This window comes from Gossypium arboreum, chromosome 1 (assembly GCF_025698485.1).
Source record: "Gossypium arboreum isolate Shixiya-1 chromosome 1, ASM2569848v2, whole genome shotgun sequence".
In the NCBI taxonomy this organism is placed as follows: domain Eukaryota; kingdom Viridiplantae; phylum Streptophyta; class Magnoliopsida; order Malvales; family Malvaceae; genus Gossypium; species Gossypium arboreum.
The window spans coordinates 19,217,967-19,290,055 of NC_069070.1; the positions used below are offsets into that span (position 1 = coordinate 19,217,967).

At 34.7% G+C, this 72,089-nt stretch overlaps 4 protein-coding genes, 1 non-coding gene and 1 pseudogene across 14 annotated transcripts in view; 4 read left to right on the forward strand and 2 right to left on the reverse strand.

Annotated features, from left to right (window-relative positions):
- LOC108483501 (uncharacterized) overlaps positions 1-1,128 on the forward strand; it is a 6,587-nt gene extending 5,459 nt beyond the window's left edge. For all 4 annotated transcript variants that reach the window (XM_053027703.1, XM_053027707.1, XM_017786946.2 and 1 more), the window contains exon 4: positions 1-1,128. This exon is cut by the window's left edge and continues 1,146 nt beyond it. In XM_053027703.1, coding sequence (XP_052883663.1) covers positions 1-860 — 860 coding nt within the window. In that variant the 3' untranslated portion in view covers positions 861-1,128.
- A 7,265-nt stretch (positions 1,129-8,393) lies between these two features.
- Positions 8,394-9,273, forward strand: LOC128292779 (uncharacterized). Its single transcript, XM_053027710.1, has one exon. It carries the CDS (start codon positions 8,414-8,416, stop codon positions 9,041-9,043), a length of 630 nt encoding a protein of 209 aa, XP_052883670.1. The 5' UTR covers positions 8,394-8,413; the 3' UTR covers positions 9,044-9,273.
- A 5,083-nt stretch (positions 9,274-14,356) lies between these two features.
- Positions 14,357-18,865, forward strand: LOC108481209 (uncharacterized). Of its 7 annotated transcripts, XM_053027724.1 has the most exons (5): positions 14,357-14,683; positions 15,206-15,325; positions 15,423-15,539; positions 15,618-18,314; positions 18,592-18,865. In XM_053027724.1, the coding sequence occupies exons 3-4, from the start codon at positions 15,434-15,436 to the stop codon at positions 18,302-18,304; spliced, it is 2,793 nt and encodes a 930-aa protein (XP_052883684.1). In that variant the 5' UTR covers positions 14,357-14,683; positions 15,206-15,325; positions 15,423-15,433; the 3' UTR covers positions 18,305-18,314; positions 18,592-18,865. The 7 variants fall into 7 exon arrangements, with proteins under 7 accessions (XP_052883684.1, XP_052883682.1, XP_052883680.1 ...); XM_053027722.1 differs by having other exon boundaries at positions 14,357-14,740; positions 15,423-18,314; XM_053027720.1 differs by having other exon boundaries at positions 14,357-14,740; positions 15,206-15,272; positions 15,423-18,314.
- A 629-nt stretch (positions 18,866-19,494) lies between these two features.
- Positions 19,495-21,942, reverse strand: LOC108482590 (transcription factor PIF7-like). The gene is made up of 6 exons (XM_017785719.2): positions 21,693-21,942; positions 21,097-21,559; positions 20,846-20,944; positions 20,707-20,772; positions 20,237-20,614; positions 19,495-19,832 (listed from the first exon to the last, which is right to left on the reverse strand). The coding sequence occupies exons 1-6, from the start codon at positions 21,806-21,808 to the stop codon at positions 19,716-19,718; spliced, it is 1,239 nt and encodes a 412-aa protein (XP_017641208.2). The 5' UTR covers positions 21,809-21,942; the 3' UTR covers positions 19,495-19,715.
- Positions 21,943-23,448: 1,506 nt separating this feature from the next.
- LOC128279429 (cytochrome f-like) lies at positions 23,449-24,069 on the forward strand (annotated as a pseudogene).
- An 18,508-nt stretch (positions 24,070-42,577) lies between these two features.
- LOC128281714 (small nucleolar RNA R71) lies at positions 42,578-42,683 on the reverse strand. Its single transcript, XR_008271979.1, has one exon. It is a non-coding gene; the product is annotated as a small nucleolar RNA R71 (small nucleolar RNA).
- Positions 42,684-72,089: the final 29,406 nt, after the last annotated feature.

The following is a 72,089-nucleotide window of genomic DNA, read 5'->3' on the forward strand; positions in this document are numbered from 1 at the left end:
CTTCAAATTCAATAGAAATAGATTTGGAGCCACCTGCAAGTCCGGAAAACAAGGAGTGTTCACCACCTAGAGGGGAATCCAATGAAAACCAGCTCGAGACACCTGTGCCATCTTCTGGGCAAGATGATGGGGACCTGCAAGAGGCACTAGTTAGGAATGCACTGGAGGCTATAGTTTCCATTTCATCATCCAAGATCCAGACTTGTTTAGAAAGGACCAGTTTTGAACCTTTTAAAGTTTCTAATTCCCTCTATTGGTTTGCAAGGGTTGCTTCTTCTGTAGTGGATGATCCGGGAAGTGAATTTGGAATTAGCATAGGTGTCAAGGATAATGATGATAATGAGGATTATCTGTCTGATGGAATCGATTACTTCGAGGCCATGACACTGAACCTAGCAGAGATAAAGGTAGAAGAGTCTTGGTGTAAAAGCAATGGCGGAAAAGAGGAAGAACCAAGTGCAATGTTTTTGAAAAACCAACCAAAGAGGGGCCGGACAAGGAGGGGAAGGCAGAGGAAGGACTTTCAAAGTGAAATTCTTCCAAGCCTTGCTTCTCTTTCAAGGTACGAGGTCACTGAGGATCTTCAGACTATAGGAGGGCTAATGGAAGCCACAGGTACACACTGGGAAAACAGTTCTTCAAGAATTGCAGGTAGAAATGGATACACAAAAGGGAGGCGAAGGACTAATGCCCGTGCTGCCAGTGTTACGGAGAGCATGACAAACACAATGCTGCAGTCTGGTAACAGTGAAGTGGGAATCCAGCCAAGAAAACTAATTGACTGGGGGAAGATAACAAGACGACCGAGGGGGCCAAGATGTCCATCAAGTAATCCTCGGCTTATATTAGGCCAAGTATAGAAAGGTAAGTTTCATGGATTAGCCAACATTGAATCATATGATAATCATGTACATGCTCATCTAAAATATGGCATACCAATTACATTATATAGGAGAATAGATGTCCATTTTGAACTTTCAATGGCTTTTGGTACTGTCTGCTGAGTGATGGTTGTGAATATTATATATATATGTATGCTCTTTTTGAACCTAAGAGTTTGTTCTAAAACACCATCTGAAAATCAACAATATAGCAAATATATGTCTATTTAGGCTTCTAGATTTGAAATTTCCTCTTAATTGTGTACGGTCAGATTGAATTGAAACCATGGGGTCTGTTCGATCTGGTATTTAATTAAATAATTACTGTCTCGAAGCAGTCCACCAACAACTGCTATGTTCTTGCCTAAGAGGACCATTGAAGTAGGTTTGATTGGTCGAATATTACATTACTGCTTGTAATAGTACATTCTCAAATAGTTTCAAAAAATCGTAATATAGGGTCTAATCTTATTAGATTTTATTTTTATAAAATTACAAAATATCCAAACTATATGTATATTATTTAATGGACTTGCCAGTTTATTCATTAGGGAATTCATTTTCCACTATTTTTATTGTTGGCCATGGAGGCTTCTAAATCCTCAAATGATAAGGTTATGTTGAAAGGTTATTCAATTGTCTTAGTTTTTCGGTTTGGGCAATGAGTGGACCATCAATCCGAGAAGGTTTTTATTGACATTTTCGATGAAAAGTTTAAAGATTGCAACATAATTTTCTTTTCCTTGTGAAACACGAAATATTGTTGAAGGAACATGAAAATTACTAACAACATCCTTGGCAGCGTGAAGGCTTAAAATAATTGTATAAATAAATATTCATCGAAAAGACATGACATCTACCGACAACATTTTTAAATATATAAACTTCCAAATAATACTATCTTTTTGGGCAATGTAGATATAAGTTTCTTCATATATTTTATGAATTGGATCCATTTAAGTAAATTAAATGAGTTTTATTTTATTAATTGACCTCCATGAGTTATTATTTGTATATTCGTCACGAGTTTTGATCCGTGACTCATGATATCAATATCAAAATAAAAATCGATACTTCACGATACTATACTAATTATCTTGATAATAACATAAAATACATAATGATATATAATAAAAAGAGTAAGGGTTCAATAAAATGTATTTATTTTATTATTGTAGGAAATATAATTTTTTTCTTGCATTATCCTTTACCTTTTTAAATTAGAATTAAATTAAATTGTTTTAGTTCGTTACTCAAACACAAGGTATTTTAATTATCTATACTACCATACATAAAAGGAAGGTCGGCTAAGGACATTTGTCCTTTTTTTCTGTCATAATTAAATTTCAATTTTGATCTCAATGCTTTACTTCAATTTAAGATTTAATCTCTATACTTCAATTTTGAAATAATTTGGTATCTTAACTCTTATAATATCATTAGTTAGTCTCAATATTTTATTCCTATTAAAATGTTGATGTGAATTTTAAAATTGTTAACACTATTAAAATTTTTATTAAACTTGGATTTATTATAATGCCATTTTCTTACATAGATACCAAGTGAGTTTTTTTTTTAAATTTTAAAATGTTAAACCAATAAATTTAATAAAGGATTTTAAATAATGTTAACAAATAAACTTACATTTTTAAACGAAAAGTACATAGATTAAAATCCTAAAACATCTAACACATAATTTATTTTCTTTTTATTGTTTATTAAAACAAAGACAAATTGAATAGAATATATATTTGAAAAAAAGAAGCATTTATATGCTGTTTTATTCTTAATTTTTTTATTTTTGTTCAAATAATTAATTTTTCTTTTAAATTTTTGTACTAAATTTCAAGATTTGTCATCGATTGATTGGATCGAAAATTGATTAATCTGAAGTATGAAGAAAAAGGTTGAGTTGAATTTTTTTATTTTAATACATATTTTTTATTTTTAAATAATTTATTAAATTAAACCAAAACAACTGATTAGATAAAAATCAATAATCTAACCAATTTGATACAAAACTTTAGTGTGTTTTTATTTATTTATTTTAAAAAATTTAATTTTGAAGGATAATAGTAGGTTTCATTTTATCCAACTTGATTTTAAATGAAAAAATCAAGAAGGTTACTAGAAATTATAATTCAGCAATTTCTTTTATATTCTTATTTAAACAATATAAAGAAAAAGAAAAAATTGAAAGTTAGGCTTTTTATTTTAATGAGATAGGATAAGTGATAAAATTATGATTTAAAAATATTCATTTTGATTCAAAGGTTGATAATGTTTTGGTTCTCATTAGAAATGTTATCATAGGCATTTAATTATTATTATTATTTTTTATCTTAATGTTCAGTTTGGCCTCTTGTTATGCTTTTTTCCACTTTAATATCTAAGTTCTTTTTATCTCACATTAGTACTTAAACTATCATTTAATTATCTGTTTCATCCTTTTTTTTGTAATGGTGTTACAAAAAAAACTCAATTACCATGTGGCATCAATTAAAATGTGTCACGTGACATTTAGATTTATTTAAAATAAAAACATTGACCCATCATTGATTGTATGTTGATTAGCATTGACTATCCACATGGCAGCTATCAGAATGTGCCATGTTACCATTCCTTTTTTGTTTGTTATTTTTTTAATAATATATATACTATATTATTTAAAAATGTAAAAGAATAATATATAATATACAATAAAATAGACTTGGAATAGGTCAAGAGTGCTCTCTCTAAATTTCCCAAAAAAATAAGGGCGGCTGTGGTTGGGGAAGAGTGGAGCAGTGACCTTCTGGCCTTTATGGCAGGGGAAGAGGTATCTCTTCTAGCAGAAGAGTTAATTCAATTGAAGGTTAAGAGCTCTCTTGTTACACCTAAGAGTAGGTTTTCCTTACTATGTTCGGTATGGACAAACAAGACGTATAATCCAGATGGTTTTTGTGCGCAAATCAGAAGTATTTGGAAAACTAAAAGGAAATTTGACATTCATAAGGCTAGGCAGAATCTGTTTCAAATTTCTTTTGAGGATGAGGGTGATATGGAGGCAATCATGAATGACAGACCTTGGAGATTCAGAAAACAACTAATTATTTTTGAAAGATTGACAGAAGCGATAGAACGAAATAAGGTTAAACTGATCTATTCTCTATTTTGGTTAAAAATTAACGGGTGTCCTCCAGAATGTGATAAAAAAGATTTGATGCACGCCATAGGTTCCTCGTTTGGAGGAATTTTGAGATCAGATATTAAAGAAGAATCCTATAGAATACAAATTCTATTGGATGTTAGGAAACCTCTACGAAGGGGTATTTTCATTGTTGTCGGGGTCACCAGGAAAGTTTGGCTACCGTTCAAGTATGAATCGCTGCCGAATTTCTGTTTTGGCGATGGAATAATGGGTCATATAACAAAGGACTGTGATGCGGTAATTAGACAAGGTACAGTAATAGGGGACAGTGAACTACCCTATTCGGTAGCATTAAAGGCTGAATCTAAGTTCGTGGGTAGAGAGAGTCTATTACTAGGAATGGCAGATAAGAAATTTATGGAACAATGTTTATATACGGGGGAAGATGATGAACTGATTCCCTCTCCAGTTTCATTAATGACAGATAATAGCAAAAAAGCGAAGGAGGAGCTAGGGAATATGATACAGGCAGAGTTGCCGAAGGTAAAGCCCTCGGATGAGGTAAAGACGACAAAGATCTGGCATGGTGTAGCTAACCGAGAGGCTGATATGGGCTCTTGCTTTGCAAAAAGGGATGATAGGGAAAAAATTGAGGTTGTGAGGACAATTTTTAATACATCTGGGATGGGCAATCAGGGGAATTGCAAACAATCACGATGGATGCGCAAAGGTAGAACATGTCCAGTTGATGATGTTCAAATGGTGAATATTCCATGTAAAAGAAAACTTTTTTCCTCTGAGGAGGAATTGCGAGGAAATTTAAACATTGATATCACTGCCCACAAGAAAGGTAGAATAGAGTTTAATGAGGCTAAATCTTTTTCTTTGGAGGAAGTAGGAGATTGTCTGATGGTACCTCATTATCTTGGATCGGCGGCTGCCAAAAGGCATGTCAACCGGAGCCAATGAAAACACTAAGTTGGAATGTTTGAGGATTGGGGAATCCTCGAGCAATTAGACGGCTTCGATTTTTACTGAAGCAGAATAATCCCCAACTTGTCTTCATTATGGAGACAAAGGTGAATGTTTTACGAATGGAGAGAATTCGAAGAGCTTGTGGGTATGCGAATAGTTTTGATGTGCAAGTTGATGGCACGAGAGGTGGATTGTCGTTAGCATGGAAACAGGATGTTCAGGTCAGAATTCTCAGTAGCTCGAGAAATCATATTAATGGTATAATAAAAGAAAAATAGGATTGTAAAAAATGGCGTTTTACAGGTTTCTATGGTAACCCCGTCCCAAGTGAGCGGTGTCATACTTGGACCTTATTGAGACAGCTGGGCCGGATTAAATCTCACACTTGGTTAGTTTGTGGAGACTTTAATGAAATTCTTTATTCTTTTGAAAAGAAATGAGGGGTCCCGCTAGAAGAAAGAAGAATGAAGGCTTTTCATGATGCTCTTGACGAGTTCTATTTAATGGATGTAGGGTTTACAGGTTCATGGTTCACATGGGAAAGGTGAAATTTAGCTGCAACAAATATACGGGAAAGGCTAGATTGAGGGGTGGCAAATGAAGCATGGTTTTCGACTTTTCCACAAGCCCAGATTAAACATCTTTCTTATTCACACTTGAATCATTGTCCACTTCTTTTGACTACCGATAGGGAGGAAAATAATTACAGAAAGGCTCAACTCAGATTTGAAGCATGGTGGCTACTTGAGAGTTTATTTGAAAAGATGGTTAAGGACGCCTGGTATACCACGCAAGGGCTATTACCAACTAAGCTGAAGAGCTCAAGCAGAAAATTAATCGATGGGCACAACATGTAAAATAAAGGAGATAGGGGGTCAAACAGCAACTACACATGCAATTGGACAAATTATTAGGTGAGGATAGGACTGATGATAATCTAGTCGAGATCATTAATACAAAAATACATCTGAACCAAGAAATTGACAAAGATGAAGTCTATTGGGAACAAAGAGCTCGTGCAAACTGGTTAAAAGCAAGAGATAGAAATACAACCTTCTTTCACAAGTGGGCTACTCAGCGGCATAAAGCGAATGTTATTAACAGCTTGCAGAATAATCTCGGGGAACACGTGTATGAAGAAGAATGGATGGCTACGATTGCAAAGAATTATTTTCAAGATTTGTTTCAATCAAGAGGAGTTCGCAACCCAAAACTAATTCTAGAGGGAGTAGCACGTTGTATCAATAATGAAACTAATGAAAAGCTTACGGTAGAATATTCCGCAGATGAAGTAAAGGCAGCCTTGAAACCAATAGGTCCCACAAAGGCTCCTAGAGATGATGGATTCCCAGCAATATTCTTTCAAAAATGCTGGCACATAGTAGGAACGGAGGTAACGTCCTATTGCTTAGAAATCTTAAATCAGAGGAAGGAAATTGATAGTGTTAATGTTATAAATATTGTCTTAATACCAAAAAATACACAACCCACAAATATGAAAAATTTTCGACCTATTAGTCTATGCAATGTCATTTATAAAATAATAGCTAAGGTAGTAGCAAACAGATTTCAAAAAACTCTAGAAGTATGTATTGATAAAGCGCAAAATGGCTTTGTCCCAGGACGTTATATTACGGATAATGTGGAAGAAGCAAACAGGTAGAAGAAGACATATGACTCTCAAATTGGACATGAGCAAAGCCTATGATAAAGTCAAATAGGGCTTTCTAAAGGCTATGATGGAGCAAATGGGTTTTGCACCTTCTTGGGTATCTTTCATTTTGAAATGTGTTTTTACGGTTTCCTATTCCATTTTATTAAATAGAACAAAAGGTGAATATTTTAGACCAACGAAAGGGCTACAGCAGTGAGACCCTCTTATTCCGTACCTTTTTCTAATATGTAGTGAAGGTCTATCATCACTTATGCGGATGGCTATCACGAGAGGGGATATTAAAGGTTTGAAGGTATGTCGGCATGGACCACAGATTTCACACATTTTTTTTGCTGATGATTGCATTATCTTTGTAGAGGCAATGAATGTAGGAGTTGGTAAAATTAAAGAAGTATTGGTAAAATTAAAGAAGTATTGAAAGAGTACGAAGATTATTCTGGACAGTGCATGAATTTCGAAAATCTATGGTATTTTTTAGTACAAACACTTCAGAAGATGATCATTTTTTGGTTTCCAGTTCGCTAGGTGTGCCCAGATCAAATGACATTGAGAAGTATCTGGGTCTTCCTAACTTGATGGGTAAGAAGAAAAGATCTTTCTTTCAGAGTTTAAAGGATCAAATAAAAAAACGAGTTGATAGTTAAAGCTTTAGAACATTGTCCTAGGGAGGGAAAGAAGTTTTTATTAAGTCTGTGTTATAGGCAATTCTGACTTATTCTATGATGTATTTTTTGTTACCAAGGTCTTTGTGTGATGAAATGGAATCGATTATAGCAAGATATTGGTGGCAAAAAGGTCACGATCGGAAAGGAATACATTGGTGTAGTTGGAAAAAAGTCTGTGAACTAAAAAATATTGGTGGGCTAGGTTTTTGAAACACGACAAAGTTCAATGTGGCTCTCCTTGCTAAACAGGGCTGGTGATTAATGAAGCAACCAGATTCACTACTAGCATAAGTATTAAAAGTGAGATACTATCCTACTACTAATTTTTACAATCAGAACTAGGAAGTCAGCCATCTTATACGTGGAAAAGTATCTGGGCAGCGAAGGGTCTGTTGAAGGAGGGACTGGGATGGAAAATGGGCACAGGTGACAACATAAGCATTAACGATACAGCGTTGTTACCCAAGGCAGATAATTTTAGAGTTTGACATCACATATCTAATGTTAACATTAGTATGGTTGCAACATTAATTGATGGAAATACAAGGATGTGGAGGGAAGATTTAATACGAACTACCTTCGAACCTGATGATGCTGATAGAATCCTGCGTATCCCACTGGCAAACAAAGCACATCCGAATATGATCTTCTGGCGTGGGAGCACTCGGAAGAGTTCACAGTGCGTAGTGCGTACAAAATGTTACAGAACCAAATTCCTACTACTTATCCTATTGATCTACATACTACGACCCAACCATTTTATAAACAACTGTGGGAATTACAACTTCCTAATAAAATAAAGATACTGGCATGGAAGGTATCATGGAATTTCATTCCCACGATGGTCAATCTACACCAGCGAAGAGTGGTCCCAACTGCCATATGTCCAAGGTGTAGAACTGGAACTGAAACCCTTCGGCATGTCTTTGTGGAGTGTTCTGAGTCAGAAGAATTATGGAGGGAACTAAATCTCAGTTGGATTAGGCAAAGTGAATTAAATGAATGTATCAAATGGCTTACCTAGATTTTCAATAATTGTACTGTAGCACAACACCGATTAGTGATCTGTGGTATCTGGGTACTCTGGATGGACAGGAACAAAAACTTGCATAAAGGAATGGCTCATTCAGGAAAAGAGAATGCTAGGTATATGAGGCATTACCTGGGCGAAATTGATGGCATAAATGAGAGACAGATTAGTGACGCCCAGCAAACTGACAAATGGAAGGCCCCTGCACAACCCACTATCAACATCAATTTTGATGCTTCTTTTGAAGATCATAACCACCAATCGGTATCTGCAGTAGTAATAAGAAATCATAAAGGGGAAATCAAAGCCACCAAATCATACCTCCACTCCATGGTGGCTACGGCTTTTGAAGCAGAAGCTATAGCATGTTATGAAGCGGTTCTCATGGGGAAAGATATGGGTTTCTCAGATATCCTCGTTGAAGGAGATTCCAAAACAATTATAAACAAATGCATGACAAAATCCAGAGACAAATCGCATGTTAGTACTTATATCAGTAACATTCATAGTGAAAAAAGCAGTTTCCAGAATATCTCGTTTCTCTTTATTCCGAGATCGGCTAACCAGTTAGCCCATGCCATTGCCACAATAAGTCTAAGGAAGAAGGAAGAGATTTACCTGTTTGATACGGCTCCTGGGTATGCCACACACCAATCAGAACTGGAACGACCAAGAGAGCCCAACTGAAATGAAGAGTCAGATTGCAGAGATGGAGGATGTAGAGAGACCCTTCATCAGAATAGTTCTTCTTTTTACCATTCATCAGAATAATTCTTCTTTTCTCTCAGGCCTTACCCCTATTGAAACTGAATCAACATTTAGGATAGAGGAAAGTGGGGGACAAGTCATTTACAACGGACGGGGATATCAAAGTCTTTAGGTGTTTTTTGTTAGTTCTAGAGAATTCTATTGTTTTAGTTTCTTTGTTTTTGTCTTATTTATTTGTCAGACGTTTATTATTACAGTGAATAAATATCCATGCTTGCATTAAAAAAATATATAATATATAATATATTAATAATTCAAGAATTTTTAAAAATTTAAAAATAAAAAGATTTTAAAATATATAGTCTAGGTATATTGTTTTTGAATTTTGAGAATTTAGAAGTTTTGAAAAAATAAAATTTATGACAAATTTTTAGATTATATATTTTTAAAAATTAAGCTTTTTGTAATTTTTAAAAGTTAAATATTTTTTATTTTATATAATATTTTATTTTTAAAATTTTTATTTATATATTTTAGAATATTTTATTTTTAAAATTTTTAATTTTTTGAATTATTTATATATTATATATGATTTTTACATTTTAAGCAATATATTACATATAATATTAAAAATAAAAAAGAAGGGTAACGTTATGTGTACTAATAGTGCCATGGGAATGATTAATGACAGTCAATGTTGGTCAACACCGATCAATGCCTGACCAATGTAGGTCAGTGTTTTATTTTAAATAAACTTAAGTGCCACATGACAAATTCTAATTGTTTGAAAGGTGTCATGTGGCATATTCTTATTGAGTGCTATGTAATAATCAATTTTTAGAATTATTACAAAAAGGACTAAACAAGGTAACAAAATGATAATTTAAGTGCAATTTGAAACAAAAGGAAAATTAGATACCAAAATTAAAAAAGAAAAGTATAATTTAGCATTAAGCATAAATTTTACATAAATCTTTAGAGTAAATAATTAAATAAAATGTGTAGATCAACAATTCTTAAAATATAAGTTATATTAGTTATGTACCATTCTTAGTTCTGTTTATTTGAAATTTCAGTCTCTTTCTTTTATGAAAAATCTCATTCTAGCTATCTTTATAAGTACCCATTCTAATTTTTTCTCTCCTTTTTTTAATTTTAAATTACAATAATATATATTAGAAATTTAATCACACGTCCATATTTAGAATATTAAATGAATACAATATTATCATAGAGGTAATAAAATGTACATATTAAAATGTCAATATATAAAAAGTTATAATAGAACTTTGTTTGAGTGGTGAATTTAAGATTTTACCTTCAAATAATATAAAATTATTTTAACTATGAAAGATATTTTCGTACTTTCTTTAACCGAGTTGGTACTTGGTTGATTCATAACACAAAATCAATCAGGGCTTAAAATAATAGTGTATATATATAATTGATGGAGATATTAATGTATGTATAATAAAATTAAAATGTATAATTTTTTTAAAAAATACTAAAATACCCTCAAATAATATAAATATTTTAAGTATGAAATAATATTTTCCTAACCGAGTTGGTGCTCGATCGACTCAGGGCACCAAGTTAATCAAGAACTTAAATAATATATATAATAGCTAATTGAATTGATGTCACGAGTCAACTCAACACCGATTTAGTTGTGAAATTATTAAAATATCCTTAGCTCCTTACTTTAAAGAGTAATTAATATTATATTTTTTTTGTCTTTCTATATTTTATATAATCTAAATAAAACTATTTGAAAACATCATTTGAGAATTGAACACAAAACTAACAAAATTATATAGAAATCTTTTACCACTCCTCTACTAATTATTTTTTGAAATAATTTGACACAATGATAAATTTAGCCCTTAACATTTGCATTTTTTTATTGATTTGACTCTTTTTTTTAAGCAAAATTTGATCTTAAACCTTTTAAAAAGAATTAAATTGGACCATCAACTTTTTAAAAAGAGTCTATTAGCTAAAATAATCAAACCAAACTTGCCAAGAGAATGGCTAAAATGACTTTTAAAAATTTTGTGGATGTTAGAGAGAAGTGATAGAAAAATGAACACAAGAATTTGGTGGTTCTACCCCAATTGCCTACTTCACTACCTTAGCTTTCCACTATTAAGAATTTTTCCAAATTCACTAATTTAATAACCTTTGAGGACAAAGTTTAACCATACAAACTCCTTACTGACGGACGTCGAAACTACCAAATATAAATTTCTATGACAAAATAACACTGAATAGCGGTATAGAGCAGTGGGGTCGAATCCTCAAGGACTAATTATCCAATTTTGCCTTTTTCTCATGACTAGAATTATTGTTGCGGTACAGTCGTGCCCACAACCTGTGCGTTGCAAGTTGAAAAATAAAAAGGGGTTTAAGTTGATAGAGAAAATAAAATAAATATGTACTATAATAAAATGAAAACAAATTCGAAATTGTAAAAATAAATTTTAAGCAAATAAAATAAATGGGTAAATAAAATATTTTAAAGCTTAGCCTTAGCCTTGATACACCCCAAACTTGAACTGCTCCTTGAAAGAAGATTTTTCCTTCCAACCGATAAGTTGGTTATAGCGATCGGGGACGCCTCAAATCACTAACTTTTCTTCTTGTAGTTGGTCCCAGTATGACCTGCTAATCGACCCTTGTCGAATTTCTAACCACGTGGCACGTGCCTGTAATTTAAGGCTTCAATAGCCTTGCAATCTAAAGAGCCCAACTCTAATCAACGACCTCAACCATGTGGGTCGTTTAAATTCGATCACTATCGCCCTTGACAGAATCTAACTAACTTTTCCCACTTGAACATGCCAATTTGTTCTCGAGATTTTGAACACAGTATGACTGACTCAACTTCTCGACTGTATGCCAAAAGATTCCAACCCAACGCGCATTTTTTGAATTGAAATCAAATCAACTTTAAGGTACGAATTTGTACTATCTCATATACTGGAGATGTAACAAATATCGAATTGCAAAGTATTTAGTGTGGGTTCATATCTCATAATTACTTTGTCAGAGCAATAATCGACTAAGGCTGAAAGGAACTTAGTTAATCATGAAATAAATCACGCTAGATGGAGTATGAAAGTGACTTTTAATGAAAATTGTGAAAAGTGGAAAGGGAAAAGGACTTGGAAGAAAAATTAACCAAATTATTGAAATTGAGAGAAAAAAAATTGGCAGAATGCCAATTGCTACTGACCTAGAAATTGAAAAGAAAGAAAGGAAATTTTTATTTTTTATTTTTAACGCCCAGTGGTTATATCCATGTATTTATACATATTTCTAATGCTAAAACTTAACTAAATTACTTCTAAATATTATTACTAGATAAATTAAAATTAAAAATCAAATTTAAACTAAAAATTAAATTTAAACTAATTACATAATTTTAATAATATCAAAAATAATTTAATTTTTATTCAGTCACTTTTTTTAATTTTCAACTCTTCGATCTTTATCCAACTAACTTTAAATCTTCAATCTTTCAATCTAACTCTCTTCTTTACTTTTTGTTCCAACTTAACCCCTTTTTTGTATGAGTTTTAATTTCAGCACACCAACTTCATTCCTGATAAGAAAAACCCAAGTTTAGTAGCATCTTATTTGATAATTAGCTAAAAATAAATACATTGAAAACACAAATTTATCTTGCTATCACTTACGGCTTCTACCCCAAGCCTTATGATACAAATTCTCTCAAAGAAAATAACAAAGAAGCAAACAAAGAAATAATTCTCACAAGATTACGATGTTTACCAATTAATTATAAATACAAGGAAAACAATTGAACTGATAGAAAATACAATGAATGCTCACAAGCGTTTACAAGAATAAGATAAAGAATTTAAGCACAAAGTGATTGGTAATAGATTTCTGATATATCTTGAAGCACTTAATCAATTGTAATCTCACTTATTGTTCTAGGACCTTTAGAAGCTGCAGTGGCGAAGCCAAAATTTTTTTTTTGAAGGGCCGAAATTAAATTATATATTTTTATAATAGTAACAATGTAATTTCATCATTTTAATACTCTATATCTTTATAATATTTAAAAAATTAAATCAAATTTTTATTATTTCTGGAGGCCAAAGTATAATTTTATCATTAATAATTTAAATTTTATAACTTATAAAGGCCTAAATAAATTTTTTTTTGGTGGGGGCCAGGCCCCTGCCTGCCCTTCTTGGCTCCACCATCGAAGCTAGTATTTATATCATTTAATTGATTTCTAACCATTGTGGTTGTTGATGAATTGAATAGAGCTGTTGAAATGAAAATTCCAAATCATTAAATTCACTTGCAACAAAAATGTATCAAAACTTTTTCTACGAATATCGATACTATTAGCATTTAATGTCTGATTTAGTGACTGTTAAAGTTAGTTTACAACGATACCAAAGATGATTTATCAATACCTGGTAAAATGTATCGATACTTTTTGTAATTGTTTGAAAAATCATCAAGTCAGAACGCAAAAAAAGATATCGTTACTTTTTGTAGGGAGTAGTTTTTCAATCGATTTAAAAATGTTTCAATTGAATTAAAAGAGTTTAAACCATTTTTGAACTTTGTCAAATTTTTTTCTTTCAAAACATTTTCTAAGATGTTTATAAGACTTGAAATGATTTTTATACTTTGAATTTTATAATTTCTTTGTCTAAAAATAAATTTTATTCAAAAACATTTTTATTTGTTATATCAAAACAATTCATCAAATAAAAACTAGTTTAGCAAAGTCAAATTGTTTTTCTCAACGAAAATATTGAATGAAGCATTAAAATTTTAAACAAAGTAGCCTGTATGACAACTCACATGTACTTTATGCTAATTTCTTTTTGAATTTTATGAGTTTATTTTATAATTTTTGAATTATTTTTTTTTAATATTTTTATTTTAAAATTTTAAATTATTTATTGATGCGACATATAAGACAAATAATATCATATTAGTATAAAATACACGTGACTTACCATACCAGTATTATTGAAAAACATTAATATTTTAATCATCATTTCTGTTAAAAATTAATTTAACTCTTTTCGAAAAATTAAAGTATAAATTTAACTTAATAAAGAATAGATGTCAAATTAACAAAATATATAAATATATAAGGTTAAATTTATCTGCAAATAAATTTATTGATATATATTTTAATATAAAATATTTTCGTTATATGTGTATATATATATATACCTAAATTAATCCAAAATTTTCTTGATAATAATCAAAATTTCGAAAAAAGAAAGAACTAATATTGAATGGCCAAAAAAAAAACAAAATTACTAAGAACCTATCATTTTTCATGGTATTGGATATTGGTGGGATCCCCTGTTTTTTCTCCCTGGAAAATTTATTTCTTGCAAAAGCAAAAAGAAATCCATTATTAAAAGACAAACTAAATGTTAGATTTTAGTTAAGATTAAGGTTTCAATTTTCAGCATAGACGTTTGTATTTGTCAAAAATAGAATATCAACAGAAATGGTCCGTAGATCTTTCCCTTTTTTTTCCTTGGCCTTTGGGAAGTTTACGTTTGCATTGCCAAACCCCATTTCCATCCTTGTAAACTTGCAAATAACACCAAGGTTTGATCTTTCTTTCCTCTAGTTGTCATTTTCTTTTTCTCTTAATCTGAGCTCTGGGTATGTTAGGATTTGCAATTGCCAATGGGCTGTATCTGTTCTGATTAGGAAATTTGATCTTTTAATATGCCAATTACAAATGGGGTTCTTCTTTGTTTCCTTCATAAATGCTTTGTTTGGTTGCTGAGAAAATTTGTTTAAGTTTTGATCAATATGTTGGAAGGAATTGCCAGTAATATTTTCAATTCATTTGGATTCTTTGCAATGTGCAAGCTTTAATGTTTGCCAAAAATAAAATAACTTTTTGGTCTTTGAAATGATCTTTTTAACAATAATTTGGTTGACTAAGCTTAGCTTACCATGAATTGTTTTCTAGCAGTAGGGACAAAAGTTGGTGTAGTTATTGCTTAAATCTTTGTTGCTCGGATTTGAGTCTTAATGTCAAATTCAAGTACGTATCTGACATGAGTATGTTCAATTTTTTCTTGGATTGTATCCCCTAACTCATGTCTAAATGTGTGTTAGGTCACAAGCGTCGGACAAAGGGACTTCAAGCAAAATACATTCAACTTTTTTAAAAAGAATTGAATATGTTTGTATCAGATGCTTCTATCCAAGTCTGAGTAACATAGTTTCTTTCTCATTGTTAGTTGAAAACCTCTTGAATGAGACTATTGTTTCCGTGTCTTCATATGTGGCAATACAAGTGATTTTAACCTGAAAACTTTTTCATCTGCTGCAGATATTTAAGGCATGATAATTGCCGATGCATTAATCGACATCCCAGCTATCCGAATGATAGATAAGCTCAGAAATGTACCTCCAAGGAGGAAATCTACTGGGAAGGTGATCATGCCAGGTGGTGGATTAACGGTCCTTTCGCGGTATCTCCATGCTTCACAGGGTTCTTGTCATGATTTTTGTAAATATGGAACAGGTTTGTCTCCTGGACCTGAGTCAAAGATCCCTAGGAGTCCTCTGCGTAAAGTAATTGCGCAAGAACGAGCTGCAATCAGAAATCTGGAAAGGGTCTCCGAAAGCAATGCCGGGGAGAGGAGGAAGAAATCAGAAATTAGTGTTAAGGTTTCTCTGGATTCGAAAATCCAGGAAGCTGATGATCCTGTTGTTGTCAAGACTGCACATACACAAGGAGGACACGATTTGGAAAACAATGTAGAAGATTTAACTGATACAAAGAACTCCAAAGTTAGTGTCAAGTTTTCCTATGATGCCGAGCTTCACAAACCCAAGTATCCTTCTCATGAAGATCCGGTTAACATTGAAGCTGTGGCAGCAGAAGGTGAAGCAAAAGAGGAAGAAGAAAATGCTGAAACTAAATCACTGAGAGGAGAGAAGAATCGACAAGTTTGTGTGAAGCCTTCTACTGATTCTGAGAGCCAGAAACCCGATTGCATTGAAAGTGAAGTATCATCTTGGACCGATAAAGAATCCGTCTTACGGGAACAAGAGTTATTATCTCTCAATGAAACTGACTATGTAGTTGCACATGTAAAAGATTCAAAACTGAAGCCTCAATCAAAGCCATCCTCTCTTGTAAAGCAGGCATGTCTGAGTGGCAAACAGAATTCTGATGGCCTGAAAAGGAAGGAAGGGAACATTTTGTCGATGACTTCGTTAGGTGTTTCCAGTGGAAGAAATAAAGGTGACACGACAATAAGAAAAGGAATAAGGACCTCTGTTACTGGTAAGAAAAATGTAGTGCTACCATCTGTTTCTTTGTCTCCTAAAGAATCTGATCCCAGAAATTTGAGCATGAATGCCCAAAAAAAGTGGAGAGGTGTTTATCGTCCAAAGAAGCAGGAAAATGCAAAGCAAATTAAACCCGAGAAACTGCATGGTAAGAATGCCAAAGTGTCTCAGAACCTAAAGGGAGTTTCTCATTTGATGGATCAAGAAAATGTTAATAAACTTAATTCGGAGCAAGCTAATCCTCAGACAACTTTGTACCTGATCAAGTCAAATCCCAAGAACAAGCCTGCAGAATCTGATCAAAATAATGTTGTGTTGATAAGGCCACCTTCGTCGTCTAAGGACAAGAGTATGAAACACAATCAAAACAGAATTTCTATAGGCCGACCACCTCATGTGTATGAGAAGAAGAAGTTGATATACAAGCCGAAGGGAATCCATTCCAGTGGATTGCCTCTGTCTTTATCCTCATTCCCGGGTAAGAGAAGCTTGAGACCAATTCCAAATGCATTGACAATCACTCAACCAGCTTTAGCTTCCTTGTCAACATCAGTATCATCCAAGTCTTCCCATAATGATACCTTGACCGAACATGATAAAGCAGTTGCAGAAAATAAAAAAAGTAGCTCAAAAATGATATACGAGGCTAGACCTAAAAGGGCATTGATGATTACTTCAAATAATAAGAATTTGCCTGGCAAAAAGTTAAATTTCCAGAGAGGAAAGATGATCGAACTTCCGGTTGAGGATTGCACTCCAAGGAGACTTACATTCAAGAAAAGAGAGCTCGTTGACAACAGAAATGATGATAACTGGAAAGGCAAAGTTGAGGCCTGTACTCCAAGGAGACTCAAGTTCAAGCAAAGGGTATATGTTAATAGCATAAATGATGAAAACCAAAACAGTAGAGTCAAGGAGTTTACCCCGAAGAGACTCAAGTTCAGACGAAGAGAAATTGTTGACAACCAAAATGGTAATAACCAAAACGGTAAAGTCAAGGAGTGTACTCCAAGGAGACTGAAGTTTCGGCGAAGAGTAATTGTTGACAACCAAAATGGTGATAACAAAAACAGTAGAATCGAGGAACTTACTCCAAGGATACACGAGTTCAGGCGAAAATTAATTGTTGACAACATAGATGATCATAACCAAAATGCCAAAGTCGAGGAGTTTAGTCCAAGGAAACTTGAGTCCCGCCAAAGAAATCTTGACAACAGAAATTCTGATGTTCAAAATAGTAGAGGTGAGGACTCTGCTCCAGCGAAATTTGATTCCTGCCGAAGAACTCTTGACAACAGAAATTCTGATGATCAAAATAGTAGAGGTGAGGACTCTGCTCCAACGGCACTTGAGTCCTGCCAAAGAACTCTTGACAACAGAAATTCTGATGATCAAAATAGTAGAGGTGAGGACACTGCTCCAACAAAACTTGAGTCCTGCCAAAGAGCTCTTGACAACAGAAATTCTGATGATCAAAATAGTAGAGGTGAGGACTCTGCTCCAACAAAACTTAAGTCCTGCCAAAGAACTCTTGACAACAGAAATTCTGATGATCAAAATAGTAGAGTTGAGGACTCTGCTCCAAGGAAACTTATCTTCAGGCCAAAAGTGCCAGAGGAACAGAAAATCGATTACATCCAAACTTGTAAAGCTGGCACTAGCAAAAATGACTCTGGACGAAAAGAAGCCAATGGCCAGTATAATGGTACTAAAATCCAATCCAGAAAATTTTCTCTCATACAAAGAGATCTTAAAGAGAAGAAAGTTGCAGGAATTTTGTACAACAATATCATTGAAGAGACTGCAAGCAAGTTTGCAAGGACCAAGGCAAGTAAGGTGAAGGCTTTGGTCAGCGCTTTCGAAACCGTCATCTCTCTCGATACCGGCATCTCCGAATCTGAAGACGAAAACTGAGCTACGGAAGGTAATCTATCATGTAATGTACATATATACTGGTATGAATGTGCAAAGTAAAATATAAAGGTTGATATGGAAGAACAAACTTGTGAAGAATATGTTTTGCTTTCATTTTCGTCTTTGTTCCTTTACATCTAAGATCCAGTTTGATACCGTAGAAATGGCAAACTTGTCTTAGATGATATATTTAACTATATGATAGTGATCAAACTTTATCTTTTTTGCTTCCTCTTATCTTAAATTCTGAGTGAATGAAAATTTGCATCTATGTTATTTGTACTCAGGTTTGAGTTTCAGATATGATTAATTTGTCTGGCTTGGGGATGTTCAGTTTTTTCCAAGTATTTGGAGGGTATTTTGAGGTTCATATCTACATCCATGTGCATTGGACACTGATGTTGAATGTAGGTACTTCAAGCAAAACGAAAGTCGGAGAAACATAAGCTTGCATTCTGGATCTATGTGCTCAGATTGTATTGTTTTGATAAGAATTCTGGGAAATTTTATGTATCATACAATGATCAATTTGTTTGTAATTATAAAACAAGTATTTCACAATATTGCCAGGAAAACAAGTTCCAGCATTCATGCAATAGATGATCCCCAATTTATGGGTTTCATTATCCAGTAGCTTGTGTATTCCTATTTATATTCATATTATCTTGCATCTCGTAATCATGTTTAGTATTATATTTTTATAAGTTTTGATATTGACATGTTTACTTAATTGTGTCATAAATTTTCGCAGAATCTTATGTCACTGATTTCTAGGTAAAAGTATTATATGGGTTCTTATACTAGAAATCAAACTGCATTTTGACTCTTCTATTCAGAAAACGAGTAAACTAGTCTTTATATGTTAGATCAAAAAGCAAATTGGTCCTTTTATTAAAACTTTCATCTAGTTTTACGGTTAAAAGCTGGTCCCTGTGCCTCATACATGTGGCATGCCAAATGTCATTGCTTGGTTATTCTGTCAGTCGTGCTAGTTTTTTAATTTGTCCATTTTTTGAGTAAAAAGAGAAAAATACTATCTGACTCCTAGTACAAGGGCTGCTACAGTACTTTTATCTTGTTTTCTGTATCCTAATTTTTCCTAGTTTTTTATGTGTGTTATTAATGAATCATGTAATTGTTTCGTGTCGATGTATTATCTCCTAAAAAGGAAGGGTATGAGCACAGCATCCTTATGGTATCTATTAAATTATACTATAAAGATGTAAGATCGATCAATGGTGATACGGTCACCTCTTCCATTTCAACTATTGACATATCAGAAAACAGTGAGGCATGTATGAAAATACATACACGTATTGCACACATTGTTGTATTTTACACTCATACCTCAAGCTCGAGTAACATAAATACATATGCTTCTCACAAATTGGGTGGACCATTAGGCTTCATCTTAATCCTTTGCTACATTGTTTGACCTCGATGGGTTGCTTGATGTCTGTGTAGTTTGATTAATTTGTGGTCGATACAGTGCTGCCATCTTGTTATTGTAGAGTTCCATATTCATGGACTGCACCCAAAAAATCAGTTTCAAGAACACAAAAAAGAATATATATTATTTGGACTTCATTTTCCTCAATATTTATTGACATATCTTTGGAGATGAATATAATGTTATGATCTAAAAAAGACATAAAAAGTCTTTGGCAAATATTATATTTCATTTAATTTTTATAAATAAAATATTTATTTTAAATTAACAGAGAAACTTATAAATTGTATTATATACGAGAACAATTTTCGAAATTTTTACTTAATAGCATTCGATTGGAATCAGATAACTTACCTATTCCATTTAATTTTATTTCGATTTGGTTATTAATAAGGAAGAATACTGTACATTAGCTGTAGAAAAAAAAAAAAAACGAATCGAAACTTCGTCAAGTTAAGATCATGAATGTAAATTTGACGTACTTGCGCTAGAAAAGTGCAATACGGATCAGGCGAAGGAATAGAGCCATGTGAGCTAGCATCTGAATTCGCTTGAGCAGCCGCGGCGAAGCGCGTTGGAATCATAGGCGGCGGTGTCACGAAGGATGGAGGAGGAGGAGGAAGAAATGTGTGGGTGGGAGCAGTGACTGGTGAAGGATTGGGAGCCAAGGAGTTGTTATCGTCAAGCATTCCGATCCCCATTCCGACGCCCATCGGAGCTAAAGCCGACATTTGAAGCTGCCACCGCGTCTGCTGCATCATCATCTGGGCCGCCATGTTTCTCATACTCATCATTTCGACTTGTGTTTGGAGTTGTTTCAAGTATTCAATCACTTCATCAAGCATCGAAGCTTTATCTGTCTATATATAGAATGTAAAATTAAAATTTAAAACCTAGATCTTCAACTAAAATTGAACAGAAAAAAGAAAAAGAAAAAGCAAGATAATCTTACCTTACTTGCATTTGGCACTAGCTTCTGAAGAGTATTCATCTTTTGCTTAATTCTATGTCTTCGTCTCTGCTACAACTAACTAAATTGTTACATATCGTAAAATTTCATTTAAAAAAAGAAAGGAAAAAGAAATTCTTACCCTTTCAGAGAGATTATGAATTGCTGATGCTCGACTCCGTCTTGTGGCCTGGGAGCGATCTGTTTCACCTCTAGTCTCCTGTTCCTCATCTTGGTTTTCCTACATGTTATTTCAATTGAAATAAAATTATATTTTTTTTATTAACAAATAATAATTTGAACTAGATGAAATTGATTCGCCATGTTAACAATTGTGGCTAGTTTTAATGAGTAGCAGAAACAGAGTAATATTGCCAAATGAAGTAATTTTACCGATCCATCCTGATAAGCATAGTCCTCATCGATGGCTTTGGCCTTCATAGTTTGAGGCGACAGATGGGATGCCCAAGTCATCATCGTACTATCATCATTCTCCTTGCAAAATGCAGCATTAGCACTCGCGCATGCACTAGCATATTCTTCTCCAACACCACCTCTTGGAATTTCCCCGCATACATCGGAGCTCGACCGTGCCCGTTTCTTTACCACCGCTGAGCTCCCCGATGATGCAGCAATGGAGCTCACGACTGCCGGTGTCTGGTTCTGGTCATGTTGAAGTAAGTTGAAGTTATGGTTTTGGGTGTGAAGGCATGTGGCTTGATGGACTATGGACTCTAGTGTGTCACCAGAAATACCCCATGTCGGCTTTGATGAAGCAGTAGGAAGGTGCCTATTCAACCCATGGAAAGCTAGCTGACCATTTTGCCATGTTAGCTCTGCAACTTCATGGTTGGACCTTAATTTCAAGTTAAAAGAAAAAAAAAAAAAGGTTGAAAATCAAAGCAGTCCCAATGAGTAAAAGGAAACAAAAAACTATATCCAATAAATATAGAAAGAAACTAAAAAGAACATGCATTGATTGTTCATACATGGGGTTGCTTATGTGGGAAGATCGATTGGCTTCATTTTCTTCTTCTACGAAATGGACTTGTTCTTGAGATTGGTGCTTTAGATTCCAACAGTTTGGAACTACACAGTGGCTCATGGTGATGATGATGAATTGGATTCTTTACCAAGCTCTCTTTTTTGAGTCTCGCTTTATTTTATCTCCCAATGAAGACATATTATTATAGCAGTTTTTGAGGTTTGAGTTTTGAGTTAAGATTCTGTCTTTATTCTCTATCTTTTTTGGTCCCTTTTCTTGGATATGTCAAGTGATTTGACGCAGATTTGACATTTAACCAGAGCGAACAATGCACTATGCGAGCCAATCAGAGAAATAGATACGTTTTGGCATTTCTAATTTTTTTTTTCTTTGGATAATTATATTATATGAACAAGTTTTTATTATTTTTAAATTTTTTTCGCTTTAAGATTAACTTTTAAAATGTGCCTTTGTTTTTTTTTTCCCTTTTCTAAAATATTTGAATATTTAATTCTTAATCAAATTTGTGCTCTTTGAGGAAAGAAAAGGTGGATGTGGATGCTTAAATATGTCGAAATTTTGTTAAAATAAATCAGTTACTTTAATCATAATCTCATGACATTAATACAAACGCATTAGTTTGGAATTTATTGTGGAACCGGTTAAACTACCCTAAATTTAATTAACTATATATACCTTTCCACCTTCACACATGCCCCTAAATTCTACTACAAATTTAATTTCTAAATTGTAGAATGGTTTTATTGAGATTGCAAGACAACACAAAGTTTCTACTCCCAAAACTATGATAAAAAAAAAAGAAAAGAAAAGAAAAGAAAAGAAAACTCACTAAATTATATTTTAGATTGTATTACATAGGGTTAATCGAGTTTATGAGCACTATTTCATCATCCTAACTTGATTTGAATTTTTTAATTAAGTTGAGTGAAATAAAATTTAAATCTAGTCGAATCGGGTAAAATTATTCGAGTTAAATTAAAAAAAATTAAACATGTCAAATTAAAATATTGTTATAATATAACTAATTCCATGTTAGAATATATAAATTTAAAATTATATATATTTGAAAACTTTTTCAAAGCAAAATAAAAAAATACTTTAGTATCATAAATTTGAATAATTAATTAACTTATTTAAGTCCCAAAATTATTATTCTAGATATTTTTTTATTTTTAAATTTGTTTATATATTTTTAGGATTTTTTGAAATTTTTATAATTTTTTAAAAGACCAATTTGATCATTTTCAAACTTGACAGGGATCAAAATGGTATTTACACCAATCTGTTATTCGAATTATTCGAGTTATTCAAATTATAAAATTCAACTAGATTCGAACTCGAAACTTGAATAACTCATTTGAGTTGATTTGAATAATTCAAATAACTCGATTCTATAAACTCGAAATTTAAATTTTTTAAATCGAATCACGTTTTGCTTATCTATAGTAGTATACTAATGATTCATTTGGTTATTAGTATAATAACATGAGAAAATTTTTAATACTTATATATTATAATAGTTAGATATATAATAAAGAATAGTTAGCACAATTTTAATCTTGAATTAGAAGGATGAGTAAAAACTCTTGTAAAAAATAAGATCTATTCAAAATAAGCAAATAATTTTTCTTCTCTTTTCCAAAAACAAAGTTATGCAAGTGACTAAAAATTACTGATTGAAGTTAGTTTATTGCTAACCTAATTTTATTGTAGAAATTTTCAGGATCAATGATTGGACCATGCAAACTATAAATACTTTTTCTTGGATAAAGGAGGAGATTACTCGATCCATTTCCATATCGCTCATAATCTATAAAATAACTGGGGCTTCCATTTCAAATGCATATCCCATTTTTGCGCAGTAGGGGTATGAAAATCCAAGAGAACCAACCAATTGCCATTCAATGAATAAACATGTGGATATTGAGGTTCCACAAGCGATACTTCCTGATACAGTATTTGAAGCAATTGTTAGAATTCCTTATGACATGCAATTGAAACAAGTTCTTGCTAATGGTAAGAAAGGGGCTTTGAATGTGGGTGTTGTTCTTATTTTACCAAAGGGGTTTGAGTTAGCCCTGCTTGATCGTATTTCGCTTGAGATGAAAGAAAAGATAGGCAATATGTATTTTCAGAACTACCGTCCCACTAAGAAAAATATTCTTGTGATAGATCCTGTTCTTGGTAAAAAAATATAGTGAAATCACCTTTCTTATTCTTTCCCCAGACCTTGCTAGTAATAAGGATATTCATTTCTTAAAATATCCCATATACGTAAGCGGAAACAGGGAATGGGGCTCATATACTACAACATGATGAAAAATAATACTCCTACCAAGCATAGCATAAATATTAATTGATAGGAATGTCGAGGATAAATGAATCAAGTTGTTAAGAATCAAATTGAATTGAATTTAGAATTTAGGGAGAAGTCTAGTTTTGACTTGGAGAGGACATAATCTGAAACAATTAGATAGAATGGGTATTAAACTAAGACGAATGAAACTAGAAGAAAAAGAAACAAAAGAGAAAGAATTGGGACTAATTAGGGGACTCCTTGCTAATTCAAAATGGAGAAAAAATTGGAGAGAAACAAGGCTGCCCAAATTTAAAGATAAAGAATTAAGAACACCTAAATAGAATTCAGAATCAAAGAAAACTAGATTATGGAAAGAGTAAAATTCAAAATAAAGGTTATCCAATTGAATCTTATGAAAAGATCAAATGAATCCTCCAATATAGGTTCTTGAAGTTTGAATTAATGTGAGTTGGAAAAACTTGTAAAGAGAAAATAAATCTTGCAAAACAAAGAAACTCTAACATGTACTTTTGTTAAATAAGAATCAAAGATAAAGTACATACCATGGTTGTCTATGGACAAACTAACTGACTGAAAACCAAACTTTAAAGAGCCAGCTATTAAGAAACACTTTTTAACGAGCAAGAGACATAAAATACTTCTAAAGAATTAAAACAACTTTAAAATCTCCTAAAATTCAAAATAAATAAATACTAAAGTTGCAACAATGTGTTTGAGGACGTGCCTTATAATGATTCGATTTTTTTGGATATCGGTAAATTTGGTTTCAAGCTCGAATTTCTTGAATTGGAGTAGTTACAAGACGTATACATAATTAGGGAATTAAAATATTAAGTAATTAAATTAGATAAATTCTTAAGTATAATTCAGACACTAAATTGGAAGGTGCTTAACTAGAGAGATTAGATTAGAAATTTAGTGAGTCCTTAATGAGTTATTTAGTCAAGGCTTAAGAGTAATTGACCCATAATTAATTTGTCTTGGTGGAAATACATAATCTTGTCTATCAATTTCCACCAAGATTATTATGCTTGAACCATGACCATTGATTTAATATTAACTAAGTTTAATTAAAGCTTAGGTAAATAGAAAATAATGGAAAGATGCAAGAGATAGTGGCATTTCTTCTTCAATAATCGGCTAAGGAAAGAAATAGAGAGAAAAGCTTGCATGCGTTTTCACCATTGCTGTGAGCCAATACCAATGTTAGGAAACTTTCTCTTTAAAATTTTTGCTGATAATTACATACGAATGCTAGATATGTTAAACCCATTTATTAGAATTAGATATGGTAAAGTTTTGCTACGCATGAAAGTTAAAAGTTAGAGAGAGATGATAACTTTGGATGAAAATTATGTTTTTAATATAGTTTGAGTTGTATAATTTATAGTTATGAAGTTAGAATTAGATTTAATTAGGAGGATTGTGAGATATAAGAAAATTGGATATTAGGGTTCAAAGGGTTAAGTTAATGAATAGATTCATGTTTTTCTTTAATTATGTTTATGTTTGAGTATATAAAACTAACATTATTTTTGTAACCGAATTATCATATGTAGCCAAAGTCAATGTCTGGACTTCAAAAGCAAAAAGAAAGGAAAAAAAATGATAGACGAGTAGTAAATTCGATTTATGCTGAAATAATTTATTTTCATTACATAAATTATTAGGTATTTAATTTATATAAATTGAAAGTGATGGTCAAGGATATCAAATAATTGTTTAAGCTTTATGTTTTTGAAATGTTTAGTATGGTAATATAAATGTGTTGGGAGGCTTATGTTTGAGATAATGTAGCTATGATGATGACTATTTTGAAATGTGATTCTATGATAAATGGTAATGAAAAATGTATTATTAAATAATGTGAGATAGAGTTATAGGTATAGTTGACATATCATAGGATTTGTTAATCGGAGGAAGCTTTAGCACTGAGCGCATTCTATTAGATAGTTCTCCGATTCCAGAAAGATCAAGAACATATATCTAGCTTTAATTCCTCGAGGGTAATGAGCTTATACTGGTGTGGTTAGTGGCATTGGTGCATTTATGCCCAGCTAGCACTTATGTGCGTACTATGGTGTGTTGGTGGATTGATCCATGTATCTATCCTTGAGTCCGAAATTGTTTAATAGGGGCTAAAAATATGAAAATGTTGTGTGATTATAATATGAAAATGAAATAAATATGGATATAATGAGGATAATGAATTGTGGTTTATTTGATATATGAAAATGAGATACAAATACCATGAGGGTGTATCGTTACTTAATATATGGTTAGTGGAAAAAGAATTATGATATACTTGTAAGAGATTATAAATACATAAGTTAAAGTGCCTTAAGAGCAAGTTGATATAATGTTATGTGGTACATTATTATTGTTGAATGATGTGGAAATTTATAATGAAATGTTATGATGTTACTATGCTTACTGAATATTATTATGTATTAAAATCAAATTATATTAGCACCATTGAGCTTTGAATGCTCAACATGCAGATGTGTTTGTTTCAGTGTGTAGGTTTCAATTAGGTCCTTGATTTGTTTGTGAATCTCCAGTAGCATCCAAGACTCGCATCTAAGCTCAATCAAACATTTGTAATGCTCCTTTAAGTTTTAAGATGTAAATGACATGTACCTAAGTAAATAGGAAATATATTGAGTCTCAATGATGTTACGAGTTGTTGACATATTATGAGACATGTTTTGGTCATTTTGGGAACTTTAATGCTCAATTTATGCTTAAGTATATTTGATTTGGTATTTTTAATTTGTTAGTTGTGTGTGCTTTGGTAATTTGAGTTAGCTACCATGATTATAGGTGCTAAATACATCCCATTGAATGTTGAAATGATGTTTCTTTTTTTGTTGAATTTGGACTAAGTTAGGTACCATTTACATGTTTAAATATGTGTATTTTAGGCAATTATGCATGTAGGTCTCGAGACATCAAGAGCATGTTTCAAGACATCACGAACAAATTTAACCATTTGATACATTTTTGGGAAGTTGTATTGAGACATGGTGAGCATGTCTCGAGACAGACAATATCAGACCTAGCATCACTTAAAGATCTCAAGACACATTTTTCATGTCTTGAGACCACAAACATCAAAGCTAAGGGTCTGAAATAGAGGAGCTATGTCTCTAGACCTGTCTTGAGACATAAGGGTCATTGTTTTGAGACATGAACTCTATTGTCTCAAGAAAACATGCTTCGAAGCTAGAGGTTCAAAATAAGGGAGGCATGTCTTGAGACATGGCTTCACTGTCTTGAGACACAACCCTCCAATTTTATAATTTGAGTTAGGATTTGTATCCTAACTATGTGTTTAAACTCATATAACTTTAGGTCACTATAAGTGGGCCCATTTGATCTTGTGAATGTGTATTTCATTCGTATAATTTGAAATTTAAGATACATGCCACATTTATTGATTTAATTATCAAGAAATTGAACAAAGTTAGTCTGAGTTGCTCCAGAAACGGAATGTAACATTCTACTTCCCCAAACACTACGAAAAAAAATAGCTTGCCAAATTTAGAAGATTGATAATTTATTGAACCATATCTTTGGGTTAAGCTGATATTGTAGAATGAATCAAGCCTATTAATCACTGAGAAAAACTTATTTAGAAGATCAGATTGGATCAAATCAAATCATTTGTATCAAATCTCTTGGATTAAGAAAATTAAATAGGATTGAAACTTTAAAGACTTAGCCGCCAACAATCCATATTTAACTTGGTTGTTAATATTATATTGTATAAAACTATTTTAGATGTTTAATAGAGACTGTGATATATGTTCATTATGTTAGCAAGTCTCAAAAACTTTATATAATCAAGAGACTTGTACAGGTTGATATACTGATATTTGAGAGCACTTACGTCACACCTGGATTCGTTAAGTCTTGGTTTGATAGTGGGATTTGCAGATTTAATTGAGAAGTTTTCTAATCTGACGGGTTCTTTTTGTAATTAAGGTTGATTAGCAGACTAATTTTGGAAAAGGTTAGATTTCAAACATAGTTCTATTAGTTTGGAACTAAGTATATTAATGGGCGACATGATGATTAAAGTGTTTCTAGGTGGCTGTGAATTGATTTTTGTGATAAAGGTTGAAAGGACTATATATAGGTGAAGGCATTATCCTCCTAGGATAATTCTTTTATTTATATTTTTTTTCTTTATATTCTTTCCTCTGGTTTTCCATGGAAGAGAGAAAGATTAAGGAACGTTACTGCATGAAGGGGAGAGACTAAGGTTTAAGTCTTAAAATTTGGAAATCTTGATTACTGGTAAGTTTTCTATTAGAGGATTTAAGAAAAAGAAGGAAGTTAAGGATTTCAGTTGACTATTGATTCTATTTTGTTTTGGGTAAAGAAACGAATGATCATTTAAATAGTCTCTGCATGCAAAAGAATAAGATTTTTTATGCTAATGAATGGTGTTAGTTGGATTCTAAAACGAATTTTTGTGTTATAATGGCTAAGGGGACTTGTGTAGTAAGGGAAAAAGGTTTAGAAGATGGATTTAACAACAACTTCCAGGTGAGTTCTCGGACTCAGATCTTAAATGGATGTATTTTATATTGATCATCTCTTTACCAATGGTGAATCCAACTTGTTGTTGGTTATGAGTCTGGTAATTTTGAATAGAGGAAATGTTAGCATGGTATATATTGTGTAACAAGATGCAATTGTATGGCCATGAGTTATTTATGTTAAGTAAGTGAAAGGCTTGGCGTGATGTATTGTTACGTACTGAATTGATATGAATGATTGGAAGTAAATGTGTTTATATTGCAAAATGATATGAATGGCGTATTATATGTTGTGTGATAGACAATATTTGTTGGTGAAGTGATGTATTGTTATGCATTATATTTATGTGGCTTTGAAAAAGTTCGGATGGTCATATATGGGATTGTATATACATTATATTTATGTGGCTTTGAGAGATGTTTGATTGGACTGAGCCAAGAAAGGATATTTAATGATACGAAGACTCAGTGCGCACTTGTATATGAGAGTTCCTTGTGTGGGACGTATATGAGAGCCCTTTATGGGACGAATGAAAGTTCATGGCCATGGCATTACCGTACATATGGAAGTTTGCTGGGACGATCTTAAATGTGGAAGTCTGGTAGAATAATCTTAAACGTGGAAGTCCACCAGGACGATCTTAAACATGGAAGTTCGTCAGAATGATATTAAATGTGGAAGTTCGTCAGGACAATCTAATGTGGAAGCTCGGGAGGTCTATCTAATATGGGGTTAGTCTGCTAGGACTACTATTGTAAGGAAAGTTTGCCAGAACTATCTTGCAAATATGATTCTACAACTCACCCATTTGTAGGAGTTAGCAAAAAGGTGATCTATTATTATGGAAGGCCTTCGTGCCTATGCTTGAAGATAAAGTGAGGCGGATGCAATATATAATGGTCCATCGACTCTGTTTTTATAGTTTTATATCTATTGTAGTTATGAAATTCAATATGATTAAAGTAGAAACATTTAAGATACAATATAACCGAAAGAAATAAAGAAACTCATGATAACTTCCTAAAAAATCAAATGGGAATCTTTAATCTTGACGGAAATATGCTTCAAAGTCAGCTTCAAAGGTGTTTTTCAAGTTGTTTTCTTGAATATTCTATGACGACTCCTTCCTGTCTTCTTATTTTTTTCATATATACGTCTTAGAATGTCTGAAAAACCTAAAAATCTCAATTTTCCAAAGTTTGGTGCATAATTTTGTGAAATCAACACGGCCTACCACACGCAAGTGTGGGTCACACAACCATGTGGTCTGTTCATGTGGAATGATTTAGCACGCGTGGCTCCTGCAGCTTGCTCCGAGGCTTTGGTTTTCATTCTTTTTCACTCTTTTTGCTCCTAAATGCTCTATTAAGTATTAAAACATGAATTTAAAGGATTAATAACATAAAATTCACAATTAACATCGGATAATCACTCAAAAATACATTAAGAATAAAGTAAAACATGTTACTTTTAACACTTATCATAGTTAAATTAACTAAATTAATTTATCAATTAAATAATTTTCTCAACTCAATTTTAATACTTTTAAAGTCATAACAACTTTACCGTAAAAGAATCTATGAGGAAATATATTTAATTTCCTTATTCAATGAATTCATAATGACTAATTAATTTAATTTCATTTTCAAACTTCAATTATTTAATTATAATTGATTAAATAATAATTTGAAAACCTTAGATTAATTCTCAACCATTTCTACACTTAGTGAGAAAACACATTCATTTGTGAAAACGAACCATTTCTCTAACTTCATCTTTTTTATTCATTTTTGTTCATTTGGTTCTAGATGAAATTCATTTATGATTTCAACGAGCTAGCAAAAGGTCCTATTTGACATATATAATTAGGGCTCAAATAATTTATAATTAAGTTCTAGCTTTTCGTCTATTAATTATGAACTTATTTAGCCACAAAGTCATTCCACTATAGTATCATGATTGAGCTCCCCCTAATTATATACCATTACGAAAGCTACTTAATAAGTTTTTGTCCAATGACCTTGTCATAAATGTGTTACCCTCATAGGATATCATTAATCTCTTTGGGATAAATTTATTCACCCAACGTGATCCTATTTTATCTCATCGTAACCATTACATCTTCCTTTATAAAAGGTCAATTACTATTAAATAGTAATCAAGTCATTTATCACAAAGACAAAGGACCTGTGATCATGTTTACTTTTCATCTATCATGTAATACCAATGAGAGGATATCATTTATCCTTTAGTTGGGTTATGAGTTCCACTATTATGAAATATACTATATCCTTTAAAAGTCATATACTTAGTGCACCAACTTTCAGTTCCTTATCTATTTGAACTCAGACTTTTACTTACATATACGAGTCATGCATATATAACCCATCATCCACTCAGGATTAAGACATGTCATACTATGAACATCTCGAGTAAATAAATCCATAAACGGATTTTAGGATCTATTCTACTTGAGTCTCGTCCGATTTAATATTAGTCCAATTAGTTACATCTATGTCTTTATCTTTTGGGAGTCATCCGCTCTGATACTCAAGACAAAGCATCTACCAGTTTGACTTGATAGATGACATATTAGCCTTTCAATTATTGGTTGCTCATGTCCAGTTAGACTAATGACATGTTTATGTTTATCTGCTGATACAAGTTGTCTTTCTATATTACAATTCGACCTCATAATACCATTTACTATTACTTACCTTGGATAACCAGTGAGCCAATATTTGCTTCCATTTTACTTTGCGTGCAAAAACATTAAGGACAATATGCAAAAGGTATTAATGTAATTTATGGATATTTTATTAAACCAATTTTTTTTGAAAAATAAAAGTATATAAAACAAATATACTACACTTAGGGCATTGGATCCAACAGTCTCATTGTCATAGAGACACAAATTGTTGGCCATCTTAAGTTATTCAACAAGTAGTAGAGGAAATTGATGGCTTGTTGAATAATTTCTGATGCTCAAGCATACCATTATTTCAAAATAGAAGATTGAAGCTCTAATTGAAGTAATCACTAGCCGGAGTGGATTAGTATCGAATGTCGGTAGCACATTGGTGAATGGTGTTGCTATTGCTAAATTGTTCTCACCTTCAATCCTCATAGGTTTTGGAGCCTTTACCATAAAAATTGAAGAACCTGTGGTAGAGCAAGAGCAGATTGATGATGATGAGAAAGACCCAACTATATTTGGTGAGAAATAGGCCAAGTCTAAAGCCTCATATACATATGTTAAAATAAAAAAAGAAGTGCCCACTTCCTCTCCTTCAATGTAGACCACCAGAAGAGACACTTGCTTTGTTGTGGAAAAAGATTTTGCCGACATAGCAGTGATCAAGAATGTTGATAAAGGAAAAGCCCTAATCATAGCAAAGGCTAGTAATAAGAGAAAGATTCAAGAAAAAAGCTCACATCATTCTTCTGATGAATTTAGAACTATCACCAAATCCAACTCTAATAAGGACATTCCTTTGAAGAGTATGACAAAAGCTAGGAGAAAGCGTCCTAATATTCTTATATGGATGAGTGCGGAAGCAGATTGTAAAGTTTGTTCAAGTCGTGGATTTGCTTAGGGTTCTAGACGTTAGGAAAGAAACTTGGATTTTGAAACAACCTGAAACACAAATGAATCCAAGTCAGATAAAAAATTTGAAGAAAAATAATTGAAATAAATAAATTAAGATAAGTAAAATAGAATAATAGAATAATGAATAAGAAAATAAGGAAGATAGATAAAAAAAAAAGACAGAACATGGTATGCAGAAGTCTTAAGGAGCCTTGGAAACAAGAAGAAATGACCCCCTTAAGTGACTCTAATTTCCACAACCCCCTTAAACGACTCTAATTTCCCCTCTAAGAAATCAAACTTGGTAAGAAAAAGTTTAAAGATGATCTTCATAATCTGAAAAGATTGTTAAAACTCTTCTAAAAGAAACTCAAGAGAAATTCTTGAAAAGAAAACTCAAAGAGAATTTATTGACTCAAAAGAGAAGTTAAATAATAATGAGTTGATTGATTTGTGTACAATGCAAAGGCCTATATAGGCTAGCTAAATAAATCTAAATAAAACTCTTAATTATACTAGAACTCTAATTAATCTAAACAAGAAGTAGTTTTAAAACTAGACTTTGTTGTTGATATAAAACTCCTAAATAACTTAAAAGACTTAATAATTATTAAAAATTCGGAATAATAAAATGATAAATTAATAAGAGTTGATAAATACAATATTGGGCTCATATATAATAAAAATTAAACCCAAAATCTAAACCCAATATGATTTAAACTCGAATTAAAAGCTCGAAACTCATAATTCTAGTCATAATACCGTTCAGAAATTCTACTCGTGCAATCTTCACTAAAACAGTCATAATTTAGCTCTTAAACTCAAAATCGAGCAATTCAAAGTGCGTTTTGAAGCCTTGAAATAGATCTTGTAACGTCATGAAGACATCTCAACCTAGAAATGCCTAAATCCCATCCAAAAAGTCACCGCAAGTTTGCTAAATTCCCAAACTTGAAGATTGGTAGCTTCGGTGAATGAAATTTAATTAATTTTACCCTATCTATGCGTGTATCATTCCCCCTTTCCTTAAAAAGATTCTTCCTCGAATCTTGTCTTTGATCTAATCTTGGTTTGATTTGTTTGGCCTTTGACATTATTGTTGGGCCTTGAGGTAATATGAGTCCATCACATCCATGGGTATGAAATTTAACCTTAAGATTCGCATCATATTCCTACTACTGCAAGTTAAAGAAACAAGAAGTTGAAATAAGCAAAAGTTTCTAAACTTCTTGTTGAAGACTAAGGTTGCAGTAAGAATAGGGAAAGACTTATGGAGATGAAGAACAAGGTCTTCCTAGTTGCAGCCTATTCTAAAAGGTATGTTTCTATGCTCAAGAAGAGTTTTATAGAAGAAAAAAAACATAGAAGATAGTGATTTTGCTGACTTTGGCATAGACACTCTACTTGGAAATAGTAGTTTGATGGATACTGTTAAGTTTGTTAAACCATATATGTTTGAAATGTTGTGTTAGAGTTTTATGCTAATATTCTTAGAAGTGCTAGTGATGAGAACAAGTTATATCACAAAGTGTTTGTAAGGGGTAAATGGTATGAATTCAATCTTGTAGTAATTAGAAACGTCCTAAACTATTATTGCCAGAACATGGTTGAGTTGAATGAGACCATGGACCAAGCTACAGCTACTAACGTGCACTTGACATGACCTTTTCCAAAATTCACTCGGATTTAACTTGAAAACCATAAGAGTTCAGCATTAGAATCCCACAGTTAAAATCTTTCCTTTTATGATGGATTAATAAAATGTGATTTCTTGAATGTGTGAAGACGAATAGCATAGTTCAACATTAAAGATTGATAGTAAAGGTCCATACATAGGACTACTGGAATATGATTTAAGGGGCTAGCATTAAAATCCCTAATTCTTTTTTATTTGATAGTCATCCTATATTAAAAATCTCCCATTATTATCATTATCAACCTTATCATCATTCTCCTCAATAATAGGCATGAATCTTGATCCCTCCAATTCTTATTATCCTGATTACCGATTCCGTTTCCATATCCCTTATGATTGGCCCTACAATTTCTCCTCTCAACAAGCATCCTAGGTCCATACTTCTCAGACTTATCAGGAATTACCATAGTTGCATTATTCAATGGCTACTCTATCCCTATGTCTTCTTCTAAATTTGCTCTAGTTTTCGCTAGACATATCTTTTGTGAAGGGCCATATCTCCTACAATAGAAACAATCATCAGAAAAATAATCATATTGAATTATTTGAACCTTACTATCAATATTTACCTTTGAAATCAAGGGTTGGCTTAAGTTAACATTGAGAGTCATACGTGCAAATATTCATCTTAACACACTATCAGTGTTGTAATCAATTTTTATAACTAGACTAACTGCATTTTCAATAACCTTTAGGTTTTTTTTTTTTTTTTGCACATAGCTCCAGATAGGCTTAACAAATGAATCTAGGTGATCACATTTAGATTATATGACTGAGATCTAGTGAAAGACAACGTCCATGATTGCACTGTTAAGTATTGACCATGGGTTACCTATGGCCCTTATAGTAGTACCTTTGTAAAATCAACATTTGACCTGAAACTTCATAAAGTAATCATTCTTCAAATATATGATTTGGATAGGTTGTTTCAATTTCCGCAATGCATAGATTTTATTCAATAGAGTATTGAACCCAACTCTTCTTTCCAATAAATTAAGGATAATCGCCTTTGACATGCTTTTCTCCACCAAAGAGTGTACCCTTTCAGAGAAAGTAATAGTTGGTACACCATCAATGAACTTCGTAGTCACATCTCCATCCATCATATTAATATCTTCATCTTCAATCATTATTGACTAGTTCTAATCCCTAAAAGGTGAAGAGAGGAACTTGTCTTGAAAATACATATTATTACCTTCGGGTGAATCAAACCCTCCACCTTTTTCATAAAGGCTCATTTGGGTTTCTGATTTGCACTAAGGATCTTTCCAATTTGCTTATATCAATAATTCAACTTACAATTTTATATAATAAGCCACTATAAATTTTAAAATTGTTTAAAAATAAGTCTTTTTAAGTTTATCACTGTTGTAAAAAAATAATTACATTATTAATATTGAAATAAATACTTTTTTGATACAAAAATACTTAAAATTACCCATAACCCTCCCCAACTTTTTAATAGGAGGATAAACATGCTTCAGCATGCTTAAACCCATGTCCTCTAACATTAGTGATAATGTCAACACCAACCGAACTAGGACTCAATTATCAAATTGAAATAAATACTTAAAAATATAAATAATGTTACAATGAATTATTCAAGGATCACAATATTTAAATTTAATTAACAATCTACATTCAAGAATTAATAATTAAAATTAAGATAGAAACTATATATAAAAATAAAATTTCACACAATATACTATTATAATATTTATATTTATGAAAAAACTGAAATATTTTTTCAATTCAATTTAACACCAATTATCATGTTTTTAAAATTAAACTTATATATTATTTTTAATTTTCTAACCATATTATTATTGAAACGTTACAAAATTTATAATTTTTTAAGAAATAATTAAAAGTAATTTAATTAATATATAAAATCAACTTATGCATCGCAATAATAAAGAACACTAATTATAATAATTTTAAAAAAATTAACAATGTGGGTTGTTTTTTCCCAAGAATACTAAAGGATCGAGTTTCTAAAGTTTAAAGCTCTAATAGTCTTTCCTTTACAAAAATTATCGTTGTTGTATTTTTAATTATAAGTTAAATTATCTTAAATATTTTAGAGTTGGATTTAAATATTATGTATCTAAAAAATAATTTAATAAACTTTCACATTGTAATCAATAAAAATGGAAAGTAGAAAACTTTGATCATGATATATCAAAGAGTGACAATTATTTTGGGAAAAATACTAATTGAAAGGATTTTCTTTTTATAATTATAAAAAATAAAATAAAAATAAAAGCACTTTTAATTTGTAAACAAGAGGAAATTAGTCAGAATAGTAAATGATAAGATATTAAATCAGTCCTTCATTGCTTGTTATTTTCTTGGGACCATAGAAATATGTGTTTGGGTCCATTAATTTGTAAACCATTCATATTTTTGGCAAGTGGCTCAGTAGTGCCCTAATCTAAGTACTTGTGACTTAATTGTTAGGACCATGATTTTAGAAAAATTTCCAATGTCATAAATTCATTATATTAGTATTTAATAATGTTATATTTATATATGTCGAATATTTGATAAATTTAAAACTGTTCTTGAATGTAATATGATTAAGATATAACATGAATGGCCCATACTTTTATTCTAACATTAAAATAAGAAAAAAAAAATAATGATGTCAATTTGATCACATCCCTCTGACCTACCAGATTTTCTGGGTATATTTGTAGATATGAACACAATTATATACATATTAAAACAAAAATACCTCTGCACCATATGATTGGAATAAAGCTGCCACTGCCAATTATTTATATTTTTGACATCTCTCTAAAATTTATGGATTTTATTTTATTTAAAATAATAATTCACGTTTTGAATTATTTAAACAATTAGAATAAATTTTGTATTGAAAAGAGAATCCGCCAGGTCAGATACATGGATTAGTAGAAGATTGACACACATCAATTTATTGAAATTTCTAAAAAAGAAAAAAAATTTAATCCAACACTGTCAAATGACAGTATTAGAATGATTAAAGTTTTAAGAATAAAAAAAAAAAGGTGAGTACCTATAATTAGGTTTTCTTTAGTTTTTTTATCTGTCGATTTCGCAAGGTTGGGGTTTTTCCCAATAGTATCAAGTTATCAGGGTTTCAATTAAGGATTCTAATTTGTGAGAGTAGCGAGTTTTTCAAGGCATGGAGGCTGATCTAGCGAATCTGAATCTGGATGATCAAGAGGACAATCTTGTTCTTAGACAAGAGGAGGATGGAGATGGCGAAGAAGACTTCAAATTTTGCCTGGTGGGAAAGGTTTTTAACAGATAGTTCAGTCCATTTTCCCTTTTTAAGCAATGTGCTTGCAAAATTGTGGCATCCTATAGAAAGGGTAACCATCTTGGAGATGGAGGAAAAGTGAATCTTGTTCCAATTCTACAATGAGGTTGATCTAAAAAGGATGTTAGATGGCATTCATTGGTTTTTTTAATAAACATATGATCATATTCCATAAGTTAAGGAGAGGGCAGGACCCTTTACAAGTTCCCCTTTATTATACGAATTTTTGGGTACAAATTTATGACTTACCATTAAGATCAATGTCGGAAGGCATGGGACGATAGATAACTTTATAGGGGAGTTCTTGGATTATGATGCAAAAATTTTGACAAAGGGGGTTCGGAAGATTATGCGCATTAGAGTTCGTTTGGATGTTTGAAACCCTCTAAAGAGAAAGAAGAGAGTCACGTATGTCAAATATAAGTCAACTTACTCAAATTTTCAATATGAAAGATTATCCCTCTTTTGCTTCTTGTGTGGGAGATTAGGGCACGGTGAAAGTTTCTGCCACCTAAGATTATCGTTAGGTTTTTAGGAAGCTGAGTTTGGATGGGATATCTCTCTGAGAGCTCAACCAATGAGAGAGGTGGTATTTGTGAGTAGATGGCATCAGGAGGAACTAAAAGATTTGGTTAAAAGCGATATGGATATGGAGGAAGCTCGTGGAAGGTATCAGATGTGGGATCAAGGTGTGGAAGCTAATAATGGTGTGAAAGGGAAAGGTGTGGTGAGGGAGTTAAGTAGGAGATTCCATAGGGTCAACCAAATAAATGAGTTTGCTAGACAAATGCGAGAAGATGATGATGCACATAATATGATATCAAAGTCTCATGCGGAGCTTGAAGAAAGACCAATAGGGACCGTGGATGGAAAGAAAAGGCAACGTGTTAAGTAGCTAGAGGAAAATTACCCCAACCCTTATTCAATCTCAACATTGGACAATGATTTATCAGTGGCCGCTAGTAAGCGAGCCGGCTGGTTGCAATGAAAATCTTAAGTTGGAATGTTCTCGGTCTAGGGCAACTACGAATAGTTAGACGTCTCAAGAATAGCTTGAGACAGATGCAGCTTCAGCTTTTGTTTTTAATTGAGACAAATGTTTGTTTGAGAAAAGTGGACTCAATAAGAAGAATGTGCGGTTTTACAAATGGGATTGATGTTAGTGTTGATGGGTCAAAAGGTGGACTTTCACTTAGATGAAAAGAGGGAATAACAATTAGGTTGAGAAGATTTTCTAATTCCCATAAAAACGCTAAAGTCCAAAGGAATAGTGGGGGAGAGTACTGGCATTTCATGGCATTTTATGGTTCACCAATAGAACATGAAAGGAAGGAATCGTGGAACTTACTTAGCTTGTTATGTGGGATTTCAATGAGGTGTTACTTTCATTTGAAAAGACAGGGGGAAGATTAAGGGAGGAAAGACAAATGTTGGCATTTAGGGAGGCGAGTAGTGGGTACCTCGTAGGACCTCGACCCGCCTACTCGGGTCTTGTATGGATATGCAGGACTGTGATTTGAGCGACTTGGGTCTTACAGGTCATTGGTTTACTTGGGAGAGAGGTAGGCTTCCAAGCAATGATATTCGAGAAAGACTTGATAGAGGGGTGGCAAATTCACATGGTGGGATTGATTTCCAAACTATTCAGTTCATCACCAGAGTCATAGTATTTCTGATCATTGTCCAGTGGTAGTAAATATGATCATGCATGGTAAGGGAAGATTAGTGCATAAAGAAATCCTATGGCGATTTAACGCTGATTGGGCTTTGGAAAAAGATTTTGAGGAAAAAATAATTCAAGGGTGGGAATTAGGTGAGAAAGATCTTCTAAAAAATTTAGAAGAATTGAAATCAAAGTTGAAAGTTTGGGACAAAGCCAATAGGGGCTCTCATATGAAAGCTAGAGAAGAGTTAAAACTGCGACTTAATAAATTGAACGAAGAAAACCAGATTGTAACAGCCTGTTTCTAGTGAAATCGAAACAGTGATTTCGGGACCAGAAATCTGACATTGTAAAATTTATTTTATTATTATTTTAAGGTATAGAACATGATAGTAGCATCATCTAAAAATTTCGTGAAGAAATTTTATCATTTGTATGCTTAATTTGATAAAAAGGACTAAATCGTGTAAGATGCAAAACTTAGGTTCTATTAGAAAAAGGTGTCAATTTGTTATGAAATTAAAATATGAGTGGCATTTAATGGTAATTAGACCATAATTACTTTTAGTGGACAAAGATGGATATTAATTAAGCATTATAAAGGATTAAGGTTATTTTTGTAATTAGTGAAATAAACTAAAATTAAATTAAGAAAAAACAAAGACATCATCTTTCTCCTTCATTTTTTTCAACCAAAAATTAGCTTGGGAAGCCATTAAAGACCATCCAAGCATTCGGTCATCCTTAGTTCCCATGCATGTGAGTATTTTTCATCTCGTTTTTAATGATTTCTATGTTTTTGGAGTCGTTGTAGCTTAATCTAGCTAGTCCGTGGACTAATTTGCAAAACTGCTAAGAGTCTAGGGTTTTACCATGAACGTATGTTAGTTATTTTTTATGTTTGATGGATGAAAATGAATGCTTGATGATAGTTGAACAACTTTAGTAAATGTGATTTTGATGAATTTTTCAATTAGGGGTTAAATTGAAAAATAGAAAAATATTCATGGTTAAATTGTAAAATAAAAGAAATGCAGGGCATGCTAAGGACATTATTGATATTCGGCTATAGTGAGATTGAATTAAATTACATGAATTTGCATTTTTGTGAACTAGGGACTAAATCGTATTGAACTCAAAATTTAAGAGGCAAAAGTTTAATTTTACCAAAACATGATTTTTGGATTAAATTGAATATAATGGATTTTGAATGAGTTAAATTTGGTTATATAGATCAATAAAAGCAACGTATAGATTTAGATCGGGGAAAAAAGTATTGGATTAATTGATTGTTTTTCTCTGTACGTGTTTGAGGTAAGTTCGTATATTTAATTAGTATTAAATTATGTTTGATTCTTAATATTTTGACTCTACGAAAATATCCAATGAAGTTTCAGTGACTTTCGGATACCGTTTGAATCTTAGGATTATATAGGATACAAATGACATGTCATTAGGGGTTACCGTATTTTGGGCGCTGATCTCGTACGTTCTACCGGTGGCTGAGTTTCCGGCATGTGTTGCGGTTACTTGATAACTTGTGTGATCAGCATCGCGTAGCTACGTCTTAATTGACAACTTATGTGAGCAGAACCATTTATGACTGTTGAGAGCGCATTGATATGAGATATGAGTTAGTAGTGGTTTGACCACATGTGGGCACCTAGTGTACGAGATTCCCGCATATCTGAAATTATTCTAGTGGTTCAACGGGTGTAGAAAAAGTGAAGGATCGGTATAAGCATTGACTTATAATGTCATGAAAGCATGGGAAAGGTAAGATATGATATGGATTAAATATTTTTAGTATGTTTATAATAGTGATAAACCATAAATGTAACATATTTTAATCCCATTCTTAATGCCTTTATGGATGATTAATGATGTAAATCAATGAATTTGATGCTCCTAATCCCTTAAATTCATGTTTCTATACTTAGGAGAGCATTTTGGAGCAAAAGGAGCGAGGGGCCAAAATCGGAGTTTTCAGGATCCACACGGGCATGCCACATGCCCATGTGATCCACACGAGTAGGCCACACACCCATGTGCTAGCCCATGTCGATATCGCTCCCTGTTTCCCAAACATGCAGAAAAAGCCAATTTTTAGGGTTTTTGAGCATTCAAAAGTCTATAAATACATACTGGAAGAAGACTTAAGGGGAGCAGAAATGAGAAATTACTCAAAGGAAGCCGTTGGAATCATCTCGGAAGCAGATCCACTTCAAGATTGAAGATCTCCATTCAAATTTCTCTCGAAGTTTATTTGGGTTTTTTATGCCTTGTTGTTTTTCTAAATTTGAGATGTTTTCGTTTCACATTATGAACTAAACTCCCTAAATACCTAGGGAGGATGAAACCTATGATGAATCTTATTATTTAATGTTTTGAATTTAATGATAAATACTTGTTCTTGTTCTTAATTATGAGTTCTTAATTCTTGATCTAATCTTTTCAGGATATTAATTCAAGTTGATGTGCTTATTAGATCTACCATAATTAAGCGGAGTTGCATGCAACCCTAGAAATAGGGCAACATAAATCTACCAGATTAGAGTCAAATCTAATAAGGGAGTCCATAGATCGAGTTAATGCGACAATAGGGGTTTTAATTAGAAAGAGATTTCAATTAATCAACCTAGAGTTAGTTGTTTTTAGTCTCAAAAGAGATATTAACATAATTTAGGGATTTCTATGGATCAAGACAAGTAAATAAATCAATTGATTCAGAGTCAGAATAATAAGTGAAGTCTAGGTGGATTGTTTCCTGGGTATTGTCTTTGTTATAAGTTTTCTTCAAGTCGCGTTCAATAGTTAATTAGTTAAGTTAGTTTTAGATTAAAATAAATCCCTTATATTTTAGGCTAAATAATAAAAAGATAGTTAATACTAGTACTTTTAGTCCTTTTGGATACGATATTCTGGACTCACCATAACTATACTACCATTCGATAGGTGCGCTTGCCTAAGTCATGATCGTAGTCTAGTTTAGTGTTTCATAAAACAATCATCAAGTTTTTGGCGCCGTTGCCAAGGATTAAGATATTAAGAACGCTTGGTTTTTATTAATTTAGCCATTTTTTATTTTATTGCATTTTATTTTTGTTTAGTTTTATTTTTAATTACTAAATTTCTTTTGTTTGTTTCTGGCAGGTTCTTGTAGATTATGACTAGAAGAAACCCGTCAGGACCTCTACTTTTTGACAATGAAATTGAAAACACAGCTTGTAGAAATCGTAGAGAAATAATGCAGAGTCTATAGTACATAGAGGAAGAGCATGAGGACGATACCTATATTACCGAGGAGATGGCTGACAATTGGAATAATCCGCTACCTCTTGTGGTTGCCACAAATCTTGTAAATCAAAATCATGCTCCTTGTATTATGTACGATTATGCCAAGCGCACTTTCACTAGGGCCGAATCGAGTATTGTTAGACCTGCTATTGCTGCAAATTATTTTGAATTGAAACCTAACACTATTCAAATGATTCAACAGTTTGTTCAGTTTGATGGTTTGCAGGATGAAGATCCAAATACTCATTTGGCCAATTTCTTAGAGTTATGTGATAGTTTCAAGATAAATGGTGTTTCTGACGATGCCATTCACCTATGATTATTCCCCTTCTTGTTGAGAAATGAGGCTAAGCAGTGGTTGAACTCCTTACCACGAAGTTCCATCACTACTTGGGATCAAATGACCGAAAAGTTTTTATTGAAATACTTTCTTCCGGCCAAGACAACAAAGTTGAGGAATGATATCGCTTCCTTTGTGAAAATGGACTTAGAGAGCCTATAGATGCATGGGAGAGGTATAAGGATCTATTGAGAAGGTGCCCTCACCATGGGCTACCTTTATGGCTACAGGTTCAGACTTTCCACAATGGTTTGAACCCCTCAACTAGGCAAATGATCGATGTAGCTGCCGATGGTACCATAAATAATAAAACACCTGAGGAGGCTTATGAGTTCATATAGGAGATGTCACTGAATAAGTATCAATGACAAGTTATGAGGACAAAATTGACAAAAGCAGCCGACGTTTTTAACGTTGATGTGGTTACCATGTTATTAAATTAGGTAGAACTTTTAAATAGAAAGATTGATGGTTTATGTGGTTCTTCGCAGGTACATCCGATGATGCAGTGTGACACGAGTGGAGGTGGAATGAGCAATTCAGAAAATTTACCTTACGGTCCTATCATGGAAAATGAGCAAATTAATTATATGGGTAATAATCCTAGACCTTAAAATAATCCTTACAGTAATACTTACAATGCAAGTTGGAGAAACCACCCAAATTTTTCATGGGGAGGCCAAGGAAATCAAAGACCACCACCACCCCCTCCGGGTTTCCAGCAACCACCTTACCAGCAAGAAAAGAAGCCGAACCTTGATGAGATGCTAACAAAATTCATCTTGGTGTTAGAAACTCACTTCCAAAACACCGAAACTGCACTCAAATATCAGCAAGAGTCGATTCAAGGGCTCGAAAATTAAATTGGTCAACTTGCTAAGATGATTTCAGAACGACCACAAGGTAGCTTACCGAGTAATACCGAAACTAACCCAATGGAGCAACTTCATGTGATTACTGTTCAAGATGAAGAAGGGTTAGATGAAGATGAACCAAAATCGAGACAAGAAGATGTGGTAGGTAAAGGTAAGGTTGAGGTGAGCCGCAACGAGCAAAAACCAGTCATAAAGGAATATAAACCTCATGTGTCATATGCAAATGCGACAAGGAAAGACCACACAAATGAACAATTTGGTAAATTCCTTAAACTGTTGAAAAAAATTACATATTAACTTACCGTTTATTGAAGCTCTTTTGCAAATACCAAATTCTGTTAAATTTTTAAAGGATCTTTGAGCAAATAAGCGGAAGTTAGATGATTCATCGCACGTGGAGCTAAATATAGTGTGCTCAGCCATTTTGCAGAATAAACTACCCAACAAATTGAAAGATCTAGGGAGTTTTACTATTCCTTGTTTAATTGGTAGTTTAAGTGTTAATAATGCTTTGGCTGATTTAGAGGCTAGTATTAATGTCATGCCCTACAAAATGTTTAAGCAACTAGGTCTTGGGAAACCTAAACAAATTAGGATGAGCATTCAATTGGCAGATAGAACAATTAGATTTCGTAGGGGTATTGTTGAAGACGTACTCGTCAAAATTGATAAATTCATTTTCCCAGTTGATTTCGTTGTTCTAGACATGGATGAGGATAGTGACATACCGTTGATTTTAGGCTGGCCCTTTTTAGCAACTGCTAGAACTATCATAAATGTTGGTACATGTAAGTTAACACTTCGTGTAGGTGATGACACGATTAAACTCCAAGCTCGTGATTCTATTAGGATATCTAGTGATCGAGATGATATTACAATTTCTGTTAATGTTAATAATCTTGTGGCTCAACATTCTTCGCAGAAAACACCTTAGAAAAACATGACAGAGTCGCAGTCTAGTTTACATAACAAAAACAGAACAAATCATGAAGAAAGAAGATTACAAATTGATGAATTAGATGAATGGCGGACACACGTCAAGGAGAAACCTAGAATACACGATGAACCAAAGTGACTCCATGACGAGCTTAAAGATGGGACGAACCAATTTAAGATTGGCGATCAAGTATTGTTGGATAAAACGGACCCTTGAATCACCACTTCAGAGCTTAATGCAAACGGAGCAACTCCTTTTACGGTACTGAATATTTTCCCATACGGTACAGTCGAGGTAAATCATTCTAAATTTGACACTTTTAAGGTAAATATTACTCGGCTAAAACCTTATGTTAATAATAGAATTGACAGTGAGAAAGAGGAGTTTCAACTCCGTGAACCACCGTAACCGTGCAAATACGAGGTAAGTCTAGCTTAGACTTTAAATAAGCACTTCTCGGGAGGCAACCCGGGTGTTAACACTGCTAATTTTCTTAACATTATTTCATGATTTTTTTGTTAAAAATTAATTAATTTTCAAAATCTAAAAAAAAAAGGTGTGTTTTTGACCCATATGGCCTGGCCACACGGGTGTGTGGAGCACACGGCCTGACCACACGGGCGTGTGGGATCTCACATGGGCATGGGAGAAGTGAAGGAAAACACACATGGCCTGGCGACATGGCCATGTGACCCACATAGCCTGGGCACACGGGCGTGTCCTAGGCCGTGTGAAACCCGGAGCTAATTTTTTTTCAAAGTTAGAGAGTTACACGGCCTGGCTACACGGGTGTGTGGAGCACACGACCTGACCACATGGGCGTATGGAATTTCACATGGGTGTGGGAGAAGTGAAGGAAAACACACATGGCCTGGCGACATGGCCATGTGACCCACACAGCCTGGACACACGGGCATGTCCACGTCCATGTGAAAATTGGGTTAATCACCCCAATTTTATTTTATTTTATTTATTTTTAATTTTTATATTATTTATTTTTATTTTACTAATTAATTAATTAATTTAGTATTCTTATACTTATATTTTTAAATTTTTTATATACTTTTATTATTATTATTATTATTATTTTTCTATTTCTATTTTTTCTTTTTTCTTTCTTATTTTTTTCTTTTTACTATTAACATTACAATTACCTTTTAAGTTTATTGATATTATTGAGTTTATTATTATTATTATTATTATTATTATTATTATTATTTTATCTTTCTTTTTAATTTTGTTTTAGTTGTTTTATTATTATTTTTTTCTCTTCAATTTATTTCCATTATTATTTTTGAAAGATTTATGGTTGTTTCTTATCAAGTTATAACCCTTAATTTTCTTTATTATTTGTGTTTATTTTCTTGTTAGTGTGCTCGAATCATGTGTTACATTTAAATTTGACTACAATTCCGCTTTCCACTATTCTGAAGATTTCATCCAATATTCAGGGCAGTTTTAGTTTTCTCCCTCTCTTATGATATTCTGTTTATATTGTGATTATATATGTTTGTACATTGAGGACAAAGTACATCTTAAGTGTGGGGAAGTTATTTATAGAATTATTAGAAAATCCCTAAATTATGTCTTGTGTTTAAGTAATTTTCTCACATTACTATTAGAATGGATTCTTATTAATTTATGATTCGTTGATGTGTTTTAGATTAAATTCATAGGTAATTCTGCATTGATTGTTTAAGCTTTAAGACACTAGAGAATCAAGCATGATAAGTCTATTTTCAGAATAAAAAAATTTAGGTTGTTTCCCTAAATTGAAGTATTACCTTGAAGTTTGAAATTTGCAAGATTGACTTCAAAAGCCATAATTTTTGTGAGATTTTGAGCCTTTAGAGCATACATTTTTTCTTGCTCACTTTATTATTGGTTACGAGTGTGTCAATATTGATTTGTTATTCTAGAACTTGCTTCAATTATACATGTTAAGACCACACCTTTGATTTGATATATTGAGATGATAAAGGCACCTAGGTTTTAACGCACTTATCCCATAAGCCTACCTTCATAATTAACCCTTAGTAAACCCCTTTTAAGCCTAACAAACTGTTTCTTGATTTACCCTTTAATATTAACCCATAACTTTTTTTTTGATTCATTAAGATTTGTTTCCCATTTTATTGACTCCCTTTTTGTCGATATTTGATTTGGTTAGTTGCTTAACTATGTTCTTTTGTTTTAGTTGTTAAATTTTCTCTTATTATCTATTGTTCTCAAAAAAAAAAAAAAGTGAAAAAAAAGTGAAAAAATATATATATATATATATACATATATGTTGAATTATTACTAGTTCTATATTTTTGAGCTGAAGTAGTTAATTTCATATTCTGAGAAGAAGCTCGTGTTATTCTTTAATAATTTTGATTGATGTAATTATTCAGTATTAATTTATTTTTCTAGTTAGGTAATTTATCAATTCGATCTCGATTCTAACCTTCTTTTTCAACCTTTATCTGCACCTTTAACCTAAGCCCTGTTACAACTCTTTAAAGACCTTTTGATTTGTGTATCATATCATTTTATAGTGGTGGAGATTTGATTTTCATGCAAGCCTATGGTAATGACTTTTCATAATTGACTTTTGAGTGCTTAATTTTTGAACCTTAAACACTTTGAGTGATTTAAGTGAATCTTTAGTGAGGATGTAAAATCTTGTTGATTTTGAAGTAAAGGTAAGTCCTTAGATAAGGGGAGATACCTATGTTTTCATGTCTTAAAAAATGTGTGACTTGGATTGTTTGAATTTTTAGGGCTCTTTTAGTTGAATTTTCAATGCATGATTATTTGTGAATTATTTTGAAACATTATTGATGAGAATTATAAGTTGAGAAGAATTAATTTTAATTGTGAGTTGAAGATTTTGCTTGAGCACAAGCAAATGCTTAAGCGTGGGGATATTTGATAAACCATAAATGTAACATATTTTAATCCCATTCTTAATGCGTTTAAGGATGATTAATGATGTAAATTAGTGAATTTGATACTCTTAATCCCTTAAATTCATGTTTCTATACTTAGGAGAGCATTTGGGAGCAAAAAGAGCGAAAAAGGGGCCAAAATCGAAGTTTTCAGGATCCACACGGGCAGGCCACACACCCATGAGATCCACACGGGCAGGCCACATGCCCATGTACCAGCCCGTGTCAATATCGCTCCATGTTTCTCAAACACGTAGAAAAAGCCAATTTTTAGGGTTTTTGAGCGTTCAAAAGTCTATAAATACATACTAGAAGAAGACCTACGGGTACACACAGAGCAGAAAGGAGAAATCACTCGAAGGAAGCCATTGGAATCATCTCGGAAGCAGATCCACTTCAAGATTGAAGATCTCTATTCAAATTTCTCTCGAAGTTTATTTGAGTTTTTTATGCCTTGCTGTTTTTCTAAATTTGAGATGTTTTCCTTTCACATTATGAACTAAACTCCCTGAATACCTAGGGAGGATGAAACCTATGATGAATCTTATTATTTAATGTTATGAATTTAATGATAAATACTTGTATTTGTTCTTAATTATATGTTCTTAATTCTTGATCTAATATTTTCAGGATATTAATTCAAGTTGATGTGCTTATTCAGATAAGCAAAAGTCCCTGTTTAAGAGTAGATCTACCATAATTAAGCGGAGTTGCATGCAACCCTAGAAATAGGGCGATATAAATCTACCGGATTAGAGTCAAATCTAATAAGAGAATCTATAGATCGAGTTAATGCGACAATAAGGGTTTTAGTTAGAAAGAGATTTCAATTAATCAACCTAGAGTCAGTTGTTTTTAGTCTCGAAAGAGATATTAACATAATTTAGGGATTTCTATAGATTAAGACAAGTAAATAAATCGGTTGATTCAAAGTCAGAATAATAAGTGAAGTCTAGGTGGATTCTTTCCTAGGTATTGTCTTCTTTTTAAGTTTTCTTCAAGTATTTTTCCCAATTTGCTCTCTGTCACTTTCAGTAGTTAATTAGTTAAGTTAATTTTAGATTAAAACAAATATCTTATATTTTAGGCTAAATATTAAAAAGATAGTTAATACTAGTACTTTTAGTCCTTGTGGATACGATATTCTGGACTCACCATAACTATACTACCATTTGATAGGTGTGCTTGCCTAAGTCGTGATTGTAGTCTAGTTTAGTGTTTCATAAAACAATCATCGAATAGAATGAATGTTTATATGGAAAGCTTAATGAAGCTTTTTGTTGTATAATGAGTTTGGTCGATTGATATGCTAGTTATACTTGAGAATTGTTGTTGGTGCTTAGGCTTGTGCCAAGCAATGTTGGATATGTTCACTAGGTGTTTTTAAACTTTTATAATGAAAGTAATGTTAATGATTTACGAACTTACTAAGCATTTTATGCTTACTTGTGTGATTTCCTCTTATGATTCTAGTTAACCGGAGGTTCGTGCGATTTGGAAGCTTGTCTGAGATTCATCACACTATCCATCGATTATAACGGTATATTTTGAAGATTTTGAGTCATGGTTATAATGGCATGTATAGGTGTTTTGCTTAATGAATTTAGCCATTATATGTGGCTTGTATATATGTTATTTTGGTTGATAAATTAGTTTGTATGATATAAAGATTTTATGGTTTGTGTTGGTTAAGATGATGGCTAGGAAATGTTATTGGAAATGATATAATAGAAATTAATGGTTGGTATGGAATGAATGTGGCATAATGTTGAAAATGTCTAGTTTTGATTATTTTGAAGTTATTATCTTTTAGTCAAATTGGTATGGTACATTTTAGTTGTGAAAATGGTCAATTGGTATTGGGTGTGTATGCATTTTTTGTATAGGAACATATGATTAAATATGGCTTGCAAATTGTTCAATTGGTGATTTTAGTGAATGAAATGGTTAAGTGATAGGTAAGTTTGATTGCTGAAATTGAGGTGTCATTTTGGCATATTGGTTGAATAATTAGATTCTAGGTTGATTAAGCTTGGATATGCATATGAAAAGTGAATTCTGAATGCTTGATTTTAAGTGCGATTGGCTTGTGCATAAGTTTGAGTTTGGGTGAGAAAAATGGCTTGGAAATAGCCTATTTTTCATCCACATGGGTAGAGACACGGGCGTGTGTCTCAGCCATGTGTGACACACGACCAAGTGACACGGCCATGTGTCTGCTGTAGCTTTCAAAGGGTTGCAAGTCAGGCTGTTATATGGCCTAGCACACGGCCTAGCACGCGGGCGTGTGGTTTGGCCATGTGGCCCAACTCAGAGAGTTACACGAGTGCAAACACGGGTTGGGACACGACCGTGTGTCCCTATTTCGAATGCCCACACAGCCTAAGACATGGGCGTGGCACGGCTGTATGACCCCTACAGTTTGAAAATTTTAAACTTTTTTTTGAAATATTTCATATGTTTCCTATTTTGTCCCGAATAGTTTCCAATGTCTATTTTGGTCCTGAGGGGCTCGAATAAGGGATCGTATGTATGCTTTTTTTTATTGATGTTGTTATGTTTTACCTTGTAATTTAATTATGAATTAAATTGTTCGATGTATGACATTATGCTTTGGTAATGCTTTGTAGTCCTAATCTAGCGACGGATACGGGCTAGGGGTGTTACATAGATGACGTCAAATTGGCAGATATAATGGAAGTTAAACTTGCTCTTAACATGGAAGCTGAAAAGGAAGAATCTTTTAGGGAACAACATGCAAGAGCAAATTGGTTACGAATGGGGGATTGAAACACAACTTTCTTCTACAACTTTGCAACATATCGCAAGAGGAGAAATACAGCCGAAGGTCTTGAGGATGGAAAGGGTGGATGGGTAAAAGGTGACAAAGCTATTATGGATCTTGCAACTGAGTTTTTTAAAAAAAAAAATCTTTTTTCTTTAAACCAGTTGTAGGATAGTGAAAAACTAAGAAGCGAAATCTAACCTTGTATCACAAGGTCGTTAAATGAAGAGCTATGCAAGGAGTTTATGGAAGAAGAGGTCGCAAGGGCTTTAAAAAATATGGTGCCCTTCAAAGCATCTGGAAAAGATGGATTCCCAGCTTTTGTCTTTCAAAAGTTTAGGCATGTAGTGGGAAAAGACGTTATTAAGTATTGTCTTCAAGTGTTGAATAATAGCAAGAATTTTGAAGAAATAAATAGAAATAACATCGTTCTTTTACCTAAAGTACAAGCTCCGATGAATCTAGGACAATTTAGACCCATAAGTCTATGCAATATCATTTATAAAATAATCTCGAAAGTGGTGGTTAATAGATTTTGAGAGGTATTATATTTGTGCATCGAGGAAACGTAAGGAATTATTCTCCTTGGCAGACAAATAATGGATAACATTCTTATTGTATATGAAGTTATATATGTTTTCAAAAAGTAGAAAATAGGTGGTACAAATTCTTTTGTTCTAAAATTAGACAGGAGCAAAACATATGATAAAGTGAGGTGGAATTATCTTGGAAGCATGATGCGGATGTTAGGCTTTTGCAGCAGATGGATAGATCTCATGATGAGCTGTGTATGGACCGTTTCCTATTTGGTGGTGCTTAATGGGGCTGAAGAGGCAGAAGCCAAACCAACGAGAGGCATAATATGCGTAGAGGGTTTTTCTAAACTATTGAATAAGGCTAAAAGAGAAGGAAGTCAAAAGGGTAAGGGGGATTTATTTATCACCCATCTTTTCTTTACCGATGATAGTATATTATTTGGGAAGCAATGATTAAAGGTGCAATGAAGATGAAATAAGTGGTTAATAAGTTTTAAAACATATCTGGGTAGCTTGTAAATTTTGAAAAATTATTGATTTATTTTAACAGGAATGTGATGGACAGTATAAAGAACAAAGGGAAGGAGTTTTGGGGGTTAGAATCTCAAATATTCGAGAAAAATATCTGGGTTTACCAACGATGGTAGGGGGAGGAAAAGAAATGCGTTTGTGGAGTTAAAAGAGAAATATATTAAAAAAAGGAAAAGTTGGAGCATTTGTAATCGATACATTGGTGGTAAAGAGGTTTTTATAAAATCAATTTTACAAGCACTTTCGATTTACGCTATGTAATTTTTTAGGTTACCAGTCTCATCATGCCGAGATTTAGAAAATTTGATGTGTAAATTTTGGTGGCATAATTTAAAGACTAACAAAGGCATTCATTGGAGCAATTGGTTTACCATGTGTAGCCCAAAGGGCTTTGGGGGTTTGGGGTTTAGGGATCTTGCAAAATTTAATATGGCTTTATTAGCTAAACAGGGATGGAGGCTAATCACCAACCTTAGTAGTTTGTTCGCGCGTGTTATGAGATTGATAATTTTTGAATGCAGGATTAGGAGTTGACCCCTTTTTTACCTGGTGTAGCATTTAGGGTTCGTGTTGTTTACTGGAAAAAGTTACAGGTTAGAGGATAGGAAATGGTGAATCAACAAATATCTGGATTGATGCTTGGCTGCCTATCCGTGGAGATGGAAAAATAAATGGCCAGAATATAAACATAAACTATACTAAAGTAGCAGATCTTATAAACAAAAATTCTTTAACCTAGAGTTATGAAGTTTTCTAGAATTTACTGGATTGGGAGTAAGCGGAAGTAGTCCTATCTATCCTATTGGTGAGAAGAACACAACCGAACAAGTTGATATGGCGGAAAGATAAAAAGGGTGAGTACACAGTTCAAAATAGATACAAATGCCTAGTCATAGAAGACTTATCACTATAGAATAATTATGATACAAGCCATACAAATGATACAAAAGCTTATTTTACAGAAATTTGGAATCTCTCGATCCTCAGCAAGATAAAGAAAAATCTATGGAGATTAAGTAACAATTATCTTCTAACATTTAGTAATCTAAAGACTCGTAGACCCAGGAATGATCCATTTTGTCCAATCTACTCGGAGGATAAAGAAACTGTAGAACATCTATTTCGAGATTACATGTTCACAAAGAGGGTCCTTTAAGGGGTCAGGGTGGACACCTCGCAAATAACCACAGAGCAAGATTGGAAACAATGGTTAGTCTTATTTTTTAATAAAAAAAATTGCATTTTGGGTAGTCATGTGTTTAGTCATAGCAGTCGCACTTTGGGCAGTATGGTACAATAGAAACAAATACTATCACGAGGGGAAAAAAGAAAGGGTACAAGAGGTAGTGGGTTTCATTAAAGCTTATGTTTTGGAGTTTGATAAACTGAAATCCATAATTGAGTCTAACATAAAATCAAAGGAGGATTGCTGGAGACCCCCAAAGGCAGAGCAAGTTAAAATCAATTTCGATGCAACATTCTATTAACAGGAAAAAAGTGCAACTGCAAGGATTATTATAAGGAATAATGAGGGGTTTGTTATGGGCTCTTGTGCTTACCCACTAGGAAGCACTGGAGATCCGAAAACTGCGGAAGTGAAAGCTTGCCTTCAAGCCATCATTTTTGGGGAAGAAATGAGTTTTCAAGATCTAGTGGTTGTAACACCCCAAACTTGGCCTAGACATTATGGCCGAATCCGGAAGTGTCACATGAAATGGGTTGAAAAAACCCGTTTTCGTTAATTTAAAACCTTTCCAGTTCATTAGCCTTTATCGCTATTATTAATTTTAAAGCTTTCTTTCATTCAATAATTTAGAGATAAAACGTATTTGTAGCGAAAACTTGTAAAATCGTTCTGCCTAGAAAATTCGTTCAAGATTTTAGAAAACCCTTGTTTTTAGTAAACCATCACAGTTATAAGTAAGTAAAAAAACCAAAAACCCAAAACCAATGTCAAACAATTTCAAAGAGTCTAGAGACCTAGAAAATACAACTTTAATGCCAAAACTTCATAACCATAAAACAAAATAAAATCGTAGAAATAGGTGGCCACCGTCAAATCCTCCGCTGCACTGATCCGCCTAAGACTATGGGTTACTTGTACAGACAAACAGAGAAGGGGTGAGTTTACGTAAACTTAGTGTGTAACCCAGCAGAGTTAAGCATGTACACATATAGAATATCACAAATCAAATAGATTCATATTCGGGCCTAGGCCCATGTCAGATACAGATACAGATTTGGGCTTGAACCTATTTCAGATGCAAACACAGTTACAGATATGCAAATCAAATATCAGAATCCTACCCCCATCCTTTACACACCATCTCTGACCATCTCTACACACAATTTAAACCCCCCACCCAGCCCTACACACTATGCTGTACCAATGCGACACGTATCAGATATGATGCAGCTGTACTGCCAGATATTAGGCATAATCTTTATTTCAGAACACTTCCTCTAATATACATAATCCCACCCCAATCACAGTAATAGAACATGCATACAGAATTAACAGATAAGATAAATCATGTTTAACATGAGTTCATAAATAGATAACAGATAAACAAACATAGGCACGCTCATAACCATATTTCAGTCTAATAGATAATTTGGTTATAGGGTTAGATAGCATTTACCGACCCTACGGTAGGTCCACAGTCGATTAGAACGACCCGTATGATCCTCCAAAGAATTTCAGTAAATGGGCCCACATGCCCGTGTAGGCCCACAAGCCTAGATTGGCCTTGCCCGTGTGGCTCACACGGTCTGGCCCAATAATCGACACGCCCGTGTGTCATGCCCGTGTGGGCCTACACATCCAATCTGGCCTAACTCGTGTGTGGCACGCGGCCTACCACACGGTTGCGTGGCATCGACAGTGGGGGTTTTTTGCCTTTTGCCAAACCCTAATTTTCTACGTTTCGGGTACACACCTGATACGATTTCAATGCAAAACCACTCCAGAGCCACACAGCACCTAAAAATGACAAAGGAACTCCTCGAATCAATTCTAAATCTCACATTTACCAAATCAAAGAATCCGAAAATAATTCAAAATATGTGCTTAACACTTACCCTACTACTTTGAATGATTTTGATTACGTATCCGCAAGAGGAGAGTCTTAATATTCACGATTTACCGCTGTCCAAACACAAGATCAGTGCCAAGAAAAGCATTCGACAAGGGTGTACCGATTTTAAAGAAAACTCCCCACTTTGAGATAAACAACAATCCTCACTTACCAAACTGATTAAAGAACCCAAAATCTGTAGTAGCAACAACTCAACGAGGAAAATGAAAGCAATTAAGTACAAAAAACAAAATTGAAAGCGCAAAAGCAAAATAAGGGGGAGTGGAAACGTCAGAGAAAATAAGGAGTTTAGTGGAAACGTCAGAGAAAATAAGGAGTTTTCTTTTGGAAAAAAATAAAAATTCAATTAGAGATCTATTTCCCCTAATTTTGCTCCTACAAATCCCACTACACCCTAACCATCCACTACTCAAAATTCTAATGCAACCGAAATTCCATCTCGAAGCAGACTAAAAATAATCACTAATGCAGGGACTCGAACACGGAACCTCCAACACTCTAACTCCTTACCATTCAAACCAGCAAGTGCGTTCTGATATGGAATTACAGACAATTAAATATAGGCCCATTGAGCAGAGATAGGGCTTAAATCCAAAAATACCCAAAATTTGCCAAAGGCAGGGCTTGAACTTAAGACCTCTCAGACACTCCCAAAACACTTAACCACTGAAGCAGATACATAGTTGCGTTAAACAATTATAGAAACATAAATAGAAATATTGGGGCGTTACAACTCTATCCCCTTAAAAAAAAATTTCGACCTCGAAATTTACCTGATCAAAACAAATAAGGATACTGCTGACGATCGAGTCCTCAGGTTCCCACGTAGCCTCCTCAGTGCTATGATTTTGCCACAGCACCTTCACTAATGGAATGGAGTTTTTTCGTAGAACCTTAACATCTCGATCTTGGATCTGAACCAGCTCCTCTTCAAAGGTCAAGTCCGGCCTAACCTCAATCTCCTCAATCGACACAATGTGAGATGGGTCCAATCGGTACTGTCTCAACATCGAAATGTGAAAAATATCATGGATACAGTCCAGTTCAAGGGGTAACTCCAACTGATAAGAAACTGTCTCACAGGCTTCAGAATCCGGTACGGTCTAATAAACCTAGGGCTCAGCTTGCCCTTACAACTGAACCTCAAAACCTTCTTCCGCAGAGAGACCTTAAGGAAAACAAAGTCCTCCACAGAATACTCAATCTCACGCTTATTCAGATCTGCATACGATTTTTATCTATCAGAAGTCGCTTTCAGGCGATCCCGAATCAGTTTAACCTTATTCTCAGTCTCAGAAACCAATTCAGGACCCAAAACTCGACGTTCGCCTAACTCAGTCGAACACAGTGGAGTACGACACTTACGACCATACAAAGCTTTGTAAGATGCTATCTGAATACTAGCTTGGAAACTATTATTATAAGCGAACTCAGTCAGCGGCAGATGATCCTCCCAACTACCTCAGAAATAGATCACACAACTCCTAAGCATATCCTCCAGTATCTGAATCACCCTTTAGGATTGACCATCGATTTGAGGATGGAACACAGTACTGAAGTCCAATCTAAAACCTAAAGCTTCATGTAACTTCTTCCAAAACCCATAAGTGAAGCGAGGATCTTTATCATAAATGATTGAGACAAGAACCCTATGTAGTCTTACAATCTCAGAAATGTACAACTTCGCTAGCTTCTACAGAGGGTAATCAGTTTGAGCCGGAATGAATTGTGCAGACTTGGTCAATTGATCTACGATGACCCAAACAAAATCTTTCTTAGCGGGTGTTAAAGGCAACCCACTAACGAAGTCCATCGTTACTCGCTCCTATTTCCACAAAGGAATCTTAACTAGCTACAACAAACCCGAAGGTAATTGATGCTCAGCCTTAACTTGCTGAGAAGTAAAACAATGAGCAACAAAATCGATAACTTCACGTTTTAAACCTAGCCACCAATATAATTCACGGAGGTCACAATACATCTTATTACCACCAGGATGCATAGCATAATGGCTACTATGTGCCTCCCTCAAAATCGACTATCTCAGATATGAATCATTTGGCATACAAATCCGACCTCAAAAACACAGGACACCATCACTATTCAACCCAAAATTAGAAGTAGTACCACTTTCCACCTGATGGAACCGTACTCCTAGAGTCTCATCCACTAACTGTTTATCTCGAATCTGCTCAATCAAAGCGGCTTAACCTGCAAATCGGCTAACAGATTCCCATCATCAAACAGTCTAAGGCGAGCAAACATCACCCTCACATCAGATATCCCTCTTCGACTTAGAGCATCGGCCACCACATTGGCCTTACCAGAATGGTACTCGATGGTACATTTATAATCTTTGAGTAGATCAATCCAACGATGCTGTCTAAGGTTCAACTCCTTCTGAGTAAGGAGATACTTGAGGTGCTTGTGATTAGTGTAAATGATGCACCTCTCACCATACAGATAATACCTCCAGATTTTCAATATAAAGACTACAGCAGCTAACTCAAGATCATGCGTCGAATAGTTTTCTTCATGTGTATTGAGCTGACGGGACGCATAAGCTACAACCTTACCATTCTACATCAAAACACAACCCAATCCAGCATGCGATGCGTCACTGTATACTATAACTTCTTTTTATATTCAGGCTGTATCAGAACAGGAGCCTGAGTTAGAACAGACTTGAGCCTGAGTCAGAATAGACTTAAGCTTCTCAAAGCTCTCTTGTTGTGCATCAATCCAGACAAAAGATATACCCTTACGCAGAAGCTTAGTCAATGGCGCAACAATCAAAGATAATCCCTCAACAAATCACCAATAATATCCCGCCAAACCCAGAAAGCTGCGGATCTCAGACACATTCTTAGGCTATTTCCAATCCAGCATAGACTTAATCTTTTGAGAATCCACACGAATCCCCTCAGCAAAAACCAAGTGCCCCAGAAAAGTACTTCACGTAACCAAAACTCACACTTGCTTAATTTAGCGAAAAGCTACTTCTCACTCAGAATCTGAAGCACTACCCTAAGTTGCTCATCATGCTCATCCTCAGTCTTAAAGTATACCAGAATGTCGTTGATGAAGACCACAACAAACTGATCCAAATAGGGCTGGAACACTTGGTTCATCAGATCTATAAATGTAGTCGGTGCATTCGTCAAACTGAAAGGCATAACTAGGAACCTGTAATGTCTATAACGAGTCCTAAATGCAGTCTTTTGTACATCAGCGTCCTTATCCCTCAACTGATGGTACCCAAAACGAAGATCAATCTTTGAAAACATAAAAGACCTCTGGAACTGATCAAACAAGTTATCGATTCTCAAAAGCGAATACTTATTCTTCACAGTCAACTCGTTCAACTACCGGTAATCGATGCACATCCTTATGGTCCTATCCTTCTTAACAAGCAGAAATGATGCTCCCTATAGATACACACTAGACGGATGAAACCACGATCCAAAAGCTCTTACAGTTGAGCCTTAAGCTCCGTAAGCTCTTTTGGTGCCATACGATAGGGAGAGATGGACACCAGAGCTATACCCTAGAGAAGCTCAATCCCAAATTCAAGCTTTCAGTTTGGAGGCAGTCCTGGTAACTCCTTAGGAAAAACATCTGAAAAATTCTTCACAGTTTTGATATCCCTAATTGAAAGTCCCCAGAAGCAGAAACACTGATGTAGGCCAAGTATGCCTCACACCCTTTCCGAACCAATTTCTCAGCCACAAGTACGGAGATCACATTAGATAAATAATCTCGACACTCTCCGATCACAACCACCTCATCATCCACCTTAGCTTTCAGAACTACCCTCTTAGTTATACAATCCAGACTAACCCGGTGCTGGACAAACCAGTCTATTCCCAGAATTATATCGAACTTCCCAAGCGGAAGCTCTATTAGATCTGCCAGAAAAACAATTCCTTGCACCATTAAAGGTGCATCCCTATAGAGTTTACTAACCTAGACAGACTACCCCAACGGACTCAGTACGGTGATCTCACTCGTAGTACTCTCAATCGTAAACCCCAAGTTTTCGGAAACTGAACTGGCTATATAGGAATGATTAGATCCTATGTCTATCACAGTAGTGTAAGGTACATCAAATATAAAGAATGTACCGGTGATGGCGTTAGGAGAATCTCTGTCTCATCGATGTCGTACGGTATAAACTAAAGTAGGCTGTCTCACCTCAGTCAAACCAGCACTTCTATCCGTTACTCTCTTCTAAGATATACCATTACCACCCGGCGACCACGACCACTAGGTGGTCACGAATCGCCTTTGAGGTCAGATAAAACCGAGTCGGCATCTGATCTGCTCATCATGGGCAATCTCTGATACAATAATCTAATGATCCACACCTCAGACAGGCCCCAATCCTCCAACACTCGCCCGGATGGCGCTTACCATAATCACCACAAGGCTACAACCTAGCTGAAGTAGCAGAAGCCCCCACTCTAACTGGTCCATCAGATCTGACCTTTTTCTTAAGCCTCTGCGAAGAACTTAAAGGCTCTGAATCCCTTTTGTTCCTCCCTCTCTCCCTTTCTTTATTTTGGCACTCAACGCGCTTAACATCTTTGGCGATCTTCGCATTCTCTACCAAAACAAAAAACTCACACTCCCTCTGCGGAGCAATCAGAACCCTCAGATTATCCCTTAGGCCGTCCTCAAACCTAATACACCTCTGATACTCGGACGCCACCATACCTCGAGCCTAACGGCTTAACCTTAGAAATTCGGCCTTATACTTGGACACAGATCGGTCACCTTGTGTGAGGTTCAGAAACTCACACCTGCGAGCATCAACGTAGCTGGCTCCCACATATTTGCTCTGAAATGTAGTCTTAAAGAAGTCCCAAGTTAGACGATCAGGCTGAGTGCCCTCCTTAACTGTTAACCACCACTGATATGCTTTATCACAAAGCATAGAGACTGCACCCTTCAATTTCTACTCGGGAGTGCAGTCTAAGTCATCCATAATCCTCTCAATAGCCTCCAACCAATACTCAGCCACATTAGGGATGACTCTTGTGACACCCTTAAATAACTCAGCTCTATTAGGCTAGAGTCCCTCAGTTACCGACCTTCAGCACCCAGATCCAGAATTGGGTCCAGCGACCCTTTCTAATATCCTCAGCATGGCTAGAGACAATGCATTGTCCCCAACCAAACGGCTCTAAGACCCAATCTCAGTAACAGGTGACACAGGTGTCTCGTTAGTGTCCAGATTTGGCATGCTGCCAGAGATGAGGACTTAACTCGAGTCCACTTACGGCCTCTACCTCAGTCTCGAATGCCACGTCTACGGATACCTCGTGCGCTCATTGTGATTTAGAAGTTTTATCTACATTAACAATTTTATGCACCAGTTTCGATATTTATTAACAGATATTTTATGCATAAAGAATCAGAAGTTCAGAGTTATTTTTGCAAGTTTTAGTTTCTGTCAGTTTTACTACAGTTTCAGAGTGTACTACCTATACTGTTTCCAAGTAGACTATCAACAATGCTTTCAAAATTTTTTATCAGAAATCAGAAATACTTACAAGATAGGTGCCGGATACTTAGTGTACCACGTACTTAATCAAAATATTTTTAAATCATTTGTAAACCAATTCTTTAAAACATATTTTGGAACCCAAAAATTTACAACCAAGTTTTTGCAACCTGACTCTGATACCACTAAATATAACACCCCAAATTCGGCCTAGACGTTATAGCTGAATCTGAAAGTGTCACATGAAATCGGTTGAAAAAAATCGTTGTCGTTAATTTAAAACCTTTCCAGTTAATTAGCCTTTATCGCTATTATTAATTTCAAAACTCTCTTTCATTCAATCATTTAGAGATAAAACGTATTTGTAGCGGAAGCTTGTAAAATTGTTGTGCGTAGAAAATCCTTTCAAGATTTTAGAAAACCCTTACTTTTAGTAAACCATCACAGTTATAAGTAAGTAAAAAACCAAAAACCAAAAACCCAAAATCAATGTCAAACAGTTTTAAAGAGTCCAGAGTCCTAGAAAATATAACCCCAATGCCAAAACTTCATAACCATAAAACAAAATAAAATCGTAAAAATAGGTGGCCACCGTCGAGTCCTCCGCTACACTGATCTGCCTAAAACTGTGGGTTACCTGTACAGACAAACAAAGAAGGAGTGATTTTACGTAAACTCGGTGCGTAACGCAGTAAAATTAAGCATGTACACATACAAAATATCATAAATCAAATAGATTCATATTTAGGCCTGGGCCCATGTCAGATACAGATATAGATCCGGGCCTGAGCCCATTTCATATGTAGACACAGTTATAGATATGCAAATAAGATATCAGAGTCTTACCCCTATCCTCTACACACCATCTCCGACCATCCCTACACACCATGTGCGGTTTAAAACACCCACCCAGGCCTACACACCATGCTGTACCAATGAGACACATATAATATATAATGCAGCTGTATAGCCAGATATTAGGCATAATCTGCCTTTTAGAACACTTCCTCCAATATGCATCATCCCACCTCAATTACAGTAATAGAACATGCATACAAAATTAACAGATAAATCATGCTTAACATGTATTCATAAACAAATAACATATAAACAAACATAGGCACGCTCATAACCATATTTCAGTCTAACAGATCATTTGGTTATAGGGTTGGATAACATTTATCGACTCTATGATAGGTCTACAGTTGATTAGGTCGACCTGTGTGACCCTACGAAAAATTTCAGTATATGAGCCCACACGCCTAGATTGGCCTTACCCGTGTGGCCCACACGGCCTGGCCCAATAATCGACTCACCATTGTGGGCCTACACGCCTAATCTGGCCTAGCCGTCTGGCTCACACAGCCACACTCTGGTCATCACACGGTCGTGCCTTACTCACAGCCTGGCTTTTGTTGATCACACGGCCGTGTCATCATACATGGCCTACCACATGGCTTACCACACGGCGTTGTGGCATTGACAGTGGGGTTTTTTGGCTTTTGTAGAACCTCACTTTTCTGCGGCTCGGGTACACACCTGGTACGATTTTGATGCAAAACCACTTCCGAGCCATATAGCACCTAAAAACTACAAAAGAACTCCTCGAATCAATTCTAAACCAGCTGGAACATTCTGATATGGAATTACAGACAATTAAATATAAATCCATTGAACAGAGATAGGACTTAAATCCAAAAAAACCCAAAATTTTCCAAAGGCAGGGCTTGAACTTAGGACCTCTCAGACACTCCCAGAACACTTAACCACTGAAGCAGATACATAGTTGTGTCAAACAATTACAAAAATAGAAATAGAAATATTGAGGTGTTACAGTGGTGGAGGGATATGCCTTAACCGTTATTAAAAAACCATGGTCAAATTCAAAGGATATATCGGTGATAGGTAATATAATTGATGAAATAAAGGGCAAGAGAACGAGCTTCAATCACTTAGCTTTGGAATATACTCTACGAAAGGTAAATGAAGCAGCGCATGGTCTAGCGACAAGAGCTATTGATCTTTTAGCCATGATCTACTGGATGGAAGAGGTTCTATTGGGAGTGGAAGCCACCGTTATGAATAATAGAAGAAGATTTCTAAAGGCGTGAAGTTTCGTACTATCATGTTGAGTCTGAAGATGGTTTCTTTGATAAAATGGCTTGTTTCTCTGACGAACTCAGCTTTTTAGGGAGAATTGGGATGGATTTCAATGGAAAATGCAACAATGAAGAAGACCAGGGGGCTCTAGAGATGTTTTCTAGTGAAAAAAAGAGGAAATGTTAGGATAGGAAATGATAGGTTAGTGGATTTGATTTTTTTAGGAAAACTTTTTATTTCCTTAGGGATTTGTTTTCTTTTTCTTTCTTCCTTTAGGAAAACTGCGGCACTGTTGTGGTTGCTAGTAGGATTTTGATAGTCTTTAGGTCATGATGATGATAACTGTTTAAAGTTTGCTTATTCTGATTTTCCTCTTTTAATGCACATTGATTTTTTTTATTCAAAAAAAAGTTTTAAGAATAACATGTCGAGGAGGTAGGAAAAAAAGAGTTTAGATTTTGAACATATTGGTCAAATTTTAATTTTAGTCCCTTTAGAATACACAAATTCATTATTCAAGACATATTAATTTCTCATAATTTGATCTCTTTACTTTTATAATGTTAACATTTAAAAATAAATCCAAGGCAATATTCTAATTCAATAGTTAAGTGTTAACTATCATTATTAACTAATGACATTATAAAATATAGAGATAAATTTTGTCAAATTAAAATACATAAACTAAATATCACATTTAAAACATAATAAATGAGCAAAAATCAAAATTTGACCAATATATTCCTTTATATTTTATCTTCTGCGTATCTTTTTCTAATTAAAATTGAAGCTTTCATCACTGGTGTTGAATAAATCTTTGACTATTACTTAAATTTTGGCTTTTTTACCACTTCTTTAACTTATGTTTTCTGTTTCTTAATCATTCTTTTTTTGTTTGAATAAATTATTTTTGTCATAAGAGAGTATCATGGAAATTGTTAATAGTTTGTCACAACTATATTGTGTTTTAAGAACTAACTAGTGAATGAAAGAAATCATACCAGTTTTCTATTGTCTATTCGTAAGTTTACATGATATTAGAGATATCCATGCTCATATAAGCTTGATCCATTTTTTTTACTCCCATTACCTCTCAAATATTTATAAAATTAACTAGTAGTATCAATTTCTCAATGTGAAAAGTATAGTTTTAAATGCTCATGCATGGCCATAATCTCTTTGCCCATCTTAACGCTTCTAAACTAGCCCCTCTGTGCGCTATAGATGACCGTAAACAAATCAATCCAAACTAAACCATTTGGATTCATCAAGATCAACTCATATAAAATACTTTAATGGCATCCGTGGATCCAACAATAGCATCCATGGTTGCCATTGTCAACTTCAGCCACTGAGCTTGGGAATCTTTCCACTTAGCTGTTAAATTTGGTGCCCAAAGTGTAATATATTCATTTGTAAACTTGTATTTTTTTAAGTAGATTGATTAATAAAAAAAATTCATGGATTACATTAATATACTTTGTATGATGTTCTCATGCGGTTTTTTGCATGCAAAGCAAAATAGAAGCAAATATTGGCTCTCCATTTTTCTAATGCTTAAACTAATACTAAGCGGTATTACGTGGTTGAATCTTAATACGGAATGATAACTTATATTAGTATATGAACCTAAACATGTCCTTATTATAATCAGAAATGGGAAACGAATTGAAAGATTAATATGTCATCTATAAAGTCCAATTGGGGAGATGTCTAGTCTTCGGCATTGGAGCGGATGATTCCTAGAATATAGAGACATAAATATGATTGATTGGATTGACAGTACATTGGATTGGACCCAAGAAGATTAGGTCCTGAATCTGTTTATGGATTTATTCACTTGTGACATTCAAAGTGTGGCATACCTTAATCTTGAGTGGATGATGGGCTATGTATGCATGACTTGTATACTTTGATGTAAGTAAAAACTTAAGTTCAAATAAATATGTAACACCCCAAACCTGGCCTGGATGTTATGGCTGAATCTGGGGATGTCACATGAGAGTGTTTTTGAAAATGCATTGACCTTAAAATCGTTTCAACTTATTAACTTTTACTTAGTTCAGGAAACTGTGTTCTAATTGATTTGATTTAAAACATTTCTTTTACACGGAAGCTTTTGAAACCCAAATAATTTTTGAAAAACGTTTCATTTACGAAAATCTCAGTTTATTTTAGGAAAACCATACTTTGTTGTGTTGTAGTTTATAAATCTATAATCAACAGTTCAAAATCCCAAATTAAAACCAAACAGTCCCAAATTCCATCATACATAAAATACCAACAAGAAATAAGCGATGTAACAGCAAAAACTGTAAATAAGCAATTCGATAGTGGTGGTCATCGTTGGGCACTCCGCTGCACTGATCCATCAAGCTTGGAGATTTCCTACATAGATTAAATAGAAAAGGGTCAGTTTTCGTAAACTCAGTGTGTAATCCCCACAGAAAAATATAAATCGTAGCAAAAGTCAGTCATATATCCAAATAACAGATAATTCAGGCCTGAACCCTTTCAGAATTAGTGTGGACCTTAGTCCACTCAGATACAGAATCAAATACGAACTGGGCCCTAGCCCATTTCAGATATAACATTCATAATAAAGCAGAATAACAGAATCATGCCCACCAGCCCTGCACACTAACTCCGTCTAACCCAACACACCATGTAGGGATAAAATCGACCCACCCATCCCAACACACCATGCTGTACTGAAATGCGTCACATAATCAGATAACTGCAGATGAGCTGCCAAATAATAGGCATAAGAGCCTTTCAGAATACTTCCTCCACCATAACATCAACCCCACCCCGATGCAATACATCATGCAAATATGGCATGCTAAAATGCATTTTAACAGATTATACAATCAGTCAGATACACATGCTAAAAGTAACATGCTTAATACATACATCACAGAATCAGATCAACGAATCAGGGGTCTAAGTAATGCTTACTAACCTTATGGTAGGTCACAGTCGATTTGGGCGACCCGTGCAACCTTACAGATTATTTCAAAAAAAAAAAGGGCTCACCTGCCCATGTGGCCTACCCGTGTGGGCCTACATGCCTGTGTGGCCCACACGGCCCAAATGGTAGAGCTCGGGTCTCCCACACGGCCTCGCTAGCCATCACACGGCCATGTCATGTGCCCGTGTCACATACGCATGGCCTGGTTCTTCATTCACATGGCCTATCACACGGGCGACCACACGCCTATGTGGCGTCGACAGAATTGTTTTTTGGCTTTCGTTGATTCTCGTTTTCTGTGTTTCTGGGTACACACCTGGTATCGATTCGAAGCTAACGTAACCCCAAGCACTCTATAACCTAAAATGAACCATATTTCACTCAATCGGACACTCAATCAATTGAATTACACTATACCCCAAAACGGGTTAGACAGCTTCCAAGCAGAAAAGCCCATACCTTGCGAACCATGAATGTCTCCTATCACAATCCAGCACTGGAACCACCCCTCACACCAGATTATTAGTGGTCAAAAACAGTTAAACATAGATTCCCCATTAATGTTTTAAAAATTGAGATACCAAAACACCAAAATCGCTTACATACGGTCGTGAACGAACGTGGATCGTAAAAATATGGTAAGGAGAAAAAATCGTGAAGACGGGAAAGTGAGGAAGCACCAAATTTTGACAGAGAGTAAGAGGAAAAGGGGTTGACAGAATTGGGAAAACAATAGAAATTTTGAAAAACAAATGAAAACATCACAATGGGATTTTAATAGCTCTCCAAATCCCTCTAATTACTCCTCCAATCCCTCAAAACACTCCCACTACCCTTCACTTCTCCAAAACCGTCCAACACCCCAACCATTATCAGAATTTTGACTCCACTCCAACACTTCCAACCCATCGAGGTAAAAATATAAATCCTTGCGTACACCTTGATTTGAGCACAGAACCTCTAGCTTAAATTCACTCCACTTAACCACCAGACTAGCAAGCCCATTCTACTAGAATTTTACACATAATCAAATATAAGCCTATTGAACAAGAGTAAGGCTTTATTCATTAAAAAGCCAAAATTTGCCTAAGCTAAAGCTTGAACTTGAGACCTCTCACACACACCCAGAACACTTAACCACTAAAGCAGACAAATATTTGTGTCACTGAATTATAGAAATATATTTAAAAACTTGGGGCTTTATAACTCTACCCCCTAAAAAAAAAATTTCGGCATCAAAATTTTACCTGATAAAAAAAGGTAAGGATATTGCTAACGCATCGAATCCTCCGGCTCCCAAGTGGCCTCCTCAGTATTATGATTCTACCATAGCACCTTCATAGACTTCTTCGTAGAACCTTAATGTTACGATCTAAAATCTGAACCGGCTCCTTCTCAAATGTTAAATCTAGCCTAACCTTAATCTCCTCTACATGAAAAATGTGTGAGATTAGAGCGATAACGTTTCAACATTGAGACGTGAAATACATCATGTATACGATCTAACTCTGGAGGTAGCTGCAACTGGTATGCAACTGGTCCCACTCGTTTTAGAATTCGATACATCCCAATCAACCGAGGGCTTAGCTTGCCTTTACGATCGAACCTCAGAATCTTCTTTCATGGCGAGACCTTAAAGAAAATGAGGTCTCCCACAGAATATTCTATCTTTCGACGCTTCAAATCTGCATAGAAGTTTTGCCTATTATAAGCCGCTTTTACTCGATCTAGAATCAAACGGACCTTGTCCTCGGTTTCTGAAACCAACTCCGAACCTAGAATATGTCTCTCACCCAATTCAGTCCAGCATAAGGGAGTGCGACACTTACGACCATACAGTGCCTCGTAAGGTGCCATCTATATACTAGACTAGTAACAGTTATTGTAAGCGAACTCTGTTAATGGCAAGTACTCCTCCCAACTACCTCGGAAATCAATAACGCAGCTCTTTAACATGTCCTCCAGTATCTGAATCACCCTCTCTGACTGACCATCTGTTTGAGGATGGAAAGTAGTACTGAAGTCTAATCTTGAACCCAGAGCCTCATGAAGCTTCTTCTGGAATCGAGATATGAAACAAGGATCCCTATCAAAGATGATCGAGACAGGTACTGCATGTAGCCTCACTATTTTTGAAATGTAGAGTTTAGCTAGTTTTTGCAAAGAGAAGTTCGTCCTCACCAGAATGAAGTGAGCAGACTTGGTCAATCGATCCACAATGATCCATACAAAATCCTTCTTAGTGGGTGTCAGAGGCAACCCACTAATGAAGTCCATTGTTACTCGCTCTCATTTTCCTAACGGTATCTTTATCGGCTGCAGTAAATCCGAAGGTAACTGATGCCCAGCCTTAACCTACTGACAAGTCAAACAGTGAGCAACAAAGTCAGTAACTTCAAGCTTCAACCTTGACCACCAGTACAACTTTCGCAGATCTCGGTACATTTTATTCCTCCCGGGATGTATAGTATAAGGGCTATTATGTACCTCCCTTAGAATCGACAGTCTCAAATCCTCATCACTCAGTACACAAATCCGACCGCGAAAACACAATACCCCATCATTGTTAATCCCAAAATCAGTAATAACACCACTCTCAATCTGACGGAAATGCAACTCAATAGACTTATCCCCCAACTGTTTATCTCTGATTTGATCAATCCATGTCGGTTTAACCTAAAGTTCTGCCAATAGACTCTCATCGTTGAAAAGACTAAGTCGAGTGAATATCTCTCTCAGATTGGCTATAGCTCTATGGCTCAATGCATCGGCCACCACATTGGCCTTACCAGGATGGTACTCGATGGTCCAGTCATAATCCATAAATAGCTCAACCCATCTATGCTACTTAAGATTTAACTCTTTCTAAGTATGGAGATATTTGAGGCTCTTATGATCAGTGTAAATAGTACACTTCTTACCGTACAAATAGTGCCTTCAAATTTTCAGAGCGAAGACTACCGTTGCCAACTCCAAATTATGCATCGGATAATTTACCTCATTAGTTTTGAGCTAACGAAACGCAGAAGCAACCACTTTACCGCATTATATTAGAACGCAACCCAGACCCAAATGTGACGCATCACTGTATACCACGAAGTCTTTACCAGGTTCAGGTTTTATCAGAACAAGGGCTTAAGTCAGAACAGTCTTAAGCTTATCAAAACTCTCCTGCTATGTATTACTCCAAACGAAAGGAACTCCCTTACGCAGCAACTTAGTCATCGGAGTTGCGATCAAAGAGAACCCTTTTACGAAACATCGATAATATTCTTCCAGTCCAAGAAAGCTACGAGTTTCAAACACATTCTTCAACTGTTTCCAATCCAACACAGCCTCAATCTTACGAGGATTAACATGAATCCCCTCAGCTGAAACCACATGTCTCAGAAAGGTTACTTCTCGGAGCCAGAACTCACACTTACTAAACTCTGCATACATCTATTTCTCACGAAGAGTCTATAAAACTACTCTAAGATGCTCATCGTGCTTGTCCTCATACTTAGAGTATACCAAGATTTCATCAATGAATACCACCACGAATTGGTCCAAATAGGACTGGAACACAAGATTCATCAAGTCTATAAACTTCGTTGGTGCATTAGTCAAACCAAAGGGCATAACTAGGAGTGTCCATATCGAGTCCTAAATGCTGTCTTATGCATGTCAGCCTCTTTTACTCTCAACTGATGATATCTCGATCGTAGATTGATCTTAGAAAACATAGAAGCCCCTATGAATTGGTCGAATAAGTCGTCTATTCTCTGAAGTGGGTATTTATTCTTGATCGTTAGCTTGTTCAGCTGTCGATAATCGTTGTACATCCTCATTGTCCCATCTTTCTTCTTTACAAATAGAACTGGTGCTCTCCACGGAGACACACTAGGATGAATGAATCCACGATCTAACAGTTTCTGAATCTAGGCCTTAAGCTCTGTAAGCTCCTTCGATGCCATCCGGTAGCATCGAAGGAGTGATAGACACCAGAGATGTACCAGGAATCAACTCAATCTCGAAATCTACCTCTCAACTTGGAGGCAACCCCGACAGTTCTATAGGAAAAACATCTGGAAAGTCCCTCACAGTTCTGATGTCCTTAACCGAAGAGTCCCCAGAATTAAAAATACTGATGTAAGCCAAGAATGCCTCACATCCTTTCCTCACTAACTTTTCTGCCGCCAACGCAGAAATCACATTATTCAGATAGTCATGTCGTTCCCCAATCACGACTACCTCATTGTCCTCCTCGGTCCTCAAGACAACCCTTTTCATCGCACAATCCAGACTCACCCAGTGTTTAACCAGCCAGTCCATTCCTAAAATTAGATCGAACTCCCCAAACAGAAGCTCCATTAGATTAGCTAGAAATACTGTCCCTTGGACCTCTAGCGGAACATCTTTATACAACTTACTAACCCAGATTGATTGCCCCAAAAGACTTAACACAGTTACCTCACTATCAGTACTCTGGAATGAAATCCCCAAATATTCAGACACAGTATAAGGTACATATAAGTGTGTAGAGCCTATGTCTATCAGTGCAAAATAAGGCACATCAAATATAAAAAATTTACCTGTAATGACGTCTGAAGCATCTCGATCCTCACGGCGACGTGCAGCATATACCAAAGCAGACTACCTCGCCTCAATCAGTCCGGCACCCCTGCCCGGTGCTCTTCTCCCTCGACGCATACCGTTACCACCCTAGCCTGACCTTGGCCTCTAGGTGGCTGCTGAACTACTCTCAGCAGCTGTGCAGTCTCAGTAACCAGAGCTTGTATCTGACTAGTTCTCAATGGACAGTCTCTAACACAATGCTCAGTCGACCCACATCTCAGACACGCCCCAGTAGTCCTCCAACACTCACCCGGATGGTGTAAACCATAGTGCCCACAAAGCGCCACCACAGTAGGTGTAGTAGGAGGCCCAACTCTCACTGGCCCATTAGATCTGGCCTTTTTCTTAGGCCTCATCCTATTAGTCTTTCCTCTATCTCAGTTTTGGCACTCCGTGCGCTTAACCTCTTCGGCGATCTTCGCCTTCACAACTAGAGTAGAAAAATCACGCTCCCTCAGTGGAGCTATCAGGACTCACAAACTGTCCTTTAGACCATCCTTAAATCAGACACAGCGCTCATACTTGGTCGCCACCATGCCTCGCGCATAACAACTCAATCTCAGAAACTCAGCCTCACACTCAGCCACTGAACGATCTCCTTGAGGGAGATTAAGGAACTCCTGCCTCCTAGCGTCAATATAATTGCCCCCACATATTTACCCCGGAGGGTCGTCTTAAAGAAATCCCATATCATTCAGTCGGGCTGTGCACCCTCCTTAACTATCAGCCACCACTGGTATGCATGATCACGGAGTAGATAAACAACCCCCTTAAGCTTTTGCTCAGCAGTGAAGTCCAAATCGTCCATAATTCTTTTTGTGGCCTCCGCCTAGTGCTCAGCTACGTTAGGGGCTACTCTAGCGACACCCTGAATAATTCAGCCCCATTGGATCGAAGTCATTCCATAATCGACCCTCGGCCCCCAATTCCGGTGTTTGGCCCAATGATCCTCTCAGAAAACTATAGCACGACTTGGAACAGTGCGTCGTCCCTAGTCGCACGATCTCGAGACCCAGTCCCTGTCACAAGTGACACCAGTGTCTCACTAGTATCTAAGTTAGGCAGATTCCCAGATGATGAAGACCCCGCTTGAGCCCCTCTATGGCCTCTGCCACAACCTCTAGTACCCCGTCCATGAGTACCACTTGCACTCATCGTGGATTTAGTACCCCGTCCATGAGCAGCACTTGCACTCATCGTAGATTTCAGAATTTATCTACATTAACAATTTTATGCATTAGTTACAATTCCAATATTTATTAACAGATATTTTATGCAGTTCAGTATATGTTCAGAGTCGGTTATCACGAGTAGCAGTCTTACTACAGTTTTCAATTTACACTACCTAGATTATTTTCAGTGTGATATACTACCTAAAGTAGTTTCAGGATATTCTAATCATACTTTCAGATAATTCTAAATAGAGTTTCAGAAACTTACTGGATCAGCGCCAAAGACTCGGTATACCACATACTTATTCCAAAAATATTTCAAATTATTTATAAATTATTTCTTTAAAACCAATCTTTAAAACCCAAATCCACAGCCGAGTTTTATAACCTGGCTCTGATACCACTAAATGTAACACCCCAAATCCGACCTGGACGTTATGGCCAAATCTGACGATGTCACATGAGAGTGTTTTTGAAAATGCATTGACCTTCAAATAGTTTCAAATTATTAACTTTTACTTAGTTCGAGAAACCATGTTCTAATTGATTTGATTTAAAACATTTCTTTTACGTGGAAGCTTTTGAAACCCAAATAATTTTTGAAAAACGTTTCATTTACGAAAATCTCAATTTATTTTAGGAAAACCATACTTCGTTGCATTGTAGTTTATAAATCCATAATCAACAGTTCAAGATCTCAAATTAAAACCAAACAGTCCCAAAGTCCATCATACATAAAATATCAAAAAGAAATAAGCGATGTAACCGCAAAAACTGTAAATAAGCAGTTCAATAGTGGTGGTCACCGTTAAGCCCTTTGCTGCACCGATCCAACAAGTCTGGAGATTTCCTACATAGATTAAACAGAAAAGGGTGAGTTTTCGCAAACTCAGTGTGTAATCACACAGAAAAATATACACAGTAGCAAAAGTCAGTCATATATCCAAATAATAGATAATTCAGGCCTGAGCCCTTTACAGAATCAGTGTGGACCTTAGTCCACTCAGATATAGAATCAGATACGAACTGTACCAAAATATGGCACATAATCAGATAATTGCAACTAAGCTGCCAAATAACAGGCTTAAGAGCCTTTCAGAATACTTCCTCCACCATAATATCAACCCCACCCCCATGCAATGCATCATGCAAATATGGCATGCTAAAATGCAATTTAACAGATCATACAATCGGTCAGATACACATGCTAAGAGTAATATTGTAATATCCCGAATTAGGGCCTAATCGGAATAGTGGTTTTGTGACCACAAATTCGAGATAGAAATAATTATTTTATAATTATTTTGATGTTTATGATATGATTGCATGATTGTGTGAAAATTTCGTGATGAAATCCTATGCCTAAAGTGCTTAAATTGAAATTAGGGACTAAATTGAATAATTTGCAAAACTTGCATTCTAGGAGTTTTTAGTATGAAATTGTTTTGGAATATTAATGAGGAGGTCTTAAATAGAAATTTGACCAATTTCTAAGTCTATGGACAAAAATTGGACATGGATGGAATTTTTGGAAAGTTTAGTAGTAAGGGCATTTTGGT

Excerpts from the sequence above, each read along its gene's own strand:
- LOC128292779 (XM_053027710.1), top strand. The coding sequence starts at position 8,414 with ATGGACAGGAACAAAAACTTGCATAAAGGAATGGCTCATTCAGGAAAA.
- LOC108481209 (XM_053027722.1), top strand. The coding sequence starts at position 15,434 with ATGATAATTGCCGATGCATTAATCGACATCCCAGCTATCCGAATGATA.
- LOC108482590 (XM_017785719.2), bottom strand. The coding sequence starts at position 21,808 with ATGAGCCACTGTGTAGTTCCAAACTGTTGGAATCTAAAGCACCAATCT. Across the intron at positions 20,773-20,845 it reads TTCATAATCTCTCTGAAAGG|AGACGAAGACATAGAATTAA; the intron begins GTAAGAATTTCT and ends TAGTTGTAGCAG. Across the intron at positions 19,833-20,236 it reads ATTGCACTTTTCTAGCGCAA|TCCATGAATATGGAACTCTA; the intron begins GTACGTCAAATT and ends TTTTGGGTGCAG.